Source organism: Nicotiana tabacum, chromosome 8 (assembly GCF_000715075.1).
Source record: "Nicotiana tabacum cultivar K326 chromosome 8, ASM71507v2, whole genome shotgun sequence".
In the NCBI taxonomy this organism is placed as follows: Eukaryota; Viridiplantae; Streptophyta; class Magnoliopsida; order Solanales; family Solanaceae; genus Nicotiana; species Nicotiana tabacum.
The window spans coordinates 28220340-28292428 of record NC_134087.1 but is presented as its reverse complement, the minus strand read 5'-3'; the positions used below and the strand labels follow the sequence as shown (position 1 = coordinate 28292428).

General features: G+C 35.6%; 3 protein-coding genes and 3 non-coding genes across 9 annotated transcripts; 3 read left to right on the top strand and 3 right to left on the bottom strand.

Annotated features, from left to right (window-relative positions):
• Window positions 1–4842: 4842 nt before the first annotated feature.
• Window positions 4843–5379, top strand: LOC142163013 (uncharacterized). The gene has a single exon (XM_075220260.1). It carries the CDS (start codon window positions 4843–4845, stop codon window positions 5377–5379), a length of 537 nt encoding a protein of 178 aa, XP_075076361.1.
• Window positions 5380–10842: 5463 nt separating this feature from the next.
• Window positions 10843–10893, bottom strand: LOC142163707 (small nucleolar RNA snoR117). Its single transcript, XR_012694649.1, has one exon. It is a non-coding gene; the product is annotated as a small nucleolar RNA snoR117 (small nucleolar RNA).
• A 12955-nt stretch (window positions 10894–23848) lies between these two features.
• LOC107818751 (myosin-9-like) lies at window positions 23849–41588 on the top strand. 4 transcript variants are annotated; one of them, XM_016644803.2, is made up of 30 exons: window positions 23849–24197; window positions 25386–25514; window positions 26120–26263; window positions 26390–26535; window positions 26621–26777; window positions 27575–27633; window positions 27746–27905; window positions 28003–28152; window positions 28228–28364; window positions 28448–28594; window positions 28679–28780; window positions 28857–28914; window positions 28999–29100; window positions 29242–29279; window positions 29418–29544; window positions 29652–29834; window positions 30805–30936; window positions 31016–31125; window positions 31303–31363; window positions 32058–32235; window positions 33821–34026; window positions 34112–34231; window positions 35308–35406; window positions 35629–35850; window positions 36015–36154; window positions 39480–39733; window positions 40015–40223; window positions 40918–41025; window positions 41107–41471; window positions 41555–41588. In XM_016644803.2, exons 1-27 carry the CDS (start codon window positions 24195–24197, stop codon window positions 40065–40067), a joined length of 3417 nt encoding a protein of 1138 aa, XP_016500289.1. In that variant the 5' UTR covers window positions 23849–24194; the 3' UTR covers window positions 40068–40223; window positions 40918–41025; window positions 41107–41471; window positions 41555–41588. The 4 variants fall into 4 exon arrangements, with proteins under 4 accessions (XP_016500289.1, XP_075075233.1, XP_075075234.1 ...); XM_075219132.1 differs by lacking the exon at window positions 23849–24197 and having other exon boundaries at window positions 25380–25514; XM_075219133.1 differs by lacking the exons at window positions 23849–24197; window positions 40015–40223; window positions 40918–41025; window positions 41107–41471; window positions 41555–41588 and having other exon boundaries at window positions 25380–25514; window positions 39470–39710.
• Window positions 41589–44016: 2428 nt separating this feature from the next.
• On the bottom strand, window positions 44017–47138 carry LOC107818750 (uncharacterized). Its single transcript, XR_012693904.1, has 2 exons — window positions 46409–47138; window positions 44017–44417 (listed from the first exon to the last, which is right to left on the bottom strand). It is a non-coding gene; the product is annotated as an uncharacterized LOC107818750 (transcript).
• A 124-nt stretch (window positions 47139–47262) lies between these two features.
• Window positions 47263–47333, top strand: TRNAG-GCC (transfer RNA glycine (anticodon GCC)). The gene has a single exon. It is a non-coding gene; the product is annotated as a tRNA-Gly (tRNA).
• Window positions 47334–47537: 204 nt separating this feature from the next.
• On the bottom strand, window positions 47538–49185 carry LOC107818752 (LOB domain-containing protein 16-like). Its single transcript, XM_016644805.2, has 2 exons — window positions 48787–49185; window positions 47538–47960 (listed from the first exon to the last, which is right to left on the bottom strand). The coding sequence occupies exons 1-2, from the start codon at window positions 49066–49068 to the stop codon at window positions 47673–47675; spliced, it is 570 nt and encodes a 189-aa protein (XP_016500291.1). The 5' UTR covers window positions 49069–49185; the 3' UTR covers window positions 47538–47672.
• Window positions 49186–72089: the final 22904 nt, after the last annotated feature.

Genomic DNA, 72089 nt, shown 5'->3' with positions numbered 1-72089 from the left:
AGGCAGAGATTTTATTTATTGTTATGGTCTTTTCATTGAACTTTTAGAGTCGCTCCATAGTCATTATTTTAGTGTCATGAGTATTCTTTTGTTATTATAGTCTTATGTTGAGTATCATTGTCATTTATCAAAGTTGGAGATAAATTAGTATTTCTAGTGGTTAGTTATGGTGGAGACTTGTATTGGTTAATTGACAAGTTGCCAATTGTTTGGTATGATATTAGGATGTTTGATTGTTGATTTGAGACAGGATAATTTTTGGGATGGTCCAAAAACAGGGGAAACTCTGTCCGATTTTCTGTAAAATTACCGATGAGGCTTACTTGGGAGCACTTTCTCCTAAGCGTCGGTCACAATCCTAAATTGGGTCGTGACAAAGTTGGTATCAGAGCTTAGGCTTTAAGTCCCGAGGCATGGAGCAATTTTAATAGAGTCTTGTTCATAGGTATGTAGGCGCCCATACTTATGATCTTGAGGCTACTGAACATCTAGAAATGTTTTTCCTTCTTTCATTCTTTGATCGTGCGTTGAGATAACTTGAGATTGACTTGGAATAATTCTTTCGTAGATATTTAGGACACACACACCATCATCTGCTGGACGTGGTGCTACCCGGGGTGGCGGTCAAGTTGGGGTTCATCAAACAAGAAGACAGACTGCTCCTCAACCTCAAGTTGGGAACATGGGTCAAACCCAAGCTGTTATGTCAGATCAAGTGCAAGAGCAGGGAGTTCAGGATGCTCCACCACCAGTGCCAACTGTTGTACCTACTATTGCCTTACCTGCAGATGCAGTGGCAAGGTTATTGAATGTGTTAGAGGCATTGGTGCCTACTCAGGGAGGAAGTTCAGCTCCTTATGCTACCTTACAGACACAAGCACCTACACAGACTCGGACTTTCGGGAATAAGGAAGTATCCATACAAGAGTTTCTGAAATTAAAATCACCAAAATTCACAGGTTCCGATAATTCAGCAGATCCTCAAAGTTTGTTGGATGGGATACTTAAGGCATTACGTGCTCTTGGATGTTCTAGTGAGAGAGTCGTGGAGCTCGTAGCATACAAACTAGAGGGTATGGCCAACACATGGTATGGAACTATATTGCTAGGAAGGCCAGCAAGAGCAGCACCACTGACATGGTACGAGTTCACTAAGTTGTTCAAGAATCGTTTTCTTCTAGACAGTCTGATGCAATAATATGCTAGAGACTTTGAGAGATTGGTTCAGACTCCAGATATGGATGTGTCAACATATAACACTAAGTTCTGTAAGCTGGATATATATGCTCCTCACTTAGTGCCTACCGAAGAAGCTCGAGTTCAGAGGTTTGTTGATGGATTGGTTGGTCGTCTATACACTGCAGTAGCCCCACAGATGAAGACTTTATCCTACTCTGATGTAGTCGACCTTGCTAGAAAGATTGAAAATAAGGGACGTGAGGAGCGTGCAACTAGTGATTTATGTAAGAAGGCCAAGACAGGAGGGGCTTTCAGTGGTGGTTTTAGTGAAAATAGAAGAGCAGGAAATCAAGGACAACAACAACAACAGGGTTCTCAGACAGGGACACACATGTCTTCACAGTCCACATACAGACCACATTACAGACAAGATAATAGGGACCATCATCTTCTGGACATCGTAATTCTGGGCAGATATATGCCACTACTCCAGTCTTCCAGACTTGTGGTAGATCACATTTGGGACAATGTCGTGTTCTAACTGGAGAGTGCTTTCGGTGTGGCCAGTTGGGACATCACTTGAGGGATTGCCCTCAGCTTCCGAGAAATTTCAACCAGGCTTCTATTTAGTCAGCTGCACCGACTCAGACTACTCATAATATTTCAGGTGCTACAGGTAGAGGAAATAAAGGTCGAGGTGCTGGAGACTGTGCTACTGTGAATCAAGGACAAGGGAATGCTGATAGAGGTCAGACGAGAGTTTTTGCATTTACTAGACATGATGATCAGTGGTTATAGGTATTCTTTCTGTCTGTTCATTTGATGCACTTGCATTGATTGATCCGGGATCTACTCACTCCTATGAGTCATCGTACTTTGCTTTGAGATTTAGTAGACAACCTAAGCTATTGAATGATCCTTTTCTAGTTTCTACTCCTGTTGGAGAGTATTTGTTAGCTGAATACGTGTATCGTGCTTGTCAGATTAGGGTTGAGGGTAGAGATACTCTAGCTGACCTTATTGTACTTGATATGAATGACTTTGACATGCTGATGGGAATGGATTGGTTATCTTCTTGCTATGCTATAGTCGTTTGTCATGCAAAGATAGTTAAGTTTGAGATACCAAATGAACCTAGTTTTATTCTAAGAGGGAGTCAGGTTCCAGAGATTTGCAAAATTGTATCTTTTATGAAAACTCAACGACTTCTGAAGAAAGGTCGCTTGGGACTCTTAGCTATTGTAAATGATACAAGAAAGGAAACAGTTAGTATAGAAAATTTACCAGTAATGAGAGATTTTTTATGTATTTCTTGAAGATTTACCAGGATTGCCTCCAGTACGAGAAATATACTTTGGTATTGATTTGCTACCTGACGCACAACCGATATCGATACCCCCATATCGAATGGCACCAGCAGAGTTGAGGGAGCTAAAGCAACAGTTACAAGATTTGTTAGATAAGGGTTTTATTAGACCTAGTGTATCGCCATGGGGTGCACCAGTATTGTTCATAAAGAAGAAAGACGGATCCTTGAGAATGTGCATTGACTACAGGCAGTTGAACAAGATAACAATACGTAATAAATATACTTTGCCTCGTATAGATGACATGTTTGATTAGTTACAAGGAGCTGCCCACTTTTCAAAGATTGACCTCCGTTCTGGTTATCATCAACTTAGAATCAAAGATGAAGATATTTCTAAGACTGCTTTCAGAACTCGATACGGGCACTATGAGTTTCTTGTGATGCCTTTCGGACTGACTAATGCTCCAGCTGCATTCATGGATTTAATGAATAGGGTGTTCAAGCCGTTTCTGGATAAATTTGTAATAGTATTTATTGATGATATCCTGATATATTCTCGTAGCCAAGGAGAACATGAGGATCATCTCAGGACTGTGTTGCAGACATTGCGAGAACATCAGCTTTATGCTAAGTTCTCGAAGTATGAATTCTGGCTAGACTCGGTAGCATTTCTAGGACATGTTGTGTCCAAAGATGGAACTATGGTAAATCCTAAGAAGACCGAAGCTGTGCAGAACTGGCCCAGACCTACTTCTCCTACAGAGATTCGCAGCTTTTTAGGCTTAGCATGCTATTACAGGCGCTTTGTGCAGGATTTCTCCAGAATAGCAGCGCCACTAACCAAGCTAACATAGAAAAATTCAAAGTTTCAGTGGACGAAGGTATGTGAGCAGAGCTTTCAAAAACTCAAAACATGTTTGACAACTGCACCAATATTAGCCTTACCATCAGGTTTTAGAGGATTAACAATATTCTGTGACGCTTCGAGGGTGGGATTAGGATGTGTTCTCATGCAAAATGGTCGCATTATTGCTTATGCTTCGAGACAATTGAAAGAGCACGAGCAAAACTACCCTATACATGATTTGGAGATGGCTGCAGTGGTATTTGCTCTAAAAATTTTTATCTATACGGCAAAACTTGTGAGATTTATACTGACCATAAAAGTCTGAAGTATATCTTTCAGCAGAGAGATCTAAATCTTCGGCAATGTCGTTGGATGGAACTACTCATAGACTATGATTGTTCTATTTTGTATCATCCTAGAAAAGTCAATGTGGTGACTGATGCATTGAGTAGAAAATCTATGGGGAGTTTGGCACATATAACCCCTGCAAAGAGACTTTTGGCCAAAGATATTCAGAGACTAGAAGATACAGGTATCAGATTTAGTGTCGGAAATTCAGAGGCATTGTTGACTTGTGCTCAGGCTAAGTCTTCATTAGTTGAGCGCATTAAGGCCACCCAATATGAGGATGAACGATGATGTAAATACAGATATGAGGTCTTAGCTGGTAAAAGCAAGGATATGATTGTTGAAAGTGATGGTGTTCTTCGAATGGGTGACAAGCTATGTATAGCAGACGTAGATGAGTTGAGACATGTTGTTCTTGAAGAAGCCCACAACTCTAAATACACTATACATCCTGGATCCACAAAGATGTACCATGACCTGAAGCAATTTTATTGGTGGGAAGGTATGAAGAAAGATGTTGCTAACTTTTTTTCTAGTTGTTTGACTTATCAGCAAGGTCAAGGCTGAGCATCAGCGACCCGCAGGACTACTACAACAAATTGAGATTCCATAGTGGAAATGGGAAATAATTACTATGGATTTTGTCACCGGTCTACCACGAACTCTTAGAGGTTCTGATTCGGTGTGGGTAATTGTAGATCGACTGACAAAATCAGCACACTTTTTGCCGGTGAAGACTACATATGGTGGAGTCAGGTATGCATAGATATTTATGAATAAAATTGTCCGACTTCACGGAGTTTCAATATCCATCATCTCTAATAGAGGATCAAAATTTACCTCACGCTTTTGGAAATTTTTTCAAGAAGCATTGGGTACACGAGTAGATCTTAGTACTGCATTTCATCCATAGATAGACGGGCAGTCTAAATGTACTATACAGATCTTGGAGGATATGTTGAGAGCTTGCATTCTTGAGTTTGGAGGTAGTTGAGATGCTTATCTACCTTTAGTTGAATTTGCTTACAACAATAACTTCCAGTCCAGTATTCAAATGGCATCGTACAAAGCATTGTATGGTAGAAGATGTCGTTCTCCTATCGGATGGTTTGAAGCTGGTGAGACTAATTTATTGGGACCTGACCTAGTACAAGAAGCTATGGACAAGGTCCAGCTGATCAGACAGAGATTGCTTACAGCTCAAAGTAGACAAAAGGCTTATGCTGATAAGAGAAGAAGAGATTTAGTGTTCACAATTGGGGACAAAGTGTTCCTTCGAGTCTCCCCTATGAAAGGTGTGATGCGGCTTGGGAAAAAAGGCAAGTTGAGCCCCAGGTTTATGGGACCGTATGAGATACTAGACCGAGTGGGAGTTGTGGCTTATCGTTTGACACTTCCTCCTGAGTTGTCCTTTATTCATCCAGTGTTTCACGTCTCAATGCTAAGAAAATATATACCAGACTCAACTCATATGATTGAAGCACCGATTATACCACTCAATGAGAAGTTGTCTTACGAGGAGGAGTCAATGGCTATTGTTGATAGACAAATAAGAAAACTACGGTCAAAAGAAATTGTGTTCGTTAAAGTTCTATGGAGAAATCATACCGTTGAAGAAACTACTTGGGTAGTAGAAAAAGATATGCAAGCGAAGTATCCCCATTTGTTTCAGTCTATAGGTACGTACTTGAGTTAAATGCGGGGACCGAATTTCATAAGGTGGGGAGAATGTAATACCCTATATTTCTAATAAGGGTGTATATGGTCATAATAATAATAATAATAATATAAGAAACAGTCTATAAAAAATAAATAAAAAAAAGGGAGAATTCATGAAAAAAAGGGCTGAGCAAAGGCCTTAAGAAAGCCACAGAAACAAATCGGTAGTAACAAACAAAATAAGAAAGGAACAGAGAAAAGAAAAAGGGGGGAAAAGAGAAGAAGAAGAAGAAGAAGAAGAAAGCTTTGAGCAAAGGCCTTAAGAAGAATTGGGAGTTGAAATTGAATGTATTAAAGCTCTCCTTCGACCCAAAAGGTTAACCTTCTTCCCCAATCTGTTGAATTATTTTACCGTATTTATACAATTTTAGGTAGTACAAAAAAATTCAATATCAATTTTCTCTTAACAAAGCTATGGATTTATTTCACCGTATATATATATATATACACACACATTCACACACACACAATTACTATGGATATAACAAAGCTATGAGGATTTGGTTTAAGCACCGATAGGTCTAATTTTAGAGGAGTAAATCATACTAATTAGTTTGAAATTGATAGAATTATGGACTAGTTCTATGATTAAATATAAATTCACAAATTAGACTCAAACAGGAACCCCGATAATTGGGAAATCTAACTTAGACATTAATTAGCCTAAACAAGAGAATTAACATGGGATCGATATTATGTAATTATAGATTGATTGGAGGAATTTGTAAGAATTGCTCGAGGTGAAACATTTGGTATTTCGGCACGAGTACTGTGAGTAGTAATCCTATCGCAATTTGTGTTTTCATAACTTGTATGATTTACACATGATTTTTAATATGAATATGTTACTGATTATTTTGCGTTGCATGTGGGACAAGTCTTTTACTCAATATGAGACTGAATAGTTATTTGACCTGATTACCGTTGTTTTAAATATTCTTGATGTCACTAGATATGTTTTACCGTTACTTGAATTTACTGTTATCGAAAGGAAATTATATGATTTGATAAGAACCGAAATGCCCTATATTGTTTTAAAATAGTTTCTACGAGTATATACGGATTACAGAGACAAGTATAAATGGGAGTAGATATTGAAGGATCCCGTAGCTAACGGCGGGTTCGTTAGACCTGGTGCACCTTGTAATTACCGATTACTGTTATAGCCCTCGCTAGTGGGAAGGTAGAACTAGCATACCGTTATCGACTTCTCTCGAGTAGGGACTACCGTTATATTTGACTTCTTGCGAAGAAGTCCATAGTTATACCGATTACATGATCCGTTCATTGAAACCTCCCAAAATGTGAATATTGATAGTATACAGTGGTTACCGAGCTTATTACTGAATTGTTAATTATATTTTACTACAAGAAAAATGTGATGAGACTGAAAATTATTTATTGTTTCTGAAAGGGCATTTTTATATATTTTCTCTTTGAGATACTAGCATGTTTCTGACTTGTCCCCAAATAAAAATGGTTGTGGTCAAGTGTTATTACTCACTGAGCTAGCGAATTATTCCCCGCTTTTTTTTACAGAGACAGCAGTTGACGCAGGTGAGGATTTCGTTAATTAGAGCGCATAGGTTGATATTTTTCGGTGAGCCTCGCACTTGTTTGCGTGGGCAGAGATTTTATTTATTGTTATGGTCTTTTCATTGAACTCTTAGAGTCGCTCCATAGTTATTATTTTAGTGTCATGAGTATTCTTTTGTTATTATAGTCTTATGTTGAGTATCGTTCTCATTTATCAAAGTTGGAGATAAATTAGTATTTCTAGTGGTTAGTTGGTGGTTTAGTTATGGTGGAGACTTGTATTGGTTTTTGACTAGTTGTCAATTGTTTGGTATGATATTAGGATGTTTGGTTGTTGATTTGAGACAGGAAAATTTTTGGGATGGTCCAAAAACAGGGGAAACTCTGTCCGATTTTCTGTAAAATTACCGATGAGGCTTACTTGAGAGCATTTGCTCCTAAGCGCCGGTCACAATCCTAAATTGGGTCGTGACAAACTGTCTAAAGATACTCTTAACATAATATGATATATATTATCCATTTTAAGTCAAGCCCGCACTATTTCTAAAAGACCCCACACCATTAAGAGCTTCTAATACCTTATAAATAGAATCTTTTTTCTTTCTACTTTCCATGACTTTGTTCACACATGGCCAACATCATGTACCTACCATTACAAATCCTAAATAGAGAGTGGACACTAAGAAGATGAAGACATCGACCATAAGGTCTGCCAAATCTCTCCGCCCTCGGTGTTTATACCGTATCAAATGAATACATCACATGTGTTTTCAAAGTTGTTATTGCGGAGTTAAATTAATAGACTCTCATATCAATATATCATTTAACCACAATAAATTAGTATACTTTAGTTTACTTATGGAGTACGAATCAGTTTCTGTTACCTTTGTACACTTAATTTACCAATATCGATGTGTGTGTATATATATCACTATATGAATAATATAAATACAGTTTGTGCTTTGTACTCTACGGTATATTGAATTAGTCCATGTATGAACATCTCGTTTAATTTCATACATACATTGAAAAATGAGATGATCAAACTCATATAATTAGGAATAAAATAAATGAAATGAATATCCTAAAATTAGTTTACAGCACCGTCAACCGTAGTTAGGTCCTGTTGTTAATGGTGTTTAATGGGGGCTAATTATCTTCAATGGGCAGCTAATTATTAGCTAACTGTAGTTGTGAATATTCATCATTTGAAGTTGGAGGAAGAGGAGGAGGGCGAACGACTTCTTTACGACCAATAAAGTTCCTTTGTGTAATTTGACTAGTAATGTCAGTACTAGTAGTATGTGCACCAGTACCAGGATTGGATCTAGGAGGACGAACTGACGGACGTATTTGCAAAGATGATAATAAAAGATGTTCGTCGTATCCAAGAATTCTACCTGCAACTTCACTTGTTTGACTAAAAATTGTGAAAAAAATAGTACTAATATGATTATCATACGAATACGAGCTGAAAAATTGTTAATTTGAAATTTTATGATGTTGATATTTTTGTAAAAAGTTGGGAATGAAGGAATTAGATTTTGATGAGTTTTGTACTTTTGTTATGAAGATGATTATAAGAAGCTGATTTACTGCATTTATATATAGTTTACATAATATAACGTGTTTTAAGACTGATTTATTATTTCGCGAACCGCTAGTTTCATGAGAGGGCTTTGACCATTGACCGCTGGACTATGAAAGGAAATTGAGAAATTGAACTGAACTGGTCAGATTTGAAAAAAAAAGAAGGAAAACCTGAACTGGTCATATGTGACAAAACATCAGACAACCGACAACAACAACAACAATAAATTCAAGTGTAGTCCCGTTAGAGGAGGCGAACATATACTTGTAGAAGAGGGGTTACCAGACCCACTAACTTCGGCAAAAATTCTAAATATATACGTATATATATATTGAAAAAGGTCATATATTTTACTTGGAATCTTTAAGATCAAAAGTACGATGTGGCACTGGTTGGACAGTTTGCTCATGGGCCCCTGCCATCTTAGGTCCTGGTTCCGGTTCCGCCTCTAAATCTTACAAGTGGGGTTTGGGGGGAAAATGATCTAGTGGGCCTTTGGACTTAAGAATTGTAAAATTTCAAAAAAAAAGTGAATTTTTTTTAAGTGAAAATGATACTTGAAAATTAGAGTTGTGTTTGTACATGAATATAATTTTTGGTTGTTTTTGAAGTTTTGTGAGTGATTTGAGTGAAAATCTTGAAAAACAGCTTTTTGGAGTTTTTCAAATTTTCGAAAAATTTCAAAAATCATCTTCAAGTGAAAATTGAAAGTTTTATGGACAAACACTGATTTCAGAAAAAAGTAAAAAAAAATTGAAAAAAAGTGAATTTTTTTATGTCCAAACGGGCTCCTAATTGTTTACTTTTTCTATTATGTTGCTTTATAAAAACAAGCGACACTAACAACAGTAAAACCAATGTAGTCCCACCAGGAGCGGACCTATGCTCGTAGAAGAATTAATTTTGACAAAAAATCTAAATATATAAATATATACATATTGAAATTATTCATATATTTTACTCGGAACCCTTAAGATCAAAAGTCCGATGGGGGCAGTGAATAGTTCGCTCATGTGCCCCTGCCACCTTCAGATCCTGGGTCTGTCTCTAAATCCCACAAGTAAGGTTTGGGAAAAAACATCTAATTGTTTACTTTTCTTAAAAAATTATGTTGGTTTGTACAAATTAGATTATGAATGTAGTTTTACTTATTTGTCTATGGTTGACGGTTACCTGACTAACTTGCTTACTATAAAATTTATTTGTTATTGACTTTTGAATGACCTGAAATTGTAATTGTTTTTACACTAGTACGATTACCTGATATATAACGGCTCGTTTACTCATGTTTTGCATGTCACTAATACAGGATTATTACAAAAGTTACATGTGTAATTATTTTTTTATGACATGAGAAAGTAAATTTTAGTTTGCACTATGGAACTCAAACAATGGTAGTGGCAAATCACATGCAACTTGGCGCATTTAATTGAACAAGATAACAACATAAGAGAAATTAAAGTAGAGAAAGATGAAACAAACATTTTAGCATTGGCCTGAGGATGAGTAATTTGCAACTTATAAATAGAGTTGCAAGCTTAATTAGCTTATTCTTTGCAACTTGTATATTTTACCTAAAACCATTTAGATTGTGGCCAAAAGTATTTATTTTTTGTCAAAAATACTTTTTTCTAAAGTTAAGATATTTGACCAAGTTTTAGAAGGAAAAAAGTGTTTTTGGATAGAAGATTAAACTATTTTTCAGAAGCAGAAAAAAGGGATTCTCCTCAAAAGTATTTTCTTCGAAAAATACTATTGAGAAAATACAATTAAAAAGGCACTTTATAAATGCTTGACCAAATACTAATTAATGCTCAAAATATTTTTTAAATAAATTAACTAAATACAAATTGTTTCTTACTAAAATTATTTTTGAGAAAATCATTTTTCAAAATAAGCCGATTTTAGAAGCGTGACAAAACTAAGCTATAAATCTCATTTATGGTCGTTTCTTCTTGCTCACGGCCTATCCTTAGTCAAAAAGTTTGACAAAGAAGTAATTAAAAGAAACTTTGGTTTGCTAATTATTACTATGCTGTCATTATTTTTGTTAGCTAATCACACTGTTTTTACTGTTTCAAACTTTGAAAAAGAAACATTCTTTTACCACTTTCAATAACCTCTAGTCTGATACCCGAAAAAAGAAAGAAAAAAAAACTCTATGCTTAAATTATTACTCCCTCCGATTCAAAATAAGTGATTTTTTTGCCTTTATTTTATGGTCCAAAATAAGTAATTTTTCCAGATTTCAAGAATGAATTAATTATTTGTTTCCTATGTTGCCCTTTTTTTTTAATAAATTTAAAATCAAAGGAGCCGTGAAGCTCCTCATATGGTACGGACAATTACCATACATCACTGGCCTACGTTGCCCTTGGAATAAATAGTATTGGAGTATGTGTTAGGAGTGTTTATGTGAAGAGATAGTAAAGGTTAATATGGTCAATTTCATTGTTAATTAATGTTAAAAAGTAAATTTCTTATCTATATGAAAACAACTAAAAAATCACTTGTTTTGGATCGGAGGGAGTATTTCAAAAATCAAGCGAGCCCTTGAGCTTGCATGCAACTAGGGGTGTTAATAAAAATCCGAAAACCCGAACTAAACCGAAAATCAAACCAAACCGACCAAAAAAATCGGTACTTTTTGGTTTGGTTTGGTTTTGATTTTGAAATTTAAAAACCGATCAAATTTGGTTTGGTTTTGGTTTTAATTAAAAAAAAAACCGAATATAGGAGTAGCTATTTTAAATTTATTATTACACCTATATATATATGTATACTTTTATACAAAGTTTTAAATTTTTTATAGTAAATATTAATCGTTTGCACTTTTGGTACAGTTCTTTACCTTTATATTCTAGTTTAATTGGTAGTTTTCTTTTGTTAAGTGTAAGAATCTATTTCATGTTAAAAATAATATATTTTTAATTGAGTCCTTAAATTATTCATCACTATTTGATTCAATTATCATCAATATATCTTGGTAAATAATAGATTTCTCAAAGAGCAATTGATTTGATAGTGTTACGTTGAAAATGTGGTCGCCGAAATGTGTGTTTGGTAGTGTATGTCTTATATTTAAGAAAAAACCGACAAATAATCGAAAAAACCGACTTAATTGGTTTGGTTTGATTCTAATATTTGAAAACCGACTTACTTGGTTTGATTTCTTTTTAGGAAAAACCGATTCAAACCGAACCATAAACACCCCTCGTGAAGCATTTAAAACAACTAGTTTCACTCCCTCCGTAGTAATTATCAATTACACAAAGATTTAAAAAAATATTATTTCAAATTCTATACCTCTTTTTTGGCCTTATATAAAAGCAAAACGCAATAAGTAAGAGAGAATTTTCTCTAAGATTTTATTGAATTGGTAAAAGTTAATATAGCATTAGTTAAAACATACCAGTAACTATAATTATTAAAGAAGAGAAAATATACTTAGGAAAGACTAATCTATTGCTGAGGAACGAAAATAACTTTCATAATGCTCTCTAGCATAGTCAAATAATGTGGGAGAGAGTAGGAGCACGATGGAGGAAAAAATGTCTAATTATTTCCATAATCGTCTCATATTTTGTTCAAAATAATAGCTTCCTCATTTTCACTGTCTTTATATTTATTTATTTTTTGTTTTTCTTCTCCCTTCCCCTTCGCCAAGGTCGAATCCTTTTTCTAATAATATTTTGCCTTTCTCTTTATTTTTTTCCTTCTTCTTCTTCCTCTTTTTTCGTTTCTTTTCATGCATAATCAAATTTGGCAGTACTAATTTGTGTTAACAGTAGTGATCGATAATAACATTTATTAACGAAATTATTGAAAGTTACAGTAATACATATATATATATAACCAATAAGAAAACTGAAGTATACACATTAAAATTAAACTGGGACAAGGGAGTAACCCTACTATTGTAAAATCTATATAAAAAAATAGGTAATTCAAATGTAGTATTCTTTTCATTATTTGGATCTGCTTCTATCGTGAAGCATGATAAGGGATTACATGTAAAACAATAAAACAATGAAAGAAAGAATGAATGATCTTGTATTATTGACATGCATGGCTCCGAGTTGGGCACTTAGATACAACAACTGCTTCCACCTCAATTGGGATCGACTATATGAAACTTAATATTCATGTCACTCAATTTAAACTCGTCTAGTTCAATATTCTGCGTGTGAATATCCATTGGATGAAGCACGAGTTGGTGTCTGAGGCGGAGGAGAACGAGCAAACCTACTACGACCGGCGAAGGTTTTCTCCATGACCACGGCTCGACTGGCGGTGCCGCTACTTCCGGTGCCGGGGTTCGGTGTCGGAGTGTGAACGGGATTATACAACGATGATAACAAAAGATTTTTGTTATTTATCCCTCTAACTCTTTTTTCTAAAAGAACCCTAGTGGCTTTTGTATGTGATATGGTGCTAATTAATAGCAAAATTATGGTAGTAGTTAAGAAGATAGCACTGCTTTGGGATTTCATGTTGATGGGTTAATTAGTGGAAAGAAAAGAAAAAAATTGAATCCAGAAATGTTTAAAAAAATTATGATGGACTGAATGCAAAAATAGAGGTCTATTTATATGCATGAAACTGAGTACGTAAGAAGAACAGAGTTTCTTTTTTGACGAGCTGTAATTTGAGTCATTGGAAGGAACTTTGACTGTTGACGGCAGGGTTTAACGACGAGACTTTAGAAATTGAATGGGTCATAAGTTACAACATAGGGAAATTCAATGGACCAACGTTAGGACCAAAAAATATTGTGCGAAAAATAACTCTTTTTTTGTGTTTGGTAGTTGGAATTCTTTTTTCAAACAACATATTAGGAGTATTCATCAAAACGTAAACTTGACTTCCTTGTATTTTTTCATACAGCAGCCACGAGAGTAGATCAAAATATGAGTCTAAATAAAAAATAGCCTACTAAAGCCCATTCAACCTATAAATTTATTGGAAAAACAACAATCTATAGCCGCTCTCAAAATAATAGTCGAAAAAATATATGTATATATATATATATATATATATATATATATATATTGTATATTATATACAAAAATTATATAAATTTATATATTTATGTTTCTGGCGCAGGCTAAAAGTGATAATACCCCTAATTTCTTTATAATGTGCTTTGGGATGAATGAGTAACTCAATTACTTTATGACCCTTAAATATTGTTTATTAATAAAGCAAATTTTGAAATAGGATTACTTCTCATTATTGGAAATGTTATTTAAAATTAACTTTACTTTTAAAAATGCATTATAAAATTAGAATACTCCTTTTAGCTAATGCTTTGACCAGTTGTTCTTCCTCTTTTGGCAACAACAAATGTAATGCTTGCCATTTGCGTAAACAAACAAATAATTGTAATGCTACTGCTCAATTTTTTTTAATCTATTATGTATTTCAAGCATCTCTAGCTTCGATATTGTATGTTTTATTCCTTGTGATAAAAAAAAGGTTTATTTATTGCAAAAAAAACTGAAGTCTATGTCAAATTGGAATTTTATGCCATGATATAAGAATGTTTATGGTGCATTAATTTTTTTCTTTCCATCCAATGGTGGCAAAGAATACGACAACCTTGATTTTCACCCCTTCTTAAAAGCAATTATGTATTGTTCATCGTACTTCATGTCCCAACACTTCTGCTCAAATTGGAAGAGCTGGAAAAAAAAAGGTAGCTAGGCACATTGTTAATGTCGTAGGTTAGCCTTCTTTTTAGGAGTCCTGAACCAAAATGTGATTCTTTTGGACTCAAAAAACCATAATGTGTGAAAAAAATAATTGGTGACAATTTTATATATAACGCCCTTTTAAAGGGCGCTATACCTTAACGGCCATTGCCCAGTTAACTATAGCGCCCTTTTAAAAGGCGCTATAGTTGAACTTGAAAAAAGCGGGAATAGTGCCTTTTATTAAGACACTATAGTATAGCGTCTTAATAAAAGGCGCTATACCCACATAAAAATCCGCCCCTTTCCCTTCCCCACAAAACCAGAAACTCCCCTCCCCCCTCCCCCCATTAAAAAAAACAGTGGTCCCCCCCCAATTGTCAACTAAAAAAAGCTCGAGTGGAGCCCACCCATCCCATAAAAATTATAGATTCTCGGTCCCACATCCTAGTAAGTTGCTCGTTTCGGCTCCAAATCACCAAATCTTCAACTTTTCAAAAATCTTAAATCGAGGTGCCTCACACAGAAACAGTGGTATGCATGCAGTTCCTACCATGCAGGCAAATTCTGTACAGAACTTAAACTACCGCCATGTCGATAAGATATTAGACAAATACCTGAACGTTGACACCGTGCTCCTTCAAGTGGTTCAAAAATAATGTCCACGTCTCTTGGCTTTCATTGACACAAATAGCAAAAGCTAGGGGAAATATATTTCAACTAGCATTTACTGCAATGACGATCAACAACTTAATATCATACTTTTCATAGACATGAGCATCATCTATGGATATTACGGCCGACAATGCACAAAATAATCAATTGCTGGTTTAAATACCCTGAACATATATCTGAATATATGTTACGGTATTCCAGGACTCCGCTCAAGCTTCCATTCAACAACAACCCCGGGGTTAAAGTGTTGCAATACGGCCATGTACTGGGTAGAGAAGCAAATGACTTATCCGAGTTACCATAAACAATTTCAACCGCACGTTTCGCTCGAAAAATGCCTTTCTTTTGGTAATGGTACACCCATATTCCTGGTGGACAGATGTTATACACTCTTTGATCTTGTACCTTATGGACGCTTCAATGTGTGGAATCAAGACAAGAGAAATCAAGTCAACATCCAAGTTAAAGTGATTCCCACTAAATGTGTCCATTTCACAATTGTGGGTGCCAACGTATTACCCACAACCCACATATTTATTTTCTTCTTCCTCGCACGCAACATTCAATTACAACCCGTAAACCATCTACGGCAAATAACCTTGTATACATCTGGAGATTACTCTGCTACTATTATCTCACGACACTCTTTTACATTGTACATTCGCACCGCCCTACTTAGGCGTGCTTTATCAGGAAAAAGTATGTCCTTTGACAGCACCGTTGCTCTAGATTCATCCCACATTGCTGTACGAATTTCCTCAATATCCCTTGTAAAGGTATGTGCATCCGGCATACTTTGCAAATGATCAAGATAGGGAATCTCCCTTGAATGAAACGGCATGTGAGACTCGTACACTCTTGGTCTAACAGGAGGTGGATCATACTCCCTCATCAAATCAGGTTCAACATTCTCTTCCTCCCCATCATCACCCTCATCAGGGAAGGGTATGTCATTTCTAGACTCATCGACATTGTTGTCATAATCACTATTCTTTTCCTGACTCTGTGCATTTGTCAGATCCCGATTAAATATGTCGTCTTCGGGCAATTGAGTAAGGACAGGACCTTCAAGTTGCTCATTTTCACTGCACAACCAATAAAATAATAAGTTACTCAAATTGATCCAAACTTTACACATAGCTTTATATATTCACTTACAAATCATAATGTGTTGATATTCCATGATGGACATTATCTTGTTGATGATGACTCCCGGATGGACCACCATGATCCAACATACCAAAGCTAGACATATTTCAAGTAGGTGTTAGTTCATAACTTGTAAAATTCATATCTGGCCAGTATCCCCGATGGATATATGACTTTTAATACAAGTTCAATACATAAAAATATACATCTTAACACAAAAAAAAAATTGAAGCTTACCACTCGGATTGTGGATCATGTTAGGCTAAAACTGCTCCAAAATAACCACCCGATGATTGAGGGATATCCCTACTTTGCGCAACTTCATTATTGCGAACGCCTTCAGCCTTGACGTACATTTCCAACGGTTTTATCACGAGAATTTTTCGATATTCATCCGAAGTCCTAAAAAAATCTCTCAGATTTTCATCGTCTTCGATGTTAAACTCATCATAATAAGCAACCCCTTGCAAAGTCACAGAATACAGATATCTTCTGGTTACTTTAATATTCACCGAACGTTTGCTCATACTCATTTTTTTACATAACAACGATACCAATGTATCGTACTCCATTGTAAGTGGCAACTTAACATGACACTGTGGAGATAAACTATAGCTTACTGAGTTATTCGCCACCACAACCTCACCCCCCCAATAGAATGAAACCCTAATTCATCGCTCTTCAAACATTATGACAAAATGCAAAATAACTAAACGAAGAAATATTTCAAAAGACTTGAAAATGTTTATGAATGGATTTTTACAAAATCTTTAACCACTTTAAATAAGGCAAAAACCAGTCCGGAGTATAATTATTTGACGTATAACACCTTAGCTTAAGGCGCTATACCCAGTTGAATTATTGTTATGTTAGTTAAGCCCAAAAGAATTATTGGCGGGCCCACATAATATATATAGCGCGGTAGGTTAAGGCTTTATATATAGAGAGAGAGAGCCTTAGCTAAAGGCGCTACACTTAACTGGGCAAACAGCCGTTAAGGTATATCGCCTTTTGCTGAGGCATTATATATATTTTGGTCATCAGTTTATTTTTCACGTATTTTGATTCTTTGACTCCAAAAGAACCATATTTTAGTTCTAGAGTCTCTTTTATAGGTCAACAAGTCATTTTGAGTTTGGGTAGATGTATGTCTCGATGTCACCACTCTAATTAACATCACTCATTTAATCACAACTGATAATCCTTAGGTATTCAGGTCATCGCTATGAATTTAGAGTTGATCAAATATGAGAGTCTAACTCAAAATATTAGTCTATTAGACTAGAAAGCTAGCTCATTCAACCTATAAACACAAACAAATGCTCTTTGCAATCAATAAGAAACTCAATTATTTTTGGGGGTGGACGTTCGAGTAATTCGATTAGATATGAAATTTTCAATTTGAATTTTCGGTTTTCTAATTGAAGAAATTACAATCCAAATCCAATCCAAATAAACAGGATTGGATCGGATTCTTTAAGTTTGGACTTGAATTAATCAGTTTGGATATTTTGGATTTTCGATTTTGAGCTTATAAGTTGAGATGTTTCTTCTTTCTACGATAACGAACATCCAAATGAAGTATTCATATTAAATTGCCTAAAAAGTTCCTCGTTTTCACCGTAATTATCCAAATAAAGTATTCAAGTAATGAAATCATCATCAAAGAAATACAACAAAGACACTAGTAAGGTCTATAAGAAGTAGCAATAGTAAAATCATATCAAAATAGAAAGTATTCTGATAGTAACCTAGTAATTAATTAGTATTGAATATATGAGATTATATGTCCAATGGTTAGGATATTGAACTTGTTACTATTAACATATGAATAATGGACTAAATATAAAATTTCGGATTTTCGGATATCCAAATCTGAAGTGCCAAATCTAATATCCAAAAATTTAAAAATTAAACTAAATCCAATCCATGATCCAAAAATCCAAATAATTTGGATTTTGATTTGGCCAAAGTATGCCCACCCCTAATTGTTTCACATCAACATGTCTTGCCCTTTGCTTAGAGGTTAGGATTATTACTCATTATTAGAATAATTATTATTTGTTATAAAAGAAAGACTATAAAGTAAAGACAAGTATAGAGAGAAACTGATATATTATTCGAATTCAAACTGATGTACATAATGAACTGAAATCTCTTCTATTTATAGAAGAAAGGAAGCTGCTGTGTAAGCTGCTACTACAAGCTGCTGTGTAAGCTGCTACTAGCAAGTTGCTGTGTAAGCTGCTACTGCAAGCTGCTGTGTAAGCTGCTACTATACCAGATATGAATAATCTTCTACTGAGAGCAATGTTTATCCATAACGGAGTACTGAATGGATAAGCTTATTATACCCGGTATGGATAATCTTCTACCTAGGGTAATGTTTATCCATAACCGGGTACCGAAGTGATAAGCTTCTTCAGGAAGCTTATTTCCAATAGAGTACTAAATAGATAAACATATTTACGGTGGAGTCCCATATGGATAAGCTTCTTCAGGAAGATTATTTACAACAGAGTACTAAATGAACATTCATAATATAATATATTTATAACACTCCCCGTTAGATGTTCATTAAAAGATAATGTGTCTCATTAAAACCTTACTAGGAAAAACCACGTGGGAAAAAATCCTAGTGAAGGAAAAAGAGTACACATATTTAGTAATACGCATTGCTAGGTGCCTCATTAAAAACCTTATAAGGAAAACCCCATGGGAAAAAATCTTAGTAAAGGAAAAAGGGTGCATCGCGTATTTTACTCCCCCTGATGAAAACCTTGTTTCAAATATTTAAGTCTCCGCATTCCAATCTTGTATACCATCTTCTCAAAAGTTGAAGTTGGCAAAGATTTAGTGAATAAATCTGTCGGATTATCACTTGAACGGATTTGTTGTACATCAATGTCACCATTTTTCTGAAGATCGTGTGTGTAGAATAATTTTGGTGAAATGTGCTTCGTTCTATCTCCTTTTATAAATCCTCCCTTCAATTGGGCTATGCATGCAACATTGTCTTCGTATAAAATTGTGGGTCTTTTCTCACATTTCAAACCACATTTTTCTCGAATAAAATGAATTATTGATCTCAACCATACGCATTCCCTACTTGCTTCATGAATAGCTATTATCTCAGCGTGATTTGAAGAAGTAGCAACAATAAATTGCTTTGTGGAGCGCCATGATATGATAGTACCTCCATATGTAAATATGTAGCCGGTTTGAGATCGAGCTTTATGGGGATCAGATAAATAACCTGCATCTGCATTACCAATACGATCTGCACCACTTTTGTTAGCATTAGCAAGATAAATAAGTGCACCATCTACATCGAGATAGAGTATTTCAGGACCAAGGAGCTCCTCATCCTCTTCTAGAGGTTGGAACGGATCCTTATTCACTTCAAGTGATTGAATATTCATTGGTGTACTTAATGGGTACACTTTGTCTATGTAAAAGTATTTTTAAGACCCTCTTGGAGCTCTTCCGGAGTTCCAATAAGATTTATGTCACCAACATAAATAGCAAGTGTAACAAATTTTGATGACATTTTCTTTATAAAAATACATGGACAAATAACATAATTTATGTAACTTTCTTTCAGTAAATATTTACTGAGGCGATTATACCACACCCGCACAGATTGCTTTAAACCGTACAAAGATCTTTATAATTTGATCGAGTACATTTCTCAAGACTTTGAATTATATGCTTCGGGCATTTTCAATCCTTTAAGGATCTTCATATAGATTTAGCCAAACAAGTCATATAGGTTAAGACTTGTATCTAAATGGTATGACATATTCAAGTGTCTGGACTGCTAGTCCGATCCTCACAATCGTTTACAATATTGTGCACTATATTGTATTAAATATATCGTCGACGATCATTTTGTGTCAGTTCCGAAGCGACATAACTTGTGGAGGTCTCATCACTTTCTTTATTTTCAGGTACCTGAACTTTTTCGGGAGTTTCATGAAATATTATGTCGTGGGCTCTTCTAGAGCTTATTTCCTCCTCATTTTGATCATTAGCTCCTACTATTTTTCAAGGATTGTTACTTTTGGAACCGATTGGTCTACCACGCTTCATGCGTACAGTAAACTCTATCCTTTAGGGACTTTAATTTTAATAGGAGCATTTACAGCTGAAATATGATATTTAATTTTGGATTATCAAATGCTTCTGGCATTCGACTTGAATTATCTTCTAAGTGAGGATCATGATAATTCGATTCATATAGCATATTTTTCAACTGTTTATTCCATCCCCCAAATGTTAGAAAAACTAACATATATCCCCAATCATTTTTGGGAAACATATCTTTGTGTATTATGGTAGAGAAATTAATCATATACCACACAACAAAAGATAGTAAAAATATTTGGTTTCTGATCCTAAACCAATTGTGAAGGGATGACTTATCATATATTGTTGATCTGATGCATACAAGTGCTGCTATATGCAATTTAGAAAATCTTAGACCAACACATGAAGCTTTGTTCTCATAAGCAATGGTTTAGCCATTAATAGGAGGTATTCAATGCTAAACCAGCTTGGATATAAACCAGCATTATCAAGATGAACTGTCTTGATTTCATAATCTGAAAATATGCTATTAATCGAGAAAAGCAATTCCAAATGCCAAATTGCAGGTTGACAATAATTCCACATGTAACCATCTCATATATGCACCTATAAGTGGTTCACATGATAGGTGAACGAGCCCATATTCACCTTTTATATATTTCAGAATCAGGGGTCTTAGTCGCAACTTTAGCTGGTTCAATTCATTATGAGAACAAGAAACACATGAGAATTCTTGAAGAATCTTCTAGTTCTTTAGTATATGCTTATCTGAATTCTCAAATAGCTCATTTAAAAATGGCAAATGAAAACTTTAAGTTTATCATGCCATGTGTTATCTCTTAGTAAACTTCTGGTTTACTATGGTATAAACTTTTGCTTTAGTAAACTTCTGGTTTACTATGATACATGATATAGTACAAATTAAAGAATAAGGCGGGTAACTTCTCACATACATATTATTTTACCCCCTATGATTGTGGAAACGTGAAGATTATCAATCTTCCAATCATTTGTAGTCTTAATATGATAGCCATTTGTATTAGTAAACTTCAGGTTTACTACAACATATGTTTTGACCATAATCATATAATATGAATGACATATTTATATATAAGCTCTTCGAGAGCCTTCATTTATTATCCACAATCTAATATTTATCGGTCACTACTGGTGTCATGTATCCTTTAGGCAAACCGTTAGCTCTTCAGGAGTTGTTGATACATTTTGTACTATCAAATATTTCTCATACACTTTTGGTATCATGAGAGAAAATCACTATCAAATAAACAATGTAAAACAATTGTTTAAGCACAAGAAAACTCTTCTTCATAATATTTTCCTACTTTAGGAGGCAATTTCAATTGTGTTACTTCTTCAGGAGCAAATTTAAAATACGAAATATTGAGTATATATTCTCTCAATTATATTACCTCTTCAGAAGGTGAATTGTGATATATTCACATCAAGCGTGCGTTCATATTTACCCGATTTATTAATATTGTCACATTCACTTCAGGGAATGGATTAATATTATCCAAAGTTCTCATCCTTCAGGAAATTGAACATAATTATCTGAATGCGCATTAGTCACATCAAATTGTGATGCCTCAATCTCTTTTAAAATATTTACTACTTCAGGAGCAAATTGAGGCGTGCATTTAATATAGAGAATATTTATGTAGCTTATCTTCAATTGTAACCATAGAAAGCTTAAATTATCACTTCTGGTGATCATAGACATATACCACTTCTGGTGGTTAACAAAATATAATTACAATGAGATATACGAAATATAACCACTTCTTGTGGTTGTATATTTCTTGCAAACTCTGCTAGAGTTTAAGTTGATCTAATAATGTTATCCATATTCTTCAAAATGACATAAACAAGATATATTATAGTAAACATCATTATCAAATCATAATTTTTCTTTATGTACAACAATTACATAACCATACTATCTATTACAAATACCAAAAATTAAAATATTTACATTTCTACAGATTCACCACCGATTATATGACTTGTTTCTCCTTCTGGGAGTGCAAGGTAATCAGTTACCTCCAAATGCATGAAGTCTAAATTATCTTCAGAAATAAAATTTGCTTCAGCATTTTTCTCTGTCTTCTTTAGGGAGGCTTGATAAAGCTCAACCAGGTGCTTTGGCGTACGACAGGTACGTGACCAGTGCCCTTTTTCTCCACATCTATAGCATGCATTTTCTGCATTTGGTGCTTGCACCGCTTCATGCTTTTGTTCCTTCCTTTTCCACTGCTGGTGGTGAGGAGTGTTCTTTAATGCATTATTATTACCATGATTAGAGTTTCTTTCCCGACCACGACCATGACCACGACTGGGGCCACGACCTTTTTCACGTTTAGCCTGGTGGAAGTTCGTCTCATTCACTTTAGGGAATGGACAAGAACCAGTAGGTCTGCTTTCATGATTTTTCATTAATAGCCCATTATGTTGCTCGGCTATAAGAAGTTGTGAGATAAGTTCAGAATACTTTTTAAATTCCATCTCTCGATATTGCTGCTGCAGGAGCATATTCGAGGCATGAAAAGTGGTGAAAGTTTTCTCCAACATATCATGATTAGTAATATTATCACCATATAACTTCAATTGAGAAATAATTCTGAACATAACAGAATTATACTCACTGATAGATTTAAAATCTTGTAGCCTTAGATGAGTCCAATCATATCGTGCCTGTGGAAGAACGACCATCTTCAGGTGGTCATATCTATCTTTCAAATTATTCCACAGTATGACTGGATCTTTAATAGTAAGATATTCCATTTTCAAGCCCTCATCAAGATGATGGCGTAGGAATATCATTGCTTTGACACGGTCTTGGTTTGATGCCTGATTTTTGTCTTAGATGGTGTCTGCCAGACCCATCGCATCAAGATGAATTTCAGCATCAAGCACCCAAGACATATAGCTTTTGCCCGATATATCCAGGGCTACAAATTCAAGTTTAGAAAGATTTGACATTATTTAGGAAAAGAAAGTTCTTACCTCAGATACTTTCAAAATATTTGCTCGAGATGGCAGAGTCTCGTGTGCTGATAACGTGTTATAAAATAAAGACTAAAGTAAAGACAAGTATAGAGAGAAACTGATATATTATTCGAATTCAAACTAATGTACATAATGAACTGAAATCTCTTCTATTTATAGAAGAAAGGAAGCTGATGTGTAAGTTGCTACGCAAACTGTTGTGTAAGCTGCTATTACAAGCTGATGTGTAAGCTGCTACGCAAGCTGCTGTGTAAGCTGCTACTGCAAGTTGCTGTGTAAGCTGCTACTGCAAGCTGCTGTGTAAGCTGCTACTATACCAGATATGGATAATCTTCTACTGAGAGCAATGTTTATCCATAACGGAGTACTGAATGGATAAGCTTATTATACCCGGTATGGATAATCTTCTACCTAGGGTAATGTTTATCCATAATCGGGTACCGAATTGATGTACTAAATAGATAAACATATTTACGGTGAAGTCCCATATGGATAAGCTTTTTCAGGAAGATTATTTACAACGGAGTACTAAATGAACATCCATAATATAATATATTTATAACATTATTTTACTTTTAACAATGCATTATAAAATGACAATACTATTTGATAGGGAGTAGTACTAGTACAGGGTATTATATATAGTACTTCTATATACATATGGAAAGTAAGATTTTGAAGCCGTTGGAACCATTGGAGTGGACAGCCATGCACACAGAGAAGAGGGGCGAAGAGAGCCACACGAAGCTCAAGAAAATCGGCGAAGATTTCGAAAACTCCTATTTCGCAGCGTACGCTTTCTCGACACGAAAATTATCGCATTCCATTCATCAACAATCAATCTCTCTGCAACCCGGCCTATCAATTACCGACAATACTTCTATGTATCAACGGCGATCAATTTATTACATCTCTGTTACGGCGGTGCATTTGCCATTTTTGATATCTGGAATTCACAATGCGATCAGCTAGGTTTCTCAATGTCAGACGAAAAATTGATTAAATGTACATGAACTTTTTCTTTGGATATAAATGGTGCGTCATTCTTTCGATACTTGAACTGCATTTGTTCCTTTTAGAAAAAAAATGTTTTTGTTTCTTTTTCGTGCAATAGTAATGCAATTAGAGAATATAGGGACACATTAAGATGTAGTAATTGCATTAATTCAGCATTGGAGAATTTATTCTTTTCTATCGAATAGATATATCCATTAATAGTGTATTAATGTTTGGAGAAATAGTATGGTCCAAAGCCTAAGAAAAGGCAGTTGGACTATATGAGTTCAGATTAAGTGCATAATTTGTTACTCCGTATTGTTAAGGCGTAGTAGTAGTTGTTTGGCAACAGGCTACTGTGATTTTGTGCTTGAACACCAACTTAAATTGATATTTGACATAGTTGGAAGCCTTATAGTTCTTGAATTTTACTTCCATTTTTTGAGGTCGATATCATTGCTGCAAAGAAGTGAGAAGTTGAGTTAAAAATCAGCGGTGTTCCTGTAGCTGCTTAGGAGGGAGGAGAAAACCAATCTAAGTGGAATAAGCATTCAGACCTGCTTCAAATACTCCAGCATTCAGAACTGTTCAAACTCCATGTTAGTCTAGGAAACTAATGATGACATATTGACATCATGTTAGAATGCTGCAGTAGCATCAAAGTGGTGACTGATCAAAAGAACAATTATACTACATGAAGAGTAATTTTGACATGTTTAACGTAAAAAAATATTAACCTAAAAAATTGATGGAGTACTTTTAAAGAGGAAATTCTTTGATTTGGGGGGGGGGGGGGGGGCTATGTTTTTTAAGGGGCGAGAAGGTTCTCAGGCTTTTGCTAAATTGCATCTCCGGACGTTAAAGCAGGAAATCTAGTGTCACGTTGTCCTTATGGATGTATTACACATCCTACATTCTTCTTGTGCTTTTTAGACTTTATGTGTTTATGATGCAAGTGAACATTTACCAAAGCTATTGTAAAGTTTGCTGTCCTGTTGCTTTATATGTACGAGCATAAATTGAAGCATTCTGGTGATGCAAAGATGGTACTTGAACCATTAGCATTTTAGCATCAATAAAGGCATTTTACAACACTTAATGATTCTATGTCTGAATGTATCCTCTTGGTATATCCATAGATCGTGTGATAACAATTTCCTTCGCCTCTCCTGAATCTTTATGTAAAACAATTACTACAGTCCAAAAGAATCTTAGTCATTTATGCAGGGCATTCCAGTAAATATTACTGTAGGTTCTCATGTGTGGATCGAGGATCCATCAGTTGCTTGGATTGATGGACAAGTATCAGAGGTTAATGGACAGGAAATTCAGGTTCAGACATCTGATGGGAGGACGGTATATCTCTTTTACATTGAGTAGTATTCATTCATGAAATTACTGTTGCTTTATTTGTTTTTCCATAGAAGTTTAGTGTGTACTCTGGACTCAATTGTGTGACCAACTCTAACTTACTTGAAAATCTGGTTATCCTATAGCCTAATTGATTAAATTAACTAAATCGACTTGAAAATAATACAATATTCTGATGATGGAATTATAATGTCTTTTAATACTGCGACAGAGGATCTAATTCACTAGTCTTCTTTGATTGTTGGTTTTTATATATACGACTACAGTCTTGTTTGGTGCAACCTGCCGTAGTTTGCAACTGTAAGGCTTTCGCGGCTTCCATACCCATATGTATCCGTTTCTTCCATCTGTACTTGAACTGTATTTTCATTTTACCCTTCTTTCCATAAATATTGGCACATTAGCTTAATTGTTTTATGATATTTTAGTGGTAAAGGAAAGATCCACTGCAGTTGTTCTAATTTACTGCTATTTAACTCTCTAGTTTTCTGCTAAGGCACATTGACACAATTCCCAATTGACAATGCACATCTCTAACCTGGCAATGACCTGATTTTTACTGTTGCATATTTTCCTTTGATTTCATCTAGGTTGTAGCAAATTTATCAAAAACTTACCCCAAGGATGAAGATGCTCCTGATGGAGGAGTTGATGACATGACTGAACTTTCATATTTGCATGAGCCTGGAGTCTTACATAATTTGGCAACAAGATATCAACTCCACGAAATCTATGTAAGTTTATAGTCCAATGCTCAAAATTTTATTTACTTTATGTTCAATTTGGTTAAAGAAAGGATTGAAACTGCAGCCACAGATGACTTTCTTATATTATTATATCATATTCTGACATTATTGCAGACTTATACTGGAAGTATTCTTATAGCAATTAATCCGTTTCAAAAACTGCCTCATTTATATGACGGCCACATGATGAAAAAATATAAAGGAGTACCACTTGGTAAACTAAGTCCTCATGTCTTTGCTATTGCTGATGCTGCTTACAGGTACTCCTGTGTACAACTTCAACTCCACATAAATTTTCTCATGAAAAATAATGCTATTGTAATTGAAATCTTGAAAATGAATTAGGGCAATGATCAATGAGGGTAAAAGCAATTCTATATTGGTTAGTGGAGAAAGTGGTGCTGGTAAGACTGAAACTACTAAAATGCTTATGCGCTATCTTGCCTATTTGGGCGGCCATAAAGGCACTCAAAGGCGGACTGTGGAACAGCAAGTACTGGAGGTAAGCTAAATGCTCGGATTACTGTTTTAAACTCTTTTACTTCTTAAAATTACAAGGGCAGGTAGTTAGGAACTTGTACTTTCCTTTGAGGCTTAAATTCTGCATAATTTCAGCTATATAGACAACTTATTGCATGGCGCGAGTGCATTGTCTAATCACAAGTAAGAAGAATATATATGAATATGCAACATCATGCTTTCCTTACCAAACACAAAAGAAACAGGGCATGTTCTGGCGGAGTTAGTAATGTGAACGTCAGTTATGGAATGAAATTTCCAAATAGAGTGGATAGATATAGAGGATTTGTACGACTAACCCCAACTAGTTTGGGTCGATTGATTGATTGATTTTTGGAGATATGAATGCATGGAAAAGAAATGAATTATCATATTCACATAAAAAGTGGAGCTTAAGATAGGATTAAACCTAAGAAAATGATGAAGTTTCAGAAACTTCAGTCTATCTTATAATAAACTTCACAAATTCTTTTCCAATACAGTCATTATATATATATATATATATATATATATATATATATATATATATATGTAATGAATTTGATAGTAGTTTCCTTAATTGAAAGTTTGTAGAGGGGTCAATGTGTATGTGAAACTGTCAGTATTTTGAAAATTTTCACATCCATTTGAATTAAATAATTTCCAAGAGGCTCTTTTCATGTCTAAACAGTCTAAATCATGAGGACAGGGCTTCAAACCGATAGGTAGTTGTTCTATTTCTCTTAAAGCCTTCTCTATTGGTTATCTCATTCCTTTAACTCATGGTTGTTATATCTCCAGTCAAATCCAGTACTTGAAGCATTTGGCAATGCCAAAACAGTTAGAAATAACAATTCAAGGTGAGATACTGGCTCTACGCATGTTTCCAATAAAAAAGTTGTCTCATGATTGCTTCAACAATCAGTTGAAACTTTTTGCTTCTGAAAGCTACTTAGACACTGTTGTTTACAGCCGTTTCGGTAAGTTTGTGGAGATTCAGTTTGACAAGAATGGAAGAATATCTGGTGCAGCTATTAGAACTTATCTGCTTGAAAGATCTCGAGTTTGCCAAGTTTCAGACCCTGAACGGAACTATCATTGTTTCTACCTTCTCTGTGCAGCACCGCAGGAGGTAATCTGCAGCAATGATATTCCTTTTTACGTCTTTCATGACCCTGAGTTAATTTGATTGTCACAATAACCTTTTGACATTTTCCTAATCATAATAGGAGATCAAAAGGTATAAGTTGGGGGATCCCAAATCATTTCACTATCTCAATCAATCAAATTGCTATGAACTGGTAGGCGTTAGCGATGCTCATGACTATCTTGAGATAAGGAGGGCAATGGATATCGTTGGAATTAGCGAGAAAGAGCAGGTAATGCCCTAATTGCTTTTTCTGTCCTGCAACTCTCCTTTCTGATTTTAATAAGCTACTCTGTGTCTTCTTCAGGAGGCAATTTTTAGAGTTGTGGCTTCTGTTCTTCATCTTGGTAATATAGAATTTGCAAAGGGCAATGAAACTGACTCATCTGTTCTGAAAGATGACAAATCTAGGTTTCATCTTCAAACTACTGCAGAGCTTCTGATGTATGTTCTGCCCTTCATATTTCACTACTCTTCCTTTGCTCTTTCCTGCATGAATTTTTGATTTGATTCAATTCTTCTATCAGGTGTGATGTTACTTTATTGGAGGATGCCCTACTGAGACGTGTAATGGTCACTCCTGAAGAAGTTATAAAGAGAAGTCTTGATCCTGAAGCTGCAGCAGTAAGCAGAGATGGGTTAGCTAAAACAATATATTCTCGCTTATTCGACTGGTATGATTCTACTATCACAGCCAGATCAGTGTGGTTCTTATCTGTTAGATTGACACTATGGAAAATTATGTCTACTGTTCACAGGTTGGTGGACAAAATTAATAACTCGATTGGGCAAGATCCTAACTCCAAATCTCTAATTGGTGTTCTTGACATTTATGGTTTTGAAAGTTTCAAAAGTAATAGGTAGGCACTGGTGGACAAACAAAATGAGTAGTAAATGTGATGTCTTGCATTTGACTTTTCTAACTTTTATTCCCAGTTTTGAACAATTCTGCATTAATTATACAAATGAGAAGCTGCAGCAACATTTTAACCAGGTATGGTAGTTAAGTTCTATAGAAGCAGTTCTGTTCATTTTTGGTAAGCACACCTCAACTACTGTGAAATACATCTTTTTTCAGCACATGTTCAAGATGGAGCAGGAGGAATACTCTAAGGAAGAGATAAATTGGAGCTATATAGAATTTGTGGACAACCAGGATGCCCTAGATCTTATTGAAAAGGTTCCATCGTTTTGGTTTATAGCGAAACCTTTTGGCTTCAAATATACAAATATATCTGTTTGCACATTATAGTCATCGTTCAGTATAAACCACTTATGTGAAAATGGCATATCATGAATTGATTTGTATTGCTGTTTACAGAAACCTGGAGGTATCATTGCTCTTCTTGATGAAGCCTGGTAAGATATGTAATAGCTCATCTACTATGGGCATTATACTGCTGTGTGTCCCCTCATTTAGCATCTAATTTCTTTATATGAGCTTCTGTGGGAGAGAGGGATCTTCTGATCGACGTTTTCCATGAATAATTTTTCCAGTATGTTCCCCAAGTCAACTCACGAAACATTCTCACAAAAGCTTTATCAGATATTCAAGGCCAACAAACGCTTTATCAAACCAAAATTGTCCCGCACTGAGTTTACCATTGCTCATTATGCTGGAGAGGTAATATGATATTTGTTTTTTCTTAGAAGTCTTGTCAATTGCTTCTACGGTTGGATATGGGGCATTATTTACTACTTGCTTAAAATGTTTCCTTTTTTCCCCACCAGGTTCAATATCAATCTGATCAATTTTTGGATAAGAACAAAGACTATGTTGTTCCTGAACATCAGGATTTGTTAAGTGCTTCTAAATGCCCATTTGTTGTGGGCCTTTTCCCTCCTGTTGCTGAGGAGTCAACTAAATCTTCATCCAAATCATCCAAGTTCTCATCCATTGGTTCTCGTTTCAAGGTAGTTACTAACTTATATACTTCTGATGAATTTTGGAGATCAATAGTATACTAATTATCAATAGAAATTCAGTTTGATTGGCTATATGAATTTATATATCCTCTCAGTTTCATTCCTTTTATGCTTAATACTTTGTAGTTTAATCCAAATCAGCATTTGTAAACTAGGGGTTCTCTAAAATCTCAACACTTATCTCTACATGATGTACAAATCTTTAAACAAACTAAAAAGACTCTTGATAAACTAAAGACCTAGTGCAAGTGCAAAAATGACAACTGAGCCTTAATCGCAACTAATAGGTATTGCATATGTGAATTGTTTATTCCCATTGTGTTATGCTCTAAGCTAAATCCTCATGAATTTTGAGAGGTTGTAGGTCTTTTGAGGCAACTTTCCCTTGTGTGATTTTAGGTCTACCATCCACTTTTAATACATTCAATCATCATAGTATCACACTTGCGACAAGTGCATGGGAAGGCCTATGTTGGACATGACCAGACCATCTCTGACAACATTCTATTATTTTATCCCTTTGTGTGCCACTTGCATTCTCCTATTTAAGTATCTACTCATTAAGGAATATCAGGTATCAAATTGCGGGGATATGGTCGTTCTAATCTTGTCTATTCTTAGATCATTTCAAATCCATCTTAATTCTGCGAATTATGACACTCATCTCATGGATGTGTTATGCTTCATAGGTCCAACATTTACTCTCATTAATATTGCTAATTAATGACCTTAATATAAAACTTTCCTTATATGTGGTAGGTATCACCCTGTCGCACATGACTATCATATCCACTCCTCCATTTTGACCTTTAAGTTTTGATTCTATCTATTACTTTATCTGTTATGTCCTCTTGGATTTTTGTGATCTAAGAATATTTTTAACAAAGAACTAACAGCCTAGTTCCAAGTCCTTACTTTAAATAGGTGATAGAATCTAATGGCCAATTTACTGTTGCAGTTACAACTCCAATCATTGATGGAAACCCTGAATTCTACAGAACCTCATTACATCAGATGTGTGAAGCCTAACAGTCTTTTGAAACCTGCAATATTTGAGAATGTTAACATTATGCAGCAGCTACGTTGTGGTGTAAGTAAATTTCACATTTTCATATGAAGAAATTCCTTTTTAATTCTTGAATTATGTGCTTATATTTTGTTGTTTGAAGGGTGTTCTAGAGGCAATTCGAATTAGTTGTGCTGGCTATCCTACGCATAAGACATTTTCTGAATTTCTGAATCGATTTGGTCTTCTTGCTCCAGAGGTCTTGGAAGAGCAGTAAGTACTGGTCTTGTTCCTGTTCATCAAAAAAAAAAAAGACAAAAAAGGATATTTGTGCAAAAAAAAAAGACAAAAAAGGATATTTGTGGTTTCCTAAAAACTTTTGATCATTAGCAGTTTGACCTGTTGATTATCAGCTGATATACTATCTTTCTTTAACTTGTTTGTGGGCAGCGTTGATGAAAAAGTTGCATGCGAAAAGATATTAGAAAAGACAGGGCTTGCTGGTTATCAGGTTATTTGATGCTTGCCTTGCTATCTTTGTGAACTGATTTCTATTTCTTAAATGTCGAGATCAATACTATCAAATTATTCACTTCTATGCTTACACACACGAAAGAAATATGTATGTATGTATGTATGTATGTATGTGTCATTTCATCCACTGCCTCTTTGTAGTGTAGGAGTAATCAATATTTCCTTCACCATTATTTTCGAAAATGTAGCCCAATTCATGATACTAATATCATTTTTACCTACCTTGCGACCTGCCTAAGTTAACAAGTCTTATCTTTCATGCAGCAGGTTTGGAATTTTCTAATAAAAGGTTCCTTTTTTTTTTTTGCTCAAAAAGGAATCATTCTCTTGCACTTTGAGCATGTTGGTTAAGTTGCTCTCAATTTCTAGACTATTGATACTTTGTCTTTTACTTGCAATGATTGTATATCTTTGCTGATAGATAGTTGCATATACTTGCATAGTAGAATTTGCTAATCTGAGGCACTGAGAGCTTTCCTCCTGTTACTAGGTGCTGCTGATATCTGTAATATACTTGATTGAATGCGTGGAAAAGTTAATCCACAATATTTTCATGTACATGTTCCAAGGATCATTTTAAGCTTGATCATTCTTCTTCTTTCATTTAAATTAACTTCCCAAATTTATGAATCAAGTTACACTTCAGACAGGGTTGCTAATATTGTTTGCAGATTGGAAAAACAAAGGTTTTTCTGAGAGCAGGGCAGATGGCCGAGCTAGATGCACACAGAGCTATAAAGCTAACCACTGCAGTTAAGACAATACAAAAGGAAACTAGATCTCATATTGCATGGAAAAATTATGTTTCCTTGCAGAAGGCTGCAATTTGCTTACAATCCTTGTGTCGAGGTTTGTCTATCATTATCTGTTTGGCTTGTCTCTCTCACATTGTGGACTTTGTTTTGAATGTTAGATGTTTTACCCATTTACTAAGTTTCATTTTGCCACTTACTGGGGCATTTTGGTAGCTTACTTCACTCATGTAATCTGTTACTACCTCAATTCTTTTACAGTTAGATAAGTGAGCAATTCCAGTAGTGAGTCTTCCTATTGAACATTGATCAGGTTGCAACGTAAATCTAACAAGAAAATACATTTTTATTTTAATCTAAGTATATTCTCTTAAAACAAAATTGTCTTAAAGCAATCCATGGAAATCCAGACGTAGCAACAAAAAAAAAGAAAAGAGTATAATGGAAGAAATAATCCATACAGGCAAAGCCAACTAGTTGAGATCCATGCAGACTTGGCGAAAAATAGGGTACTATGGAGAAGAACATATCCATATAGGCGAAGCCAACTAGTTGAGATTAAGGTCTTGTCTTGTTAGTACGCTCACATTAGTCCAATATTTGCTAGTTGTTTTTTTAATCTTGTCAGGTGATTTGTAGTGGGATTGCACTGGGTTTTTTGTTGTTGTTGTTGTTGTTGTGTCAGATGATTTGTAGATCAGTAGAAAATATTGAGAACTTCTAGGAAATATTGGAACAAGATGAGTCTAAGTAGAGCAAAATGGATAATGAGGATTCATATAGCCAACCTTAAATAGCTTAGTACTGAGACTTAGTGTTGTATATTCTCTGTTTCTCCTTCAAACTACTTATGGTTCCTTTCTTTGCACACCACCCACCAAATACATGCTGGAATTGTATCCCATATAAATTTGTCAGCATTTTTTGCTTACTGAAGCCGAAGCCAAGCCGAGCGAGCGAAGAAGACGACGACACGAGTCTAATGGGAGTCATATTTTGTAAGATTTACATCTGAGAAAAAAATAGAGCATCTCTTCTATTTGGAAGGGGCCAGACGGTGGGTGGTGGGGTGGGGTGGTTATTAATATGCCATTCCATATATTGATGTATGTTAATTGTCTTATTACAGATATAAAAGGCCAGGACAACAAATCAACTTTTGCTTTTTCATATCTGCTATTTAGACAAGTTTAATAAAAAAATCAACAGGACTTTCTTTTCTAGATAGATACTTCTTGTTCTCAGAATATTTATTGTTTTTGTCTTTACAGAGTTCCAAACCATTAATTAATTCCCCATAATCTCCTTTCATCACCATGATCTAAGGTCTCTTATGTACAAGCTGCTGCATTCCAAAAAAAGAACAAGATTAAAAAAAAAACGTATTTGTCAGCTTAAGATGTAACACAAGTGCTCCGTTAGTTCATCTGTGCTTATTGTCTGAAGTATATGATGGTAATACCGTCACCCTGACATCCTCCTCGTTTGCTAAAAGTTAGATCACTTATGCATGTTCCGTTTTGTAAAAATGAGCACTGTGGAAATAATTGCTGTATTTTCACACCCTTCTAGAACTGCATCCACTTTAGAACAAGCTTTTCAGCTTGGTCTACTATTCCAATAGGCTGCCCTATTTTTCCGCATTCAATACATTTATGTGCTCGCTCTCTCATATTCTTCAGCAAGGTTTGCTTTCAAATTGTATGTCACCATGAAAAGAGAGGCTGCTTCTCTCAGAATTCAGACAAAGTTCCGTGGACACTTGGCCAGAAAATCCTACACAAAACTTAAATGTTCAGTCATCGCTCTTCAGACTGGAATTCGAGTGGCAGCTGCAAGAGAGAAGTTCAGATATGAAAAACAAACCAGGGCAGCAATTATTATACAGGTTAGTTTGGTGGGTTTTTTAATTTATTGATTCGGGGTTCATGCTAAGTTTGTTGTCTAGTGCTGACAAGATAATATACTTGCAGACCCATGAGCGTCGTCACAAAGTCTTTTCATACTATAAGAAACTCATATGGGCATCAATTCTAGCACAATGCAGATGGAGGGGAAGAGTTGCAAGGAGGGAGCTTCGGAAACTAAAGATGGTACGTTCTGGATTACTATACTCTTATATTACCTGTATTCATAGTTTTCCAATTTCCTAAGCATAGTAATGGCCTAATGGGTTGACGATTTGAATGACCTGGATGATCTATCTGCTAGATAGGGCTTGATTACTGAAGTGATACATGGTTCACTTGTTTGTTATTATTTGCATAATAGAAGTACATTAGAGGCTGTTTAAATACTTCTCTGATTAGCTGGAGTTCATGGAAGGTTAGAAAATCCATCAGGGAAGTTTGGAATATGATCCCAGCTTGTATCTTCTGGTGTATATGGACTGAGAGAAACACAAGATGTTTTGAGGGCATTTCTACTCCAAATTACATACTTAAGGCTAGATGTTTAGCAAGTTTATGTAGCTGGAGTAACCTTTCACCTGTAAATTCCCCAGAATCCTTTTTGGACTTTGTTAGCTCCTTAACTTTAGACTAGGCCTTTTGTAATAGAACTAACAATGTTTTTACTGCATTGTACATTTTGCATCTTCTTGATGCCTTATATGAAATCCGTTATCTTATCGGGAAAAAATACTTCTCTGAAGCTTTTAGTGGAAAGTGTTGAGCGTCTAGGAAGCTTCCTGTCAGTAAACCTTGTAGACAAGTGGTTAAAATGCATGAATTCATATCAAAAACAGATCGAAAGTATTCATATCCTTTTAATATAGGAACTGTACCATTTGAAAGTACATATGTACATGTCACTTACTTTGAGAATACAAAGTCACACGCTAACAAGAGATATTTAAGCTCAAATAGTTATTATTGTAAATTTGGACATCAGGTAAACACAGATATATACATTGTAAAGTATGCCTATAAAAAGGAATCAGGTGTAAGTCGTTAGTCATAGTGCATCTCTCCCTCCATTAGTTTCATTTTGATTTCATTTGCGGTAACAGGATTCCCCTAAATTTCCTGCTGTGGAATTGCCCTTTTCCACGTGAAATACAGAAGAGTGAATCAGAATTGTTGCTTGCAAATTTGATAGGTTAATCTATTGAAGTTACAAATATTCCCTAACATCTATGGATAGATAATATACATTTCAATGTCTTCAGGCTTCAAGAGAAACAGGCGCACTGAAAGAGGCAAAGGTTAAGCTTGAAAAACAGGTTGAAGAACTTAAATTGCAGTTGCAGTTGGAGAAACGTCTAAGGGTGATATACTTGTACTAAGCAGATAATCTTTCTTTTTTCCCTGCGCAGTATGTATAGCACATTGGGGATTTTATTTGGATAGCATTGGTAGATAAGATATTACTTGAAAGTCCAAACAATCTGGGATTCTAGGGCTTGTGGGTTACTATGAGCTTTCCATTTTGAGAAAGTTGAACTATTTGAAGCATTCGACAAATCACAAATAGGAAAATCTCTTTTCAGATGGACTTGGAAGAGGCAAAGGACCAGGAAATAGCAAAATTGCAGAATTCATTGCGGGGCATGCAAAGCAAACAGAATGAAACAAATACATTGCCCATCAAGGAACATGAGGCTGCTCAAAAAGCTATTGAAGGAGACTCTTCAACAGTTGAAAAGAAAACGGTCCCAGTTGAGCATGCAGAAACAGTTGAAGCTTTAACTGCAGAAGTGGAAAATTTAAAGGTATGACAGTCAATTCATAGAGTGATCCACACACCTTTTCCCCTTCACATTCCTCCACCCTAAAGGCCTAAAACTGAGGAGAGAAGATAGAGAAAAATAGGTGAAAGCATTCATCTTTTTCCAGTTACATATGGTTGATGTCTCATGCTTATACCTATTGATAGGTGTTATTTAGAAAAGAAAAGCAACGTGCTGATGATTCTGAAAGGAAATGTGCTGAAGCTCAGGAATCAAGTAAGGAGAAGTGCCGGAAGTTAGAAGAGACCGAAAGAAAAGTTCAACAACTCCAGGACTCGCTTAACAGGTAGCATTACTCGAATAATTGGTACCAGATTTAGTCTTTTCATCTTATAAGAACATGGATCACCAAGGTTGAGTCGGCAAAAATATAAACTCTGATAATACCTTTTAAAACATACGGGGGTGGGGGAATATCCCTTTTTCTCTTTCTTTTTGAACCATTTAGCAATTGAAACCAAACTTGAGAGTTATATTTCTGAATGAAGTTATCGGTTGTTCTTTCTACCCATTTCATGTGAGGGAGGACTGGATTTCAGCAATTAACTGCAAGAATTAATCAGGACTCTTTTACCAAGTTCTGACATCACGTTTTGCTTTTAATTGTCCAAATCTCATATGAAATTTGTCACCTGATTAATAGGTATATTGATCAAAATGTGCTTGAAAGGGCCCTTAAGTTAGTGGTCCCTCTGAAGCAATGTGATACGTGCCCTTCAAAATAACATTAAATAAAATACCTTATTGGAATTGCAGATCTTCTGCAAAGAAATATATATTTGACAAAAAGAAAAGGATAAAGCGGTATCAAAGTGTATACAAAGGAATCCAAAGGTTGGGGTTCCAATTAGAAAAATCTAGGGAATCTTTACACATGTAGGCAATTTCCTAAGTTCAAAACTGTAAAAAATATTCGGACAATATAGTTTTTTTCTTGAAAATTTGCTTTATATAAAAGATCTAGTTACTAGTTTGATTCTGAAAGAAAGCATGCTATTTGAGTTCAATGATTGACTTTGATTCTAAAAGACATGATGCTATTTGAGTTCGATCATTGATAGATTTTTGTAACCAGTTCAGACGCTTCAGATTGCTTAATTTCCTTTGCATTGGAACTTCTCATCATGGCAAAATGCTCAGCCAAGACAAATAATTGGCATATATTCATATTAGCTTCTAATATACACATATAAGAAATCATAAACAAATTAGTCTTAATATCATATTTTCTAGATATCTTTTACAAGGAGTGCTGCTTGGGATGCTATACTCACGGCGCATAACCTGAGGAAGAGGGATACATCACTATATCCGGTGTTGTAGGTGCAGGAAGAATTGAGAAGACACCAATCATTTGCTCCATCACTCCAACTATGCCACAGAACTTCGGAGTATGGTGTATTCTTTGTTCAAGCATCTCTTGGGTACTCCCTCGAACTAATGCAGAAATAGCATCTTCGAGGATGAGAGTGGGGAGAGAGAGGAGGAAATACGGAGGTTAGCAACCTTGTACATCTTTTGGTAAATATGAGGATAAGGGAAACGGGGATGCTAGAAGGAGTCGAATATCACAAGGAAGATCAAAAGCTTATTGTATCTATACATTTGGTGTAAAGAAAGCATTCCATTATGTATAGACGATGGAATGGCATTTTGGAAAACCTTCTAAAGTCTTGTAACTTCGGCCTTGGTGCATATTAATAAAATGATTTATTTGATTTATCAAACAAAAGAGAGAAAAAAGAATTACTGAACCACCTCAGCTTGGACGATTATCTTTTGACGAACTGAATTGGTCATATAGAACTGGTAGAATCATTGTGCACTACTAGATGGAAATGATACTTTAAACATGATCAACTTCCTGATTTGTAAGGTCAGGCTGGGGTTATCTAAAGGGAGTGTACAATGACATATACGTGGAGAAATTTTCTAGAATTTGTCAAGTTCTCCTGGTAGGTCTGCTGGAAATTCTACGAAGTGGCAGATGCAGGTGATATCTTGGAAACGCTTGAAATGGATGTTTGTTCACATGAAGAGTTATTTCTCCTGTCATTTTTCCTGATACTGTTGCATTAGATTCATAAGCTTTAGTATGTGGTAAAAACCGATAAGTCATATGTGAAGCATCATGTATCTAGCAAAGTATGCCTTATAGATGATTCCTTTGCTATCACTCATATCTATGGTGTTGTGAGTCAAGGTTGGCACTGAAAGGTGCCAACGTAACAAATGTGTCAAGCGGTGCAATGTGTCTTTTAGTTATTATCCACACATGCTGGAAATCCTCTATAACCTTCTATACTTGAATTGGGATCTCCTTCGATTTGTTCCGTTTATTGTCACTGAAAGTTTGGATCATTGGATATGATCATAGTTTCACATTTGATCCCATCAGAACTCCAAAACTAAGCATTCTTGAGTGAGAGTAGAATATGGTGGGTGACCCCTTGCGAAGTCTCTGTGTTGCATCTTCCTTCTGTAAATGAAACAAAAGTTTGCATTTCAGTACTTTTGTGTTAATCATATAACTTTGAAGATTTTAGATCACAGTGAAGTCCGGCATCCATATGTTGATTATTCTGGCAACATATGATTTTGAATATTTTTATTGGCAAATAATCTTAATAAGGAAGATGTATGCTGATTCTTTACAGTGAAACTGAATCTAGAGTTCAACATGCACTCGATAATGTTGATGTTTATTAGTTTGTTGAGTTATATGAAGCTTTCTTGCAATTCATTGGCACAAAGGCATCCATGGAACTGCATGTTAGAATTACCTTTGATGTTATTGATCTTTATCGTAGAATTTAATGGATCAGACTACCTCAGATCATTAACAGCGCAAGCTGGTCTTTTCTGTTGTCTTGCAACCTCCCAGCAAAAGACAAGCATAAAAAGAACTCTTTGTACCCTCACTTTTATCCACTTTCTTAGTCATAAAGAGGAAGACTTCACTTCAGGTCTTGATTCAGAGCAGAATGGATTAGTATAATGTAACTATATTTTTGGCATGTTAAATCTCCCTTTTTTGCATCCTTTTTATAAAAGGTTGTGTTTTTGTTTGGTTGGTGATGTTTAAAAAGCTTTCTGCTCCATTGTCAACTAGCATTTGCTCTCCTACTAAGGAAAGGACAGAACTGTTTAGCTTGTGAAAGACGTTTCCTCTTTAAGCTCTACGTAAAATACTTTGCCAGCATAGTGGTATCTGTTAGCTCCTTTTCTTATGAAGTTTCCAATTTTTCCCAAGTGATATCCTTTTCTTGCTTTTTCTTGAATTATTCTGGGACCCATACATGAATGTTTTTTATGGAGAAGGCACTTTTGACTCTTTGGTGAAATGAGATATAATCACCTAAATCTTTTATTTAGTGACTTCTAAGATGTATCTGGAAAAGAAACTGGAAAGAAAACAGGGTAAGGTATTGTACTAAACAAACGGGAGTAAGTATAAGTAAAGATAGGTTGTGTCCATTAAGCTTTCAACATCCCTCGGAAGACTAAGATTTTTACTATAAGTAGGAGGAGTTAAATCTTATAGCTTCCTTTTAACATTAGAATCTCTTGTGCCATATGACTAATACTAGCTATGATCTAGTGTGCCTCAGGATGATTTACAGCATATCAGACCAATTCTCAGAGCTGAAAAAGATATTACGTCCCTCCTCCAGCCAGAGTTCAGCTTCAGGACTCACTTCTAGAGGTTACCCAGATGATGCTACATCTGCTTCAGCTGATGCTACGTCTGCTGACTCTGACTTCACATTTCAAGCTCCGGGTTCAACTCCACCACATTTATCTTCCCCCGATCCTCATGCTTTCCAGCTTATAGTTCAGGATCTTGCAGCAGCTGAAATCTCAGGTCAGTCTAGTGTCCCTTAGGGTGGCTTGAACACTTTTACTAGTCCTAAAGTACGGCACCATTCACTTGTTCTCCACGAGCAAAATCAGGACGCTAAATTCCACTTATTCTCATTGGGGGGAATGATATTCTTTCCATTTAGTAGAAGTCTCCCTTTCATCCGTTAGACAATGATAGTTTAGTTACAGCTGCATAATTCTTTTTGTTTTTTGTTAAACTGAACCTGCTACAAGAAACTATATTATATATCCTTTTTTCTCTTGGTTGGTTGTGTTGTGCAGGTTCTGGAAACTGGGAAAATGACCGGGAGGGGGTATTCGATGACTTCTTCTGATGGAAATTGCTCTTCAATTTGTTGTGTCTCTCTATACACACTACAGAGATGCTAGCACTTTACTAGATGAATAGCCTACTTGAGCTTATACTAGGCATCTCAACCAGATCTTGACAACTACTTTGCACAGTAGAATCCCAGACAGTTAATGTTCAGGTACAGTTTCTCGAGCAAAGGTTTCGTTTTGGTATTAAGATTTTTCTATAAACTTCTTTTGTATGTCCTGAATATATGTGTGAATGAGTAGGTAACTGAAGTACAATAGTCAATTGAATGTAGACTTGCAAGAGCTGTCGATCCACTTTTAATACATCTATAGTGCTCTCCATGAGTTAGATCCACTCCATCTGTATGCAAAGCTCTTGAATATCCTGTGTGTGCATTACTCCAACTTTTCATTTGCTCCTGCTTTTTCTGGAATCTTCACTGAATAAAGCTATACACCCCTCCCCATCAGTACCAGTGCGGGCACTCAACTTTTCATTTGCTCCTGCTTTTTCTGGAATCTTCACTGAATAAAGACTCTACACCCCTCCCCATCAGTACCAGTGCGGGCACTGCATATAGCAGCATTGTCTCATTATCTTGTCTCAGGTTTTCATCCTTTGTCACTTAAAACCTTCTCTAAGATAGTTGTGCTTCAGCCAACTCCCATTTGTAGGCTTTCTTGTCTATGTTCCTATCATTTTCTTCCTACTCTGTTTTTATCCCCTTCTCTAACTAGGCCTCCTGATGGTCTCCAATAAAAAATTGTCAATGGACCAAGATCATGTCTGTTATTGATATCCATCTTGGAATAGTTGAACATTGCGGGATTTATTTTATTAAAGTACTTGTCCTTTTTCAATAGGCTTGACAAAAAGCTGACCAACTTAGATTCGGAAAACAAAAATCTATGTCAGCTGGTTCTGTCACTGGCTCAAAATATGTGACGCTGTACTCCAGATCAATGATTCAGGTAATCCTGGGCAAATGTTCCTCTTGGACAATAGAGTTTTTATCTTTCATACTGTTTAACGCATTTATGTGATATTTACAGAGGACCTGAAGCAGAAACTGAAACATAGTCAAAGGCTTGCAGATTTGTTGTCCTTCCAGTATTTTGCTTACCTCTTCTATCGGTTGAGTAAGAGCTGGAATTTGAAATAGGATCTGGCATAGCACATCATTGAATTCAAGCGTTAATTCAAAGGTTGAGTGAAGACCACAAAAATAACTTAATGAGAAAAAACAAGAGTGCCAAGACTTGCTCATCCAATGTATTGCACTGCACCTTGACTTCTTCAAGGAAAGAGCTGTTGCTGCTTGCATTATCTACAAGTGCCTTAAGCAGTGGCGGCCATTTGATGTTGAGTGGACCAGTATCTTTGACAGCATAATACAATGGATAGGCAAGCTATTGAGGTACGAATTAATGTTGTTAGAATGTTGTTATGTGCAAAGCTTCTATTCAATTAAATAAATGCAGGTTCTTTTTTTCCACGTAGAAGGTAGTTATTCTGAATTAAAGCCTATTGGCTAGCCGAGACATCCACTCTGTTTGTGCTGCTGCAACACAATTAGAAGTTGGTATACTGCTGGGTAATACCCCACAAGCAGTCACATTGGCTACTCTTCCGTAGAATGACACAGGTAAAATTTGATTATTTTGTTTGGTTGTTATCATTTAGCAGTTGACTCCACTTGACGATAAACATTTTCCTAGAGCTGTCATAGAACCCCCTCAAGGAGTTCATCTTTCTCTCATTAATGATGATTCAGCTGGTGTAGTGGACACCCTGAGCCAGGTTGAAGGCAAATATCCTGCTTTGCTGTTTAAGTAGCAGCTAAACAGCATAAGTGGAGAAGATTTATGGACTAATCTGCGATGATTCTGCCTTTTGGATTCTGCATCAAGGTTCAGAATGTAACATTTCTCAGTGTAATTATACAAATATAAAAGAGGACATAATATGTGGTGTTTACCTGATGCCCTTGTGATGTATTTCTATAACTGATTTAGGCTTCAAGCTTATCCAGACCAGGAATACTCAATGAGACAGCAGTACACTCGCCAATGCTGCTACTCAGGAAAATTTTGGTGCTCACTGCTGACGTGTCGAGAGTAGTTGTCTTTCTAAAAATCCAATCATGTAAAAGCTGCATCCATAAATTTGTTCTTCTTCCACACTCCTTTCTTTTCTTTCCTTTTCTCTTCTCTGGCTTCATAAGAATTCCCTGTTTGTTGCCCCAAATTCTTTTCAGGTTTATAGCTGACTGGTGGCGAACTGGGGAGAGAGCAGGTGTGCCAACAAACATGTGTAAAACCTGGAATGCCTGTAGATTAAGAGAGAGACACCAAACAAAATTTTGCTACAGAATTATGCAGTAGTAATAGTTACACTCTGAGCACAATTTTGCAGCAGAATCAAGAGTTCAATAAACAATCAATCGACTAGATTTGTATCCAAAACTAGTTGAATTAAATTATATAAATCATCTGTATATGATTCTTCATAACTTAATTATTTTTACGCTAGCTATCAACCTACTATATGAGGTAATGAGGGTGTTTGGACTGACTTTTAAGTTGGTTAAATCAGCTTTTAAGCACTTTTTAATTTTTTTCAGTGTTTGATAAAGTTAAAAAGTACTTAAAATAAGTTAAAAACTGCTTAAAACAAGCCAAAAGCAATAAGCTGGGCAACCCCAACTTATTGCTTTTTGGCTTAAAAGCTATTTCTGCTGAAAAGCCACTTTTTTAAGCCAATCCAAACGGGCTCATAATCTAAATGGACGACCACAAGCCTATCTTATGGCATCAACATAAAGGTAGACTGTAAATTCCATGCAACATTTTCTAGTGAAACGAGTCCATCCCTTTTAAGTCTGCAACATAGTAGTAATTCATTACAAAAGGGGTTAGGGTATCAAAAGAACAAAACAATCATCTTCACTTTCCTTAAAGTTCTTCTTTTGCTAATCTATCTTTTTATGATAGCCTTCCAGGACTAGTCATGAGGTACTTGCAACCAGTTAATTCATGTAAGTATTTAATTATCTTTTATATAATAGCATGGTTATAAATTATAATCAAGGAAAAGAGAAATGTTTATGCCAAAAATGAAAAAGGAAAAGGGAAATGTTTGGCAATGAAAATGGCAAGGGTGTTTTTGTAACTGTACCCCTTTACAGCATGTAAGGAATCACTAATTAAGTTCAGAGATGAAATAGTACTATCTCACTTTGTGAGTTAGTGACAATTTTCTTGCCAGTCACACCTATGATTTAAAGACAGCTGAGAAAGTTGTCATTTTCAGTTTCCGAATCAATAACATTAGCCTTACTTATATGGTAAAGTTATTTATTTGTCTATACCTAGTGTAATATGAAATAACAATACATATATAAGCAAATATTATTGTTAATTAAAACGTAAAATAAAAGCTAGACATGTTTGAGGCTAATGATCGATTTAAATCGATTTGCTCACATTGGCACATGGTGCTTTACAATTAGACTTCCATTTTAATGCAAACACCTAATAATAGTAAACTTTTTTCCTTTACACCTTACATGAAACCTTACTGGATTCAGCTATTATAAGAGGCAGAAGCTGGCCATGATAAAGTTAGCGCTTAATCTAATATATATTTGGTTATGTTGATAGATATTGATATTTCCCACATAGTTCCATATTTGCAGCTTTATTCCATTGTAATTATAACTAAATGACTTAAAAACTTCATGGAGCAATGCCTAGAAAAGGTTCTTTATTAGTTTATGGTAGTGTCATTTGATTAATTTCATAGGTATTACATGTCCCGTTTTGTTCATTTCCAATTTTTAGTTGGAACTCAAAGACTCAAAAACATCATAGTTCAAGGGCTATGGAAGGTTCTTTCAGCTAATTCTGTAATGTGAGAGCAAATGTTATTGCAGTAAACAAAATTAATCGTTGGTCCACAGCCAAACCAACCAACCATACATTGAACTAAACAAACCAACCGAATTGTAGTGCTACATGATCACGAACGAACTCAGAGAATTACAATACGTAGATTGAACTAAAAAAACCAACCGTATTGTTGTGCTACAAGTTTCTTTATCTAAATTCACGTCTGGTTGCTACAAACGAAAACCAAGTGTGAAAAGGGTCTGGTACAAGTTTGGCATTTGTATCACTTCATCTTTTCTTCCTTGAACAAAACATGACAATTCACACGAGGATCAAACTTTCTAAATTCAAGTTTCGTTTGACTCGTTTGAAGCTTTTTGGTCTTCTTCTTTACATAGAAAAACCCAGTTCCAGCAGCTGAAACGAGCCTCACGAATAGAGCTCCAGCCTTCTTCTTATCACCCATTACTTATCTGGTAGAGACAACCAAAACAGATGAAAATTTGGTCTTCCAAAGATGTGCAGAACTAAATAGTTGAAAACCCACCAATAATCAAAAGACAAGCTAAAAGAAAACTTCAGATAGTGGAACATAATTTTTAGGTTAGTAGGTTGGCAATGGTTTGAAGGAGCTAATCAAGTCTGATGGACAGAGAAATTTTAGAGTTCGGCAAATCATTTGATTTTCATTCCAAAAATCTGTGAGCCTACATCCGAACTTGCACAAAAACATGTTTGAAAACTTTTCTTCTATACCATAACCCAAACAACAAAACAAAACCAGCATTATACCAAAACTGTTTGCTGGTCCAAAATGAGTTTGTCTTTCTTTGCTTTTGGTTTGCTTGGTCCTTGTTTTGACTTAAATGCCATGGTTCATCAACACTAAATCTCGGTAGCAAGAACTCCTTAATGTATATATAGGCATATGAGCACTAGGCGCACAAACTCAGCAGGTCAAATTGGAAGGGAAAAAGTTTGAGCTAGATTCAAGTTCAATAAGGATTGCCTGTATAGCTTGTTCTGGCCTTGATCCAAGCTTACTTTTCAAGTGTAATGACGAAGAAACAAAAGACAGAATACTTGCTTACGAAGATAAGGACGAAGATAAGGAAGATGGAAACTTATATCCTTTTACCATCATATTGACTAACAAAAACAGAAAATTAGCAGTTCTCATGATAAGGACAATCTTTATAGTTCACTCGAGACATAACGGTTATAGTATTCAACTCAGATGTCTTTCCTTTATTTCAATTTTTTTTTTCTTTTTGAAAGACAACAAAGCTTATGTCAACTTAGGCTATGTAAACAACATCTTCAACATGAAATTCAGAACCTCAACCCAACCACCCCTTTCCACCCAACCAACTTATATATCATTAATAATAAGCCAACAATTTTAAAAAGCAAAAAAGTAGTAGTGAAATTGCATGACTAAAACACCATTCAATCCTTTTTTTTTCCTTTTGACAAGCCCATTCACTTCTCCAAATACGAATATTATATGAGTGCCTTCAGGAAAACCCCCTGGGAAGGTTTCTTCTTCTCATTTCATCATAATCAGGCTGAGATGGGTCCTACATCCTATTAGATGTATTCTTTTTGCATCCTTCCACAGTATCACTACTAGTATAAGAAAGAATATCAAACGCAACAACAAAAAAGCATGCTTCTCCGCAATCATCCACTATCTAGTCTTGCTTAGAAATTTCCCAGTTCAAGAATTTCACTATAAAAAGGTTCTAACCAACTCGTGTTATAGTAAGTGTGAGACTGCATAAGTAGTTCATGTTTGTTTCTTTGACAATTGATATACTTAGATATCATTTTCCTTTGGGCTAGACAAATATACAAAAAGCCTTCAGATATTCTTCAGAGGACATTGTTCTCTCCTAGAAGCTAACCACTCTCCCCAAATCAAGGTTTTGTTTATGTCCAAATAATATGTTGTATATAAATATATGAATTTCACACACACAAATGTAGTTTAGATATGATATTTCTACATCGGAAAACCAGGCAAAGCTTAGTCGTCAAGCCCTTACCCTAATATCTTGTGTTGCCAACAATTTTTTTTACTGAGAAGTGCAATTTGCAGTGATGATTCGCAGATTAGAGTATATCCTCTTGCTTACATACTAAACATACTTAATGGTCAGTAAGTGTCATCGAAACTCACAAATCACAAAGAGTTACTCCCTCCTTTCCAATTATATGAATCTATTTCCTATTTGATCTGTTAAGAAAAGAATGACCCCTTTCTAAATTTAGAAATAATTTAACTTAAATTTTCAATAGAAGCTTTTACAAGCCACACAAATACTCTGGACCCTTTTGACTTGTTTAAGACTACAAATTTCAAAAAAAATTTATTTTTTGTTAAACTGCTCAATCAAATATGTTCACATAAATTGGAACGGAGGGATTAATAAGAAAGAGAAAAATAGAGATAGAAACTAACCTAGAAGATGCGCAGATCAGCCGTACGCCGCCTGCTGCTGTGCCGTTCGCCGCTTGCTGCCGAAAGAGAGATTGGAGAGGAAGGGGGGAGGATGAAAAAATAAGGGTTCTGGCCAAATAAAGAGAAAAGACACAAAATAGTCCACTATCTTTGGGTTTGGACTCAAAATGATCCACGTTCTTTCATCTAGAGCACTAATAGCCCTTAATGTTTGCTAAAGCTGTACATTTTTAGTCACTTCCCCAAAAGTTCCGTTAACCACAGCAGCAATGGATTTGGTGAAATTCATCACTTTAGCCAGCTCCATGTCAAATGAACTGGCCAGATCTTGTTTCTTGCTTATGTTTAACCAGTATGCATATATCTAACAAGTATTATACAATTGGATTTAAGTTCTTTGCACTTTTATATCTTTGGCCGATATAATATCATGACTTGACCAAAAAGACCCAGGCTTGTCTTGCTATGCCTTTGTTTGATAATATGTTAAACTTATCTTTGGTGTTTAGCTATCGACGTCCATTCTATGTTTCTGGTTCAATAACCATCATTAGTAACAAAGTACATGACCCTAAACATGAAAGAATACATCTAAGTAAATCTTTCTATTCTTGTTAGTTGGGGCAAAGCACCGAATTAAATAATTATATTCTGATGCTCTTTTTTCACCGATTCAAGTTCTCTCTTTCAGAGTGAATACACAAGAAATTTACTATAAAAATTGATGTGACACAACCTTTGAAGAGTATGACATGCCTGGCTTCTCTTGATCTCCACCCACCTCCATAGAGACGGGGCAGTATAAATATGATTTTGATGGTTTATATTTTTATGGAACTATGAAGTATCAGTGAGCACCAGTGGTCTAGTGGTAGAATAGTACCCTGCCACGGTACAGACCCGGGTTCGATTCCCGGCTGGTGCAAAATATTTTACCTTTTTTTGTCATTTTGACCTTCTTTTCGATCTCCTTAATGGTTAGATACTCTAGAAGCTCTGGTGCATAGTTAATCAGTTGTCTTAAGAACTGGAAACATACATATTTTTTCCATTAGCTCAATTAACTTAGGTATCAAATAAAATTAAGAAAATGGAAAAATGCCTTGGTTTTGGTAATAACATGAGAATATGAGATGGGATAAAGGATTTCTTTTTCGACTATATTTCACCAAATACAAGCTACACAATATCTAATAATAACATAAGTACCTAGTAATTTTGTCCATCAAATTTAAAACAAAGGAGGACTCAGTTTTGCATAATCCTAAAAGCCAATATTCCTACTAGTATATGTTTGATACAAGAGTTGGTCTAGGCTTTGCATGTCTTGCATATTCATCCCAATATCACTGCAATTATCAGAAGACTCCAATGAGCTTTGTGGTGATGAGCTGGACTTAAAATAATTATAATAATTAGCTGGAAAGGACGATGTCATTAATCCACTAATTGACTCCATATTATTGTTGCTCCATTGAGGATTACTTGAATTGATAAAGCTTTGAGCTAGCTCAGCCTTCACTTGCATTAGTTGAGCCTGCAAATATGCTACCTGAAATATACATAACAAGAAGAAATCAATTTCCGGAACAAGGCTTTGAGAAATTACTACTAGGGCAAAAATATTACGACTATTTGTTTTAATATAAGGGTTAATTTCACGGTCATTGAACCTTACCAATTATAACAGTAAAGTCACAATATATTAAAATAGCTGAACTTTATTATTATACTGAATAAAGTCACTTACATTAATGCGATGAAATTTAGATTTATGACTTTATGAAGTCCAGTGGTATTCATACGTGAAATTAAATTTTTATTTTGTGGACAGGAATATATTTTGGTTTTTATTTTTTATTTTTACAGCACTTGATCGAATATCTCTGCTTTTTGATCTTTGATCTGAATAAGTAGTTTTGAGACGTCAAACATGATGACATTCGATGCAACACAAGAATGTATTACTGATAGTTAATTTCTAGCCATTAAAACTAGCTAACTTAAGAAAGAAATCACTTACTAATCATACTTAGCAAGTTGAAAAGAGATTTTGCCATTAACAACAAGTTGGTTGAGTGGAATTTATGTCTTTTGCAAATATCTGATTTCATGCTTCAAAGATTTAAGGAACACAGCTAAGAATCTGATGAGATATATATTACAATCGAAAGCAAATGAGAAAGGGTAGAGGCGGATCAACAACAACAAACGCAGTGTAATCCTAAAAATGGAGTCTAGAGAATAGTGTACGTATGCAACCTTACCACTCCCTTGAGAAAATAAACATGTTATTTTCGATAGATCCTCGGAGAAACAACATGTAATAATAAAAATACAAGAATAATACTAAAATTACTGGCAAGATGTTGAGTTACCTGCTGTTGTAAAGAGAAGATGTTGGCAACACAACCATAAACAGGATCTTTGATCCTAGCTTGAGCTTCATAAGCAATGGTGACAACAGCATCACAACGATCAGCAACAGGAACATGCAACAACAATTTAGACACATTACTTGCTCCAAACACTTTGTGAATTGCAGCAAATTTAGCAGGACCTTCTTCTGTACAAAAATAAGGTGCAAAAATACAATCAACAGCACATTTTCGCCGTAGAAATTTGCATGCACCACAAGGTGATCCTGTCCCAGTTGCCATTGCCAATATAGCCCAAAATTTATTCAGAAAGCAAAAGAGAAAAGAAGGTAGAAAAAAGAGAAATGGGGCGCACGAGCACAATAGGAAATGATGGAGATGGTGAAATGTAAAGTGGGGCTAAATGGTGGATTTGGAGAAGTCTTATAAGTCTGAAAGTAGGGACATAAAAGGTCTGTGTGTTGGGTTCTAAGGGGACAATTATTAATGGCTTATGCAATAGTCAATAAGAATTTGTTATCCTAGCTAGTTTTTATTATTCCATTTTTATACTATATGATTGCTTCTTAAGCTTATTTTGACGGTGATGTATAGTTTGTGCACATCTCAACTAATTTTAGAGTACTTGTAACCTTCCACTAACATAAATACTGAGCAATTCTATTTACCAATGCCTAAACAGATGGGATGAAATCACCTTTTTTACGCTTCCGCTCGAATTTGCACGTGAAACCTCATGATTATCAACTCACTCTATTGACGATCTAAACTGCACCCTAGGTAGAGATATGTTGGGTTCGAAAATAACAAGGCGTCATGCGGAAGCTTACAATTACAAATCTTCAATGACGATAAATCAGACGATAAAAGAGCTATAAAAACACTTTATTATATGATATGGGTTTGGTCAATTGATTTATACATGATAATACTAATATAAAAATATATATTTTAAAAATATTCAGTGAGGCCACATATTTTCCTTCGGGAAAGAAATATGTCAACTATGGGAGAGATCTATATTTTCCTTTAAGGAAAAATAAAACAGTTTTTGTAACAACCCAACCCACTAGTGGTATTATTCGCTTTGGGCCTAGGTCCGCACGACTTTAAAATGTGTTACTAGGGTCTAAGAGTTGTTAACTTATATACCTAAAACTCTCTTGTATTTTGCTGATGTGGAACACTCTCTAAAGTCTGGGTTGTTACAATCACCCCTCTTATGGAAGTCTGGGTGTTACAATTATGGTTAATAGTATACACTTCCTTCAAGTAAAAGAATAAGGTAAGAAAATCAGGACAAATTCCCAACAAGGCAGACCTATGCTATACCGAAAGGAGTGACTGGTACCCGTAAAGTTCGATAAAAACTCTATGTACATATCTTTAGAAAATAGTAATATATTAGTAATGGATACCCTTAATTTATGCAAGTAAATTTTGATTGAATCCAAAACTATATTCCTAACCTTCAAATTCTGGGTCCGCCTCTAACTCCCGGAGCTATATGTTCTTAGACTTAGAATGGAATTTTTCGATTAGTTTATTAGTTCCAATTGAAGAAGAAAAGTCATTTTTTCTATAGTAGGAAAAGAATAACATATAGTGACACGGTTGGCGGGGCCGTAGTCATTTGTCATGTTATTTAATTGAACGGTTACGTTTTATTTTTTAATAGCAGAAAATAATTGTGCATGTTTATTTGTTTAAGTATTTTCCCGCCGATCGCCGCACCTGGGAACTGCTGCTTCTTTTTTGTTACTTTCTCCAATTTTATTTTCTTCTCACGTGGAGATGAAGCTTTGCCGACAGCTTTTTTTGACTTTTTTTTTAGTCACAGCTTTGTTTGACTCTTTACTACCTCCGTTATGTGTATATATTGACAGCAAAGTTAATTTTTCATTATTTATCTATTTTAACAAGATAAAGATTAAGTGATTTATTGATAAGGTTATTGTGAATAATTATATATTTTGTAGGTTATCTTCATCTAATAGTAATTAAAATTACAATTGTCTGAATAAGTTAAGCTCTTCGTTTTTCGGTTGGATCTTTACTAATTTAATAGGAACTGCAATAATATATACTCCCTTCGATCCACTTTAAATGATTTTTTAGCTATTTTTATACATATTAAGGAATCCATCTTTTAGCATTAATTAATAATAAAATGATCATATTAACCTTAATTTATTTATTAAAAATATAATAAATATCCCTAGGCTCTTTACTCCAAGGACAACTTTGAAAACAAGAAATTAATTTCTTCTTGATATCTAAATTCTGAAATATCAAATATTATAGACCATAAAAAAAATTAAAATGAACCGAAAGGAGTAACAATAACGTGGATTAGCCACTTTTCAGCACAATCATATGTAGGGGTGTACATGAACCGGGTTGGTTCGAGTTTTCCAATTACCAAACCAAACTAATTATCTCGGATTTTTAAATCTATTAACCAAACCAACAAAAGTCGGGTTTTTCAATCTCGGTTTTTCTCGAATTTTTCGGTTTTCTCGACCAAATCTTCATAGCATAAATTTTATAATTTGTGCTCTAATATTTCTTAGGTCCTAGTAGGATAAAACCATATAAGATGTTACCCAATAAAATAATACAAAATATTGTGAGATGAGTCATAATTATACTAAAACAGTCAACAAATCGTATAAATAAATATTGTTAATTAATAAGCCATAATAAAAATAAATACAATCTAAAAGTACTAAATCATGTTAAATAAGTACTACTAATAAGTACGAAGTATTAATTACATGACTAAATAATATTAAAAGTATGTTATGTATTTTCACTATCTACGTAATGAAAAACTAAGAAAATAAATATCCAATACTATTATCATTCCTAGTATTGAATTGATTTTTTTTTTGTTAGCATTTTAATTGATTTGATTTTGCTTTGGAATTTATTTGAATCACTAACTTTTATGGGCTATAAAACATATTTGACCATTCAAAAGTTCTAAGTCAAAGCTTGAAATAATACATTAAAATAGAGAACTATGAAAAAGGTTAAAAATATTTATAAATTACATTATAATTATTATTTTTATGTATAAAATATTTTAAAATTTGTATACATGTAATGTAGGGTTGGTTTGGTTTCGGTTTGACTTTTTTTAGTTAAAACCAAACCAAACCGATTATGGTCGGGTTTTCTTTTCTAACACCAAACCAAATCAAACCAAACCATAATTGAATTTTTTTTCCGATTTGACTCGAATTATCGGTTTGGTGCGATTTTTCGGTTTCCTTTGTACACCCCTAATCATATGGTTGGGCAAAGAACTGCTAAAAAAACGAGTAGATATCATTAGTGTTGAAAGTAGGCACACGTTGGAGGTGACAAGTGTCTACTAAATCAAATGTTTCTACTTAATTATCTAGGGTGAAAATTGTCATTAATTAAGTAGGTTTACCTACCGTTAAGCACAATTTATAATTTTAATACCCCGTAATCATAAACCCTTGCTTGTAATCTAATTCTCAGACAAAATGTCCCCTTGATTGACTGCAACTATGCTAATTAATGATCAACAAATTTTATTTCCTCTAGCTCGCGTAGGTCAAACTAATCTTCCGTTCTCGAGCAAATTATATATACATTCTTTTTTTTTTCACTTGAAACATAAAATTTCGTTTTTTCCTACCAAACATCTTCTTAATACAAATTAAGTTTTTTAAAACATGCTTAGAAAGTGGACAAGATAATATATACAATAGTTTGGAGTCAGGCTAGATGAATAATTTATATTCAGTTAAAGTATTCATTTTAGTATATTTATCTATCTATTAACCTAGTACAATTCTCCCTTTTGTCTATGCTTGAGACTAATTATACTTTTTGAAACTCATATAAATAAATTTTAGTTATCAAAGATTAGACGGTTGGGGAAAAATAAAAAGGCTAAAGAATAGGCAGTGACCTACCTTTCCAAGAAGAATAAACAATCAAAAAGGGAAAAAACTTACCAGATATTTACACCAAGCAAATAAATAAATAGCATCTATCACTATATTTAAATACAATTATTAGTATTTAATTATGGTTAACTACCTTTTAGTCTATACATGATTAAATATATAAAATTATACTTGATCACCTTGCTATTCCCTTGTGCACTTAACGGCAAGTAGATTGAATAAAAATTGTGAATCATTTTTATCAATTCTTGTGGCCAAAATATTCCAATAATTTTTATGGGGTGATAAGAAGTAGAGAATTATTTCTTTATTGTCATTTACAAATTTCCTCTTTTATAATACAATCATTTATTTCTTATGGCCAATTTTTTTCAATAATTACCTGCTCAAACTAAGTGTCGACCAACCATTAAAATAGAATACATTTTGAAATAAAAGTTCCAAGAAGCAAAGCTCTATTTCACCAAAAAGATTCTTGGTACCAATCTCAAGAAATTATATCCCCCTCACTTTACTTTTCTAGCTTTAGATGTCACATGTTTTGGAGGTTTAATTACTTTAGGAAGAAGGGTGAACATAATTTTTTTTAGTTGTAGGTGATTGAGGTAGTAATTAATATCCCAATAACGGAGCTAAAAGGATCGGCGAACCCTTTCGCTGAAAAGTTATATTGTGTATATAAGGTATCTTTTTTTATGTATATATACTAGAAGTTAGAACTTTTTTTGCTTCTTTGTGTAGTTACCTTCTTCTTTTTTAAATTTTCTTGGTGAAAACCATACCTCCGACACTGTTCGCCTTCGTTAAATCAGGTATACTTCGAGCTCATGACAAAATGCATAGAAAGCAAAAGAGCTAATTTAGTCGAGCGGCAAGTAGCAACTTTGAAACTTCTTTCGGCATTAAAAAATTGAGAGATGATGAAAAGAGATTTTGGTAAGTTGTTTAGTATAATATACTCCACTAATTGAACTAAAAAAGTAATTATTTGTTGAAGCCATTAATTAAATAAGTGCATTATGGGTGGGGGTTTTTGTTGATGGGAATCAATTTCAAGAAGGCAAGCTCTCACCAAAAGGTAAAACAATGACCAAGAAAAAGAAGAATGTTAGAAGAATCTAGAAGCTAAGGTGAAGAACAGAAGAAATGAGGATGAGAAAATGAAAATCTGATTCTGTATCTCTTCTTCAATGCATGAGCACTGTACACACACATATATAGAGAATTCACAATTTGAACTTTATGAGTTCATTGAGTTACTAAGTTCGAAATTTAATTTATACATATTTAATAAACTCTTAATACATATATTGTCTCATCCAAAACTACTGCATTAGACTAATGGTGTTGTGCTGCACCTAGTGCTGCACTGTGGGCCGGTCCTGAACCGGATCGGGCCGGGCCCGCGGTCTTAATGGGCCTCACGGGCTTGGTGGGCCGGTCCTAGCGGCCCCTTAAAGCCCGCGGCGGGCTGGTCTTCTTTGTTAAGCCCACGAGCCCGGGACCGTTTAGCCCGGGACCGGCTGACGGGCCTGATCCGGGCCAGCGGGCCTAACGACTATAATTTAAAAACTTTTTTTTAAAAAAAAAAAAAATAGCCCAACGGCCATATTTAAAAAGTAGCCGTTTGGGGATTTTTTTGACCGTTTGGTAGTTTCTAAAATAGTCATTTGGCCCCCAAACTTTATATAGTTACACTTTTCCCCATTTCTCAACTATAAATACCCCCTCATTCTTTCATTTTTATTCACCAATTCATCAATATCTCTCAATCTCTCTACTACAATTACTTAATTTATTGTTGAAATTTCGTGAAAAATTGTGAAGTTGAATTGAAGTTTTCAAGTGTTCAACGATTTTCAATTTTCAAGAAGTTGTTCGGCAATCCGGTAAACTCGTTTAAACTCTTACGTTTTAAGAATATATTTTTGTGTGGTTTAGATTGCATAATTATAATTAATATGGCATTTTCTTTGAAAAAAATATTTTGTAAAGGAAAAGATAAAACCGGTGAAAGTAGTGGCCAACCAACTACCCTTCCCCCGGCTCCCCGACCTAGAAAAGATAAGCAAGTTGAAAGTAGTCGCCAACCTAGACGTCCTCCTCCTTCCGTAGTTCTTGATAGTGATCACCCTTGTTTTCAATTTACCGATAGTGAATTTTTCCATAATGTTGCACCAGGTGAAAGATTAGATGATGAAATTATGAATGCTCTTTATCCTAATGAAACTATCTTAGAAAATAATGAGGAAAATGAGGATGATGATGAAACCCAAGCACCAGATTTAGATGATACACCTACTAGTCCTCTTAATAACCCAACTGATGCACCGGCCGACCCACCTATAGAAACTCCTACTTTTAATAAAGAATCTGCTAAACGCCTAGAAACATCATTAGTTTGGAATTTTTTTACTCAAGTAAGAGAACAAAATCAGGCTAAGTGTAAAACTTGTGGGAAATTAATGTCGCATAAATATACTGGAGACCGTAGTGGCACGGGTAGTTTGATTAGGTACATAAAAACACACCCTAGAGATAAGGCTAGATTTTTACAAATGAAAGAGCAGCTAGAGGGGACAAGTGTAGATTCTGCGGTTAACCCTAGTACAGGTTCAAATCTAGTTCAACCAGGAATTAACACTGTCACCGGAGGTATTTTATATTACGATCCAAATAGAGATCGTGAAGAATTAGCAAAGATGATTACTGTTATGTGCTTACCTTATACTTTTGCTTCTAATCCTAATTGGGTTCATTATATTAGAAGAGTTTTTAATCCTACTTATAAAGGTTGGCCTCGCGCAACAGTTAAGAGTGATATTTATAAATTCAAACATGAATATGAACAATATTTGCGGTATTTATTTACTCATATACCTAATCGGATTTCTATTACTACTGATATTGGTAGAAGTGATAATGATTGTGATTATCTAACTGTTACAAGTTATTGGATAGATGATGAATGGACAATGCAAAAACGCATAATTGCGTATAGAATAATTAATTCACGTCACACAAGTAAGTTTATAGCAAACACTGTTGCAGATATTTTTGCTTTAGCGATAAAATAATGGCAATTTCTATGGATAATGCTTCTAGTAACACTAGTGCTATAGGCATGCTTACAACAACACTAAATCCTGCATTTACTAATATTTTCCATGTTAGATGTATTTGTCTTATTTATCATTTAATTGTCGGTGATGGTATGCGAATTTTAAACATAGAAATTGAAAAAGTTAGAATGGCTCTTAATTGGTTTTTTTATTAAAACCGTAGAAGTAGACTTAGAGAGTATTTTAAAAAATGTGATGAATATGACCTTAGAGAAAGAAAGGTTCCTAAACCTTGCCCGACTAGATGGAATTGTATGTACAAAATTTTAGTATTTGCATATGAATATAGAAACCCAATTAATGCAACGTTTAATTCTCGGGTAGATAGTGAGGATGATGATGAAATGCTTACTACTCAAGATTGGACGAATGTTAAAATTCTTTTAGATTTTTTAGAACATTTTCAAATTGCTACAAATGCATTTTCTGGGCAATATTATCCTACTATTTCAAACTGTTTAGTTTATATTGCAGCACTATCTGATTTGTTTGTTGAATTTGGTGAGGGTGGTGACATTTATGAACTTTCTATAAATGAAATGAAACAAAAGTTTAAAAAATATTTTTTCCCTATCCCTCCTATTTATGGTCTTGCTGCAATGTTAAATCCTACAATGAAATTGGGAGGTCCTCATTTTTGGTATTCAAATATTTATAAGGCTTTAGATCTTTCAAATGAGGAAGTTGCTACACTTGCAGATGCAAAAGCCTCAATTAAAATTAATGCTCAAACAGTTTATAATGCTTATCAACTTGCCTTAGAGCATGCTAGGCCAACTATTCCAACCCCTACTTCGTCTAGCTCACAATCGTCTAAAAGAGTTGCGGGCTTAAAAGCTCTTAAATCTTGGACGGAGTTCAGGGGTTCTCAAGGTGATAATTATGATGAAACTTCACATCTAAATGAGCTTCAAGTTTATTTGTCTCAGGGACTTGAAAAGGAGAATCCAGACGGCTCTTTTGATCTTTTGGAATGGTGGAAGGCAAGGGAAAAATATTTTCCGGTTCTTGCAAGGATGGCTCGGGATATTTTATCAATTCAAGCTTCAACTGTTGCATCAGAGAGCGCTTTCATTCAAGCAAGACTGCAAATAGGTGATCATAGAGCGTCAATGAGGGAGAGCTTGGAAAAATCTGTACTGTTTAGAGATTGGATCCGCTCGGAAAGAAGGAACTTTGGAATTGCAGAATCACAACCGGCGATAGATGAAGCTTATGAAGAAATGATGGCGGAAATTGCGGAGGATGTTGCTTCGCCCGGAAGTGGTGATGAACAAGCTTCTTTTCCACCACCACCAACGCAACCTCCTCCGAACCTTGAAAGATTTATGAAATTTGTTAGAGATACAATGTAGATTATGGTGTACCTTGTACTTTGGCATATCTTCTTTTAGTTTTTTTTCCCTTTTAGTGGTGGTATTAGTACCTTATTGTGCTCATTCCATTGGGGGAAGGAAGACTAAGAAAGATATGCCATTTTTGGTAATAAAAATTATAAGACAAGCCCTTGAATATCTTTTTGCAATATTTTTTGGGTCTTTAACTTGCAATTATTTATAAGCTATAATATATACACATAACATACAATATATACTACAAGAAAATATATAAGGTAATATATACACATAACATACAATATATACTACAAGAAAATATATAAAGTAATATATACGCATAACATACAATATATACCACAAGAAAATATATAAAGTAATATATACACATAACATACAATATATACCACAAGAAAATATATAGGTAATATATACACATAACATACAATATATACTACAAGAAAATATATAAGTAATAAGTTATAGTATATATACATAAGATACAATATATATACTACAAGAAAATATATAAGAGAATATATATACATAACATACAATATATACTACAAGAAAATATATAAGATGATATATATATACATAACATACAATATATACTACAAGACAATATACAAGAGAATATATATACATAACATACAATATATACTACAAGAAAATATATAAGTAATAAGTTATAATATATATACATAAGATACAATATATATACTATAAGAGAATATATATACATAACATACAATATATACTACAAGAAAATATATAAGAGGATATATATATACATAACATACAATATATACTACAAGACAATATACAAGAGAATATATATACATAACATACAATATATACTACAACAACATATATAAGAGGATATATATATACATAACATACAATATATATTACAAGAAAATATACAAGAGAATATATATACATAACATACAATACTACAAGACAATATATAAGAGAATATATATACATAACATACAATATATACTACAACAATATACAATGAAATATATATACATAACATTCTATACTAGTATACTATATATATATATATATATATATATATATATATATATATATATATATATATATATATATATATATATATATATATATATATATATATATTAATATGCTTCATGTTGTACTTTGTTATTAATTTATTATGCATGACAATTTAGTGTTTTACTATTGTTTTGTTATTTTTCTTTTTCGTCAAACACTTTAATAATTAGATTTCTACATATATACTACATATATATTTTTAATATAGCCATGATACTACAAGAAATTGCCTTACAAAAAAAAAAACCCCCGCTAGGCCCACGAGCCCGGCCCGTTTAGCCCAAGACCACATGGGCTTAGGCCCGTCACGGGCCGGTTCCACCCGTTGAGCCCACGAAGCCCGGGACCGCCGAGCCCAGGCTCACGAAACCCAGGCCCCCGAAGCCCGACCCGTTTGGCCCACGAAGGCCCGGGCCCGACCTAGAATACAGTACTAGCTGCACCCAACCCTTTTGTGAAAAGATCAGCTATTTGATGTTTGCTTCCCAAATATTCTAGTCGAATCAATCCCTTCTCGATCTTCTCCCTAATGAAATGACAGTCAATCTCGATATGTTTTATTCTCTCATGATATATTGGATTAACTACAATCTGCATTGCTGCTTTACTGTCACTGAACAACTTTACTAGTGTTGATATGTCAACACTCAATTCTTTTAACAAACTTTCTAACCAAACTACTTTAGCTACTGCTACTGCCATACTTCTGCATTCAGCTTCAGCTGAGCTTCTGCTTATGGTTTGTTGCTTCTTGGATTTCCAAGATATCAAAGGCTCCCCTAATTTGATTGCATGGCCTACTACTGATCTTCTTGTATTTGGGTAAGCAACCCAGTTTGAATCACAGAAGCTGCTAACTGCTCTATATCAGCTCCTCTTTTTAAAAGCATACCGTGTCTAGGTGACCTATTAATGTACCTTACCAATCTCAAAGATGCATTCCAATGTGATAATTTTGGATGCTGTATGAACTGACTCATAACAGGTTTCGACCCACTCAATGTCTTCAAGCAATTCTAAAGCATATTTTCTTTGATTAAGCAGAATCCCAGACGTAGATCATAAAACTTCATTGCCCAAGAAATATCTCAACTTTCCTAAGTCCTTTACTTTAACCCGTTATGAAGGGTGCCTTTAGCTTCTTCAATCGGCTTCTTGTTGCTCCCTGTGATGAGAATATCATCCACATACACCAAGATTATGACAATATCATCTCCAGCCCACTTTGTGAATAGAGAATGATCATAAGAACTTTTCTTGTAGCTTGCTTCTACCAGGGCATCAATGAGCTTGATATTCCATTGTCGAGAAGCTTGTTTTAAGCCATAGGATGACTTAAGTAGTCTGCATACCTTATACTCCCCTTGTTTGTGAAAGCTTTGAGACAAATTCATGTATACTTCTTCAAACAAATCTCATTGCAGGAAAACATTGTGAAAGATCCCAATCTCTTGAGGCTGCAATAGCTATCACTGTTCTCAGAGTTACCATCTTGTCAACTGGTGAGAATGTTTCATGTAGTCTAAACTTTCTTGCTGTATGTACCCTTTTGCCACTTGTCACGACCCGGATTTCCCATCCTCATGAGTCGTGATGGTGCCTACTCGTAAAAGCTAGGCAAGCCAACTATTAAGGTTTTAACCCATTAACAATCAACCCAAACAGATATAAACAATAACTATAGCTAAACAAATGAAAGGCGCGGAAGAGTTATAACAAATTCAAATAATCCAATACATTTCTACCCATGAATCTGGTGTCACAATTTCACGAATGACTAAGATTTTTACTACAAACACAAGTCTGAAAAGAAAGTACAACTGTTCTCGGAATGAAAGAGACAACATAAAGCTAAAACAGGGAAAGAGGACTTTAGGCTCTACGGATGCCAACAGATCTACCTTGGTCTCCCTGGAATGAAGACAACTACCTCAGCTAATCACTAGGTCCGGTACCGAAATCTACACAAAAGAGTGCAGAGTGTAGTATCAGTACAACTGACCCCATGTACTGAGTAAGTGTCGATCCTAACCTCGGCGAAGTAGTCACGAGGCTAGGATGCAACAATCACATATACCTGTGCAGTTAAATCATGTACAAACAGAAACATAGTAACATGAATCAGCAGAATAAGGTGGGAAGAGGACATGCTGCAGGGAATATCAGATTCTAATAATTAACCAACAAAGAGGCATCAATAAAGAAGCATAATGAACATCATATCCATATCAACAAGAACAATGAAACAATAACACGTGCATGACATCACCCTTCGTGCTTTTACTCTCGTCCTCACCATATGAAACAACATAAACGGCACGACATCACTCTTCGTGCATTACCTCTCATAATCATGACATGGCATTACCCTTCGTGCATTATTCCTTACAATATTGGCACGGAATCACCCTTCGTGCATTAACTCTCAAATCATGATACGACATCACCCTTCGTGCATTAACACTCATAATATCGATACTGTATCACCCTTCGTACATTACACTCACTCACAATATCATACACGACATCACCCTTCGTGCTTTACACTCTTCCTTACCCAAACAATAGAACAATACATCCCATCAAGGGAATCAACAATATCAACAATAACATCCCGACAAGGGATTCAACTATAATCATCTCGTTTTCAACAATTACTTCACAAAATGAAATTCAACTTGAGTCAATACTCAACAATAGTCAATTACATTGTTCAACATCGATAATTATCAATTTAAGCATGGACACTACATAATAGAGTCATAACAATCATGGTATAAGACCCACATGCATGCTTGATACCAACCTATATATACTCGTCACCACACCTATACGTCGTACTCATACTAACACATAGCAAATAAGACTACAACTTATATTCCCTCAAGCTAAGGTTAGGCCAAACACTAACCTCGAATCCACGGACAAGATTAAGCCTCAACTACCGCTTTACCTCTCAGTTCCACTTCCAATTCGCTTGTATCTAGTCATAATTTACTTAATAATATTAATAAATGCTAAATAAACCAATTCTAATGCATGAAAATAGATTTCCCATTATTTTCCCCAAAAAGTCAAAAATCGATCCCGGGCCCGCTTGGTCAAAACCTGAAGTTCGAACCAAAACCTGATCACCCATTCACTCACGAACTCAAATATGCAATTAGTTTTGAAATCGGACCTCAAATCGAGGTCCAAATCTCCAAAATTTGAAAATCCTAATTTCTACCCAAAACCACCCAATTTTCCCGTAAAACCCTAGATTTTGAAGGGAAATCATGTAAAAAGATGTTATAGATTGAAGAAAATAAGTTAGAAATCGTTTCCCTACGATTTGGGGAAGAACTCTCTTCAAGAAAATCACCTATGGGAGTTTAAGGTTTGAAAAGGTTGTAAAATAAAGAAGAATCCTGTCAAAATCCCACTTAACAGGTCGCAGATGTCGCAATTGCGAACCCTTTGAAAACCTACTGACTTCGCATTTGCGAAGGGGACGTCACATTTGCAATGAAGAGGCTTCGCAATTCCCAGCCCAGAGGTCGCATTGCGATGAGGGCCTACCCAGACTTGGTTCGCAATTGCCACACTTTGGTCGCATTTCCTAAGCCTGACCACTTCGCAATTGCGAAACCTGATCTCACAATTTGCGAGATCAGAGGCCTGGGTAAAAATACCAGATGCACAGCTGCAATTTTCCTAAGTCCAAATCACCCCGTGGCCTATCCAAAACTCAGCCGAGCCCTCAAAGCTCCAAACCAAACATGCACGCAAGTCTAAAAACATCATACGGACTTGCTCGTGTGATCAAATCATCAAAAAAAGCATCAACAACTACGAATTTAACCTCAAATTCATGAAATACTTTAAGAACATTGAAATTTTTATTTTCTCAACTAAAGGTCCGATTTATCCCAAATCAACTCAAATTCTTACCAAATTTCACAGATTCGACTTAATTATTATTTTAAACCTGTACCGGGTTCTGGAACCAAGATACGGGCCCGATACCATCAAGAACATGCATCATTTCACTTCTAAATACCTTCACATTTTCTAGCAAATAATTTTCTTTAAAAATTCTTTTCTCGGGCTATGGACCTCGAAATTCGATTCCGGGCATACGCCCAAGTCCCATATTTTACTACGGATCCTACTGGGCCGTCAAATCACAAGTCCGGGTCTGTTTACTAAGAATGTTGACCAAAGTCAACTTCAATCAATTTTTAAAGGCCAAATTTATTATTTTCCTTAAATTTCACATAAAAGCTTTCTAAAAACGCACCCGGACTGCGCACGCAAATTGAGGTGAGACCAAAAGAGGTTTTTAAGGCCTCAAAATACAGTTTTGACTTCTAAAACAAGAGATGACCTTTCAGGCCATCACATTCTCCAGCTCTAAAATAATTTTTCATCATCGAACGAACATAAAAAAGTACGTGAGTCCGTGAAAAGATGAGGATAACGACTCTGCATATCGGACTCGGACAAACCTGAAGGAAAATTCTTCGATCTCAACTGACAAACCTGTTGTTCTAGAATAGCTACCGGCTCTTCCTCATAGGTCAAGTCCTTGTCCAACTGGACAGTGCTGAAGTCTAACACGTGGGATGGATCGCTGTGATACTTCCGAAGCATGGACATATGAAATACTGGGTGCACAGCTGATAAACTCGGCGACAACGCAAGTCTGTAAGCCACCTCTCCCACTCGATCAAGAATTTCAAAAGGACCAATAAATCTAGGGCTTAGCTTGCCCTTCTTCCCAAATCTCATCACTCCCTTCATGGGCGACACCCGAAGCAATACTCGCTCCACGACCATGAATGCCACATCGCAAACCTTGCGGTCAGCATAAACCTTTTGCCTGGACTGAGCTGTACGAAGCCTATCCTGAATGATCTTAACCTTATCCAAGGCATCCTGCACTAGATCTGTACCCAACAACCGAGCCTCTCCCGACTCAAACCATCCAACCGGCGGCCGACACTGCCTACCATATAAAGCCTTATAGGGAGCCATCTAGATGCTCGACTAGTAGCTATTCTTGTAGGCAAACTCTGCTAATGGCAAGAACTGATCCCACGAACCTCCAAAGTCAATAACACATACTCAGATCATATCCTCCAAAATCTGAATAGTACGCTCGGACTGTCCGTCCGTTTGAGGATGAAATGCTATGCTCAAATTGACCCGAGTACCCAACTCACGCTGACTACCCTCTAGAAATGCGAGGTGAACTGCGTACCTCAATCAGAAATGATAGACACGGGCACACCATGAAGTCTAACGATCTCCCAGATATAAATCTCTGCCAACTGCTCAGAAGAATAGGAAACTGCCACGGGAATGAAATGCGCTAACTTTGTCAGTGTATCCACAATAACCCACACTGAGTCGAACTTCCTTTGAGTCCGTGGGAGTTCAACAATGAAGTCCATATTCATACACTCCCACTTCCACTCAGGAATCTCAATTTTTTGGAACAAACCACCAGGTCTATGATGCTCATACTTTACCTACTAAAAATTCAAACACCGAGCTACATACGCAACAATGTCCTTCTTTATCCTCCTCCACCAATAATGCTGCCGCAAGTCCTGATACATCTTAGCGACGCCCAGATGAATGAAATACCGGGAACTATGGGCCTCCTCTAGAGTCAACTCACGAAGTCCATCCACATTAGGCATACAAATACGACCCTGCATCCTCAAAACTCTATCATCTCCAACTGTAACCTGCTTGGCACCCCCGTGCCGCACCGTGTCCCTAAGGACAAGCAAATGAGGATCATCATACTGCCAATCTCAGATACGCTCAAATAATGAAGAACGAGCGACTATGCAAGGTAGCACACGGCTGGGCTCAGAAACATCCAACCTCATGAACTGATTGGCTAAAGCCTGAACATCCAAAGCAAGCGATCTCTCACCTACTAGAATATATGCAAGGCTGCCTATACTGGCTGACTTCCTACTCAAAGCATCGGCCACTACATTGGCTTTCCCAGGGTGATATAAGATGGTGATATCGTAGTCTTTCAATAGCTCCAACCACCTCATCTGCCTCAAATTCAGCTCCTTCTGCTTGAACAAATATTGCAAACTCTTGTGATCCGTGAACACCTCACATGACACGCCATATAAATAATGCCTCCAAATCTTCAGCGCGTGAACAATGGGGGCTAGCTCCAAATCATGAACTGGATAATTCTTCTCGTGGATCTTCAAATGTCGCAAAACATATGCAATAACCTTGACATTCTGCATCAACACCACACCAAGTCCAATACGATATGCATCACAATACACTATATATGGCCCTGAACCTGTAGGCAATACCAACACCGGCGCCGTAGTCAAAACTGTCTTGAGCTTCTGAAAGCTCGCCTCACACTCGTCCGACCACCTGAACTGGGCACCCTTCTGGGTCAACCTGGTCATCAGGGCTGCAATAGATGAAAACCCCTCCACAAACCGACGGTAATAGCTTGCCAAACCCAAGAAACTCCGGATCTCTATAGCTGATGTGGGTCTAGGCCACTCCCTGACTGCCGCAATCTTCTTAGGATCTACCTGAATACCCCCTACTGATACAACATGACCCAAGAATGCAATTGAACTCAACCAAAACTCACATTTTGAAAACTTAGCATATAACTGACTGTCCCTCAGAGTCTGGAGAACGACTCGAAGATGCTGCTCATGCTCCTCCCAGCTGCGGGAATAGATCAAAATATCATCAATGAAGACAATCACGAAGGAATCCAAATGAGGCTTGAACACTCGGTTCATCAAATCCATGAAAGCTGCTAGGGCATTTGTCAACCCAAATGACATCACTAAGAACTCATAATGCCCGCACCGGGTGCGAAAGGCTATCTTAGGGACATCAGACGCCCTAATCCTTAATTGATGGTAGCCAGATCTCAAATCAATCTTCGAAAATAATTTGGTACCCTGAAGCTGATCAAACAAATCATTAATCCTCGGCAATGGATACTTATTCTTGATTGTGACCTTGTTCAACTGCCGATAGTCTATGCACATCCTCATCGGTGTTGATATACAATTTTTCCCTCATATATTTTAAATGCATACTTTCAAAATATTGTACATGCATTTACAAATATGCACAAGTATTTTTACAATTTTTCTATAATTTTAAAGGCCCTAAATCAATTTGTTTATGTATTTTTAATTATATAAATATTCAATAATTATCCCTCATATTACTTTACAATTATTTATTCATCTAAATTCATCATTTATGCTTATATGAGTGTTCAAATATTTTAATTGCATTTTTATAATTACATTTGCATTTTTTAGACTATAAGTGCATATTTTGCAATAATGGCCCACACATATGCAAAACTACTTTATCTGCATAAAAAATGATTTTTTTATATTTTTATAATGTTAAGTAATTATTTTAAATCACCTTAATGCATAAAAAGTATTTTTATCATTTAATTAGCTATTTTTATAAATTATTTTATTAATTAATTGGGTATTTAACAAATAGCCCTTTTATTAGGTTTGAATTCGGACCCCCTTAGCCCAATTAAACCCAATACGCCCTAGCCCAACTTAAAATAACCTCTACCCAACCTAAATTTCCCCTAATCGTGGCCGTTGATCTTTGAGATCAACGGTCCACAATTTTCCTTTCCATTTTTAACCCAAACGACCCCTAACCCTGGTCATTTGTTACAACACGCCACCCTTGAATCCCTATTTTTCTTCATTCTCTCTGAAACCATCCCTAACCCTAGCACCGTCACCCCCTAAATCTCCCAAACCCCTTCGATCCCCGACTAGATATGGAGTTATTTGGTGTTTTGCTACCCTATCTAACCTATTACTTCTGCTGGTTACTCGATTCTCGTTGTTGTTTGACGGAACTTCGAAGAGGTTCGACTAAGAGTCGATCGAGGCTTTTTGTTTCTTTATGAACACCGCCTTGTGTTCATCGAACGTTTGTGAGTATCGTTGGTTGTATGGCTATGGTTAGATTTTTTCTTTACCCCGCCCCTTTTCTCAAAACCCTCATCTTTTCAACATGGATCTTTTCAAATCTTTGTAGATCTAGAGTGATTTGAGTTTATCCAGTGGTCTTCTTTTAAAAAAACTCTTGTTCTCTTTATTGTTAATCGATTTCAGTATCCCTCTATATTAGGGTTTTGCTTCCCTGTTATTTGATGTTCAAATCTCTTTGAATCAGAAAAGATTTCGAATTCCTACAACATTTTTCCTTAAAGATTTTCTATGTTCCCCTATTGTTAATCGATCCTAATATTCTCTAAAACTAGGGTTTCACTTCTTCTTGTTTCTGCAAAACTTTTCTAAAGTTTCTAAGTGTTTGGATCTGATTATCTTTACTAGTTCTACTAACTCTTTCATGCCTATGTTCTAGTCATTTGTTTGTTCAATTGTCTCACTGTTCACTTTAATCTTTTTCCCGTTATTGTTTATCTATGTCAATCAAAATAGATTGAAGGATTTTACTTAGGGTTCGAATTATATTTTTTCTGTTAAAATTAGAACTTCCCCGTGATTTTACCTATTTTCCTCATTGATGACTTTTAATTGGCACTACTTGCCTTATTTAGATTAATTAATCTAATATATGGTCTTTAGACCTATTGCTTACCTTATTTCACTTCGATCCCACATGCTGACTGATTTCGTATGAGATTCTCCCTAATTTAAGTGATATTTCCCCGATTCTGTCTTATTAATTGATTAGGTTTAGCCCTAACTGACTAGTTAATTGATTTGCATACTTTATTTATGTGCCATTAATTTTTCTTGCCTTATTTGTTTACTCTTTTGAATGCTATATAAACCTTCCACCATTCTGATTTTAAGACACAGAAAAAACATCTACACAAAATCACTTACACACTTACTCACACACAGACATAGAAATACATACAAAGTTCTTGCTCTCTTCCTCCATCACAATCTTCTACTCTTTGTTTGTTGCACTGTCTAGCAGGCTGAAAGCCAAGGCTAGACCTTTGGACCCTATTTGCTTCACTCTTCTATTGCTATCTCTTAACTGGTATGCCTCCACTTTTGCTATCCAATTAAAACTATGTGTTTCCCTAATCAGCATGTTTACTGCTATTCAATTAAACTATGTGTTTCCCTAATTAGCATGTTTACTACTATTCAATTAAACTATGTGTTTCCTGTTATCAGTATGTTTACTGCTATTCAATTAAACTATGTGTTTCCTATTAGCAGCATGTCTACTATTATTTCATTAGATCCATGTGCTTTATATTTATTGTTCCTAATCAACATGTTTACTGCTATTCAATTAAACCTATGTGTTTCCTTGTAGTCAACATGTCTACTTCTGTTTAACCTATGTGTTTCCTGCAATCAGCGTGTCTACTTCTGTTTAATTAAACCTATGTGTGTCCTGCTTTCAGCCTGTTTACTTCTGTTTTAACTAGACCTATGTGCTTCTGCTTTTAGCATGTCTGCATGCTTGCTCATATCTAAATTAGACCTATGTCTGTTTACTTCTCTACTAGCATGTTCTTTCTATCTTGTTTTAAGTGTTCATCTCTCACAGACATCTGACTAACATTGCTCCCAATCCCTGCTACCCCTTTGTATATGACTATCTCATTGATCCCAACATGCCATGTCTTTATTTAGTGTCTGTCCATATACTCACCTAGTAACAACTAGTGAACTAAGTTGAAACTTTGCTTGAAGTGATCCTATTTCTGTCTACTGTTGGATTGCTGGAATTTTCTAAGTGTTGAATGACTCTGTTTGCTCCTTCCTCCTGAAAATCCAAAACTATTTTCTCAAAACTATCTACTATTTTCAACTCCTACTCTTAGAACATCTAGGGTCCTGCCCCTCTAGTGTGAGCATTGCCTTGGAGTCCATGAGACTCCTCTGAACTTTGACACATTGGGGTTGGATCTCCAAAACTTGCTCATAAGAGGTTTCTTTAAAATGTTTTCGGGTGTGAGCATTGCCTGGGGTCCCTGAGGCCCTTGGGAACTTTGACACACCAGGATGCCATTGGGTGCACTATGAGAATATTGGCATGTTCATACTTGGTTGAAGGCCTGACTTTTCAGGTTTACTGTCTAGGCCTATTCAGGCTCCCAATAGTTTAGCAGTCTCATTTCTGTAATTCATTCATTCATTTTGGGTTTGTTATAATAATTCATATAAAACATATATTGGGGATATTAGTAAAATGGGAGGGACTTTATATATGTCTTGTGGGAAAATCGGGTAGAAATCATGCTCTTAGGACTGTTATGGTTATCTACTTGCATTAGAAAACATGCCTATAGGTTTATCATGTATTTGCTCTAAATTTCTATTTATGTGTATTCATATCCGCACTGGAAATCATGTCTCTAGGTTGATGTTAATTCAGCCTTAACAATTATGTTCATACATTCTCCTATGTGCATTAGAAACCATGTTCTAGGACTTTTTATTGCACTCACCTTGATATCATGCCTGCAGTCAAATCATATAAAAATCAGTTTCCTCAGTAGCAATCATGCCTGTGGGAAATAAGTATAAAAGCAATCCTAACACCTAGATATCAGGCTATATATAAAAAATTAGTTCTGTAACATTTGTGATTATTTTCAACACCTAGACAACATGCCTATAGGACATAATAAACCAAACTGCCTGCTTAAAATTGTTTACCGGTCTATTGCGGTTCTGATTAACGATTAGATATCATGTTCATAGGACATCTTTGATCCATGCCTAGGCAAGCCTGTAGGGCGATTAAAGTCTTGAAATTATAAAACTATGCTTTGTTTAACTGTTCCTGAATTGCCCAGATTCCACTAGTCCTAAAATCAGTACGCAACTGATTAAGTACCTTCTGCCTCGCTTTAATAAAACACTGCATATGTTCTGCTTTGTTCTCACCTAGATATCCTGCTATAGGACTTCAAAAGTGTCTAAAATACTGTTGTTTGAGACGTGCAATTGCCTGCTTATTTGTGGAGGTAAAATGTGACCTTTTAATTGTTCCTTTATCTGACAGTCCTATTCATTTTGCTTGTTGCTTAGATTTTCCCCTTAGATCCACCTTAACTAGAAGTCCTAAACACCTCCAGGACCATAAGTAAGGGACGAGTAATGCACACATAAAGTATGTTTAGTTAGAATCGCTTATATAACCACTAAGGGGAGGGTAATTGGGTAGTAAAGGATATGATGACCTGTGCGCTAATGCTATGTGTAGCACCCCAACTTGGGGATGATTACCAGGTATTGCACAGAAGTGATCCTACAGGCTAAAAAACCTAGGACCCCCTTTACTCCTTGTTTTAAACAAAATATCTATTTATCTAAATTGCTTTGTTTGCTTATAAGACTAATTCACCTAATTTGAGTTTGGTCGGGACCCACCGTTGTGGACCTCGAGGGGTGTCTAACACATATTTTGAGCACTTATCCAATCTATGGTAACACAAACCGATTTATGAGTTATTTGCTTTAGGTGCCTAACGCACATTAAATCCGTTAGGTGGCGACTCTTCAAATTCCATACCCAATTCCAAAAGGAAATGAGTTGTCCCAAAGGAATGTCGAAACCCGGATTTCGCGAGGAAAAAGGGGGCGCGGCAGCATGGCGACTCTGCTGGAGATATTTTAGGCTCTTACCACAATGAACTTGTTTTTGTGAATTAGTCCTAAGCATGCTTTATTCTGTTAATACATGTGCACCCTTTCCCCTTCCCCCTTATTTGGATTTAATTTCCTATTTCTTAAGCATTCATGATTTCTTTCATTTCCTGAAAACTGACTTGTCTCCTTGTTTTCTTTCTTAACTATCTTTCAATTATTTTTATACCACATTTATCATTTTTAACGTGCAAATACGTGATAACATGCTATTTATTTCTGCATAAACCATGCTCAACATTATATTTCACTCATGCGCAATCAATCGTATAGCAACACTTGATGAGTGTTTGCGATCTTCCTATATATAAACCTTTAAATTTAGAAAGGCGTATTTACGATAAAACTAGTCGATCAGCGGTGCAATCGACAGTTCTGTGCCTTTTCCCTTCAAGTTGTCCGCTTGAGGGTACCAGTCTAGACCTCTATAGAAACCTTACTCTGAATAATTGTACATGCATCATGCTCAAACTTATCCAGTTTACTATGTTGTCCACATAATAACCCTTTAAGACAAGCCTCGTCCAAAAGTCCATCGGGTTTTCCATAATCCCAACGGGCGCAACCACGATTGTGTACATTAATTTTGGAGAAATAAGTGCCAATATGCTAATTATTATTGGATAAATAGACAAACCTGGAGGGGGAAAAGGGCCTAACCATATTTTGTTTTGCAGAAAATGAGGCACGAAGTCCCAAGTTTAGGCATAGTCAGTAACATACTATCACTATTGCTAGATTGGTGGAGGGATCTTCTATCAAGTGACCAAAATCGTGTGAAAAGGGTCTTAGGAAGTTTTCCTTCTTTGTTGGACCTGCAACCAAACAAAATGTTGATCGAGGTTGCCACTATGTTCTGGGACAAAGAAAGGGTTGTGTTCCACTTCGGAAACATAGAAATGACCCATCTCTTGGAAGAAATAGTAGGATTCGCTAGGTTGCCTTGGGATAGCACTGGTTTATTGGTAACTGAAAATTGCACCACTAGGGAATTTCTTAAGATGATGGGGTTAAAGAAGAACGATGACTTGGAGTGCCTGAAAAACTCCTACATACCCTTCGACTTCCTCTATGAACAATACGGTCACAATAGGTCTTACCGTATTTTTGATGATGAGTTTTCCATCACCTCATTGGGTTGGATTCACCGCAGGGTCTTTGTGTTCATCGTGTGTTTCTTGGGTATTCTAGTGTTCCCGATCCAAGGGGATATAATCCACACCAGGCTGGCCATGGTGGCCAAAACTTTGATGGACGAGATCGAGGGGCAGACATATACCATTGTCCATATGATCATTATAGATATGTACCGGGCCTTGAAGCGCTGTCAGAAGGGGTTAAGATACTTCGAGGGTTGCAATTTGCTACTGCAAGTTTGGCTGTTAGAACATCTCCAAAAGGGTCAGTACCGTCAGGAGTTTTCGTGAAGGCTGTGAAATGATCATATAGCCTTCCATCATCCCAATAAAATGACCTATATCCCAGACAGGTTTGCTCAACCAGAGGATGTTATAGGATGGGTGTAGTTTTTCAACAATTTGACTGAGGACCAGGTTCAATGGATGTTCGAGTGGTTCCCTACCGACGAGTTCATCATCAGATCTAGGGATGTTCCACACTTGATATTGATTGGGTTAAAGGGCATATACCCCTATGTTCCCCTCAGGGTTATGAGACAGGCAGACAGGAGGCAGGTCATACCGTGAGTTGCTAAAATGAGTCACTACGTGGCATATTTTCAGGATGACAACGTCCCATACAAATGTGAAGCTCAGCACATGTGGCATTTGAAAATTATCGGGGAAAAGGATACCATCGAGCCAGATCGATATCATGCTGGTCATGTGTACTTTTACCCATCATGGTTAGAGGATAAAATAGCAGGAATATTCGAGCTAAGGGTTGGTCCAGGAAACAAGGTCATAGGTAAAGTTGTCGAAGCATAGGTGAAGTATAACAAATTGCGCAAAAGAATTTGCGAGTCTGAAGCCGAGCATATGGAGCAATATAAGGCCGATATGGAGATGATTAATGAGTGGAAAGAGAGGGCTGTTAAATCCAGCAAAAGGATGGAATATCTAGAGTACAGTTTGATGGAATTGGAAGGGAAAATGAGGA

Excerpts from the sequence above, each read along its gene's own strand:
- LOC142163013 (XM_075220260.1), top strand. The coding sequence starts at position 4,843 with ATGGACAAGGTCCAGCTGATCAGACAGAGATTGCTTACAGCTCAAAGT.
- LOC107818751 (XM_075219132.1), top strand. The coding sequence starts at position 25,380 with ATGCAGGGCATTCCAGTAAATATTACTGTAGGTTCTCATGTGTGGATC. Across the intron at positions 27,634-27,745 it reads GTTAGAAATAACAATTCAAG|CCGTTTCGGTAAGTTTGTGG; the intron begins GTGAGATACTGG and ends TGTTGTTTACAG. Across the intron at positions 28,153-28,227 it reads GAATTAGCGAGAAAGAGCAG|GAGGCAATTTTTAGAGTTGT; the intron begins GTAATGCCCTAA and ends TGTCTTCTTCAG.
- LOC107818752 (XM_016644805.2), bottom strand. The coding sequence starts at position 49,068 with ATGGCAACTGGGACAGGATCACCTTGTGGTGCATGCAAATTTCTACGG. Across the intron at positions 47,961-48,786 it reads TCTTCTCTTTACAACAGCAG|GTAGCATATTTGCAGGCTCA; the intron begins GTAACTCAACAT and ends TGTATATTTCAG.